The 57,821-nt window shown below is 36.8% G+C and overlaps 1 protein-coding gene across 2 annotated transcripts; it reads right to left on the bottom strand.

Annotated features, from left to right (window-relative positions):
• Positions 1-261: 261 nt before the first annotated feature.
• SGTA (small glutamine rich tetratricopeptide repeat co-chaperone alpha) lies at positions 262-41,096 on the bottom strand. 2 transcript variants are annotated; one of them, XM_051972216.1, is made up of 12 exons: positions 40,757-40,865; positions 25,773-25,912; positions 19,232-19,335; positions 18,938-19,025; positions 16,227-16,326; positions 13,326-13,430; positions 10,802-10,940; positions 9,822-9,887; positions 9,461-9,498; positions 9,035-9,127; positions 4,434-4,559; positions 262-1,762 (listed from the first exon to the last, which is right to left on the bottom strand). In XM_051972216.1, exons 2-11 carry the CDS (start codon positions 25,870-25,872, stop codon positions 4,445-4,447), a joined length of 948 nt encoding a protein of 315 aa, XP_051828176.1. In that variant the 5' UTR covers positions 25,873-25,912; positions 40,757-40,865; the 3' UTR covers positions 262-1,762; positions 4,434-4,444. The 2 variants fall into 2 exon arrangements, with proteins under 2 accessions (XP_051828176.1, XP_051828177.1); XM_051972217.1 differs by lacking the exon at positions 9,035-9,127 and having other exon boundaries at positions 40,757-41,096.
• Between the last annotated feature and the right edge of the window lie 16,725 nt (positions 41,097-57,821).

The raw sequence follows: 57,821 nt of genomic DNA, 5'->3' as shown, positions 1-57,821 counted from the left end.
GTCTCTTTCTATGAGTGCTCGAGGACACCCCCAAGAACCCAGGATGTTCTCTGGACTTCTTTATTTGGCTGCTCTCCGTTTGGTATTGCTTTGATTCTACAGGGGGCCTGCCTTTCTCTGCCAGGCAATATTGGGTCACAGACACAAAGGTCGCCAGCTCTGCCCAGGGGAAACCAAACAAAATAGAAGCCCAGCCTTGCGGATTGACAAATCTCCTAAGGCGCTTTGGAGTGACGACAAAGGGACTAAAGGGAGGACAAATAAAAAGGTCACAACGTATATTTATTCCCCACACGTTACATTCTTCAACACAGTTAAAACTGAAGAGTTAAAAACATTGTGGGTGATGATGGATTACAGGTGATCATTTTGTTTCCTGCTAGTCATCTAGAACATTCAAAGCTCATCTATCTCCCCAAGAGGCTCCCTGAAAGTAACAGGGGGATAAGGTGCCCTTTCTAACTATGGAGCCTTCCATTCAATTATCTGTTACAAGACTGAGACACTGTCACCTTGCCTGGATCATAAGCTCTCTTCTTCCTTGTCTTCTCTTTTCCCTTCTCACACCTTTGCCAAACTCTATCTGTTCACGATGAGTAGAGGCCTCCAGGATTTAATGAGGTATCCAAACTACTGTTGAGCATGGATGCTAATTCCACTGCTACGTGGGCAACTACAGCCTCATCTCCCTGCAAGCTCCTATAAAATGCTACTGTTTGCCACCTTCATGAGACCAGCAGCTGACCATGCAGGTTGCTGGCTCTGTTGTCCCTTATCAGTCCCAGTCTACTTCCACAGTAAGAGAGAAATCATGCAGATATTCCTCTCCAGTAGAAACCCAAGTGTCCGCTATCATCTGTGTGTAAAGGGACAGTGAGATAGGCAATGAATGGGTGATAAGACTGATGGGTGAAGCTCAAGTCTCTCCACCTGGTGAATGAGAAACAAGTGGGCACCAGGTACAAATCATGATTGTGACTAGATGTTTGAGATCACTGGCAAAAAGGATCTGAGGAAAAAAAAAATTCCTATCAAAATGCTCAATTTGAAGAAAGTCACAGAAACTGGTCTTACGCACCCCAATAAGACTGCCCCCTCCCCCTACAAGGTTCAGGTTAACAAAAGCTTCTATACACATCCATAATGAAACTTTTTCCATGCATACAGATAATCCAAACTACACTGACGACATCTTTACGCCCCAGATTGTAAATGGCAGTGAGCATTATTAGAGCAGGACACTCAGCTGGAGGAGCACTGGGGAATACCCGGCAACCTGAGAGCATGTTTGTGTTTAGAAACTGATTTCTAATCATGAAAGAAAATACTTTTTTCCTCTTTAAAAAAATAAAGAGGAGATGAACACAACCCTCAAAAGCCCCAGGTAGCCAGTGTGTGTGGCCCATAAACACAAGATGGTGAAGGCTTCTTACAGAAAACTTGAAACATCTCGTAGATGAGGCTGAGAACCACCCACAGGCCCCACTGTAGAAAATACTTCGGTAACTGACTTTCTGAGAGCTAGAAAGAGGGTGGATGCTGGTTTGTGTTTACAGCTTGCTGGCTCTTTTTCGGGAAAAAAAAATATAGTCTGGGGGACAGAGGGAAGGAGAGGGAAAGAAAAGGAAAATAAGAATCCGTCTTAACATGCAGGTCCAATAATTTTTTTTCTTTTTTCTCTCTTGGATATTCCAACTGGAGAAATGGCAGAACACATGGCTTCCAGTCTGTACATCGAAGGACTCAATTCTCAATGGTGCTGCTGTTAAAAGAACATAAATCCAATGAAAACCATAACAATCTAACCACCTCCAACAAGTTATCATTAAGAGCCTACTATGTACAAAGCACTGGGATGGGTCTAGGAAGGAGAAATACCATCTGACTCTCAAAGTAAAAGCATATTCTAAATCACAGAACTTCAGAGTAGAAAGGAACCCCAGGGATCACCTAATAGAAGCCTTACTTGAAGAGGAACCCACTTTCCACTCTAATAGCTAATATATAGCACTTTAAGGTTGACAAATCAATTTTAGATCCATTACATCAATTGAATCTAACAACAATCTTGTAAGGTAGATATGAACACTCCAGTTTTGCAAAGCATATTCTGAGGCTGAGAAATCACTTGTCCAAGAAACACAATTTTAGAGATAAAGCCATAACTAATCCAGGTTTCCTCAATCAAGTTCAATTTTATTCTACCACATCATATTGTCTCTTGGGTATCATTATCTCCATTTTACAAATAAGGAAACCTGGGGCTTGAAAAGTAAAGTGGGTCACCTTGCCTTTCATAACCATCCCCAAAAATACAAGGCTCATTACCTCCAAAGTCCATTTCACAACTTGATAACATATGATTTTATTTAAAAATTCTTTATATTGATATGGAATCTGTCTTCCTATAGCTTTTACCATTTGTCCTAGTCCTTTCTAGAGTCAATCAAACAAGTCTAATTCACTTTCCTTGTGACAGTCTTCCTCTTTGGAAGCCTTCCTTTTAAATTCTTAATTTCTTCAAGCCACTATTATCATGTCAAGACTCTAGATAAGGTAAAAGCTTAGAGGGGCTATCATATTTCCCTTGTTTCAAAGACAAGCTTTGAACTAATTCAGTTTGCATTTAAGCTAACTTTTTTCAGCTGCCAAGTATTGAATCATATTAGATCTTACAGTTTGCTCAAGAATAACCTTAGGTCTAACTCCGAAATCCTTTACTTGTATAGATTTTTTTTTTCCTTCTTTAATTTAAGGATAGGTAACAAGGAGAAGGATTTGGTATTATCCTATAGTGTTGAAATGTCCATTACAAACAATATCAATAAAATTTACTACATATCTTTTAAGAAATGATGCAACTACATTAGGAAGAATCACCAGCAAATCTAAGCAAGCACTAATTTGAATCCACATAGCAATATCTTGCTTATATATGTGGTTCCTTAATTAAAAAAAAAAAAAACTTGGTCATGTATATTATATTACTCTTCTTGGGAGTCCCTTTATCAAGACCCTTCTCTAAAGTCTCTCTGATATAGACCTGAGTCTAGGTTCTTGAAAGCTCTGCCATTAGAGGTTGACAAGCTCTATTTCTATTGTTGAGGATAACAATAGCTATTCAGAGAGCTTCTTCACCAGAGAGTGAGCCTACAAGGAACAAGAAAAATAACTCGTGGAGTGGTTGCATACTGGTTGGATGGAATATTCATGTCTGTGAGATAGGTGGCTCTGTGGGTATATTGCCTGTCTCACATATGAAAAAACTTGAGGACAAAAAATTAAGTAACCATGGCAGAGAAACAACAGGAAAAGGAGACAACAGAAAATGAAAAGAGTGGCACAACAGAAAGAGAGCTGATAAGGACACCTAGTTCTAAATCCAGACTAGAACTAAATCCCACTAGTTATAGGACAAGAGGCAAGTGGCTTACCTTCTCAGAACCTCAGTTTTCCCATGAAGATAATAACACTTGTACTAATTTTCTCATTTAGAAATTGTGAGGAACGTACTTTGCAACTATCAGAGACATATAAATGATGATCACATGCTATAAAGGAAAGAATCCTAGACATGGACTATAAAGGCTAGAATCTGTGTCCTCTTTTGCCACTTAAGAGGGCAAGATGGTACAGTACCACCAGAGCACCAGACTTGGTATTTGAAATCTTGAGTTCTAATCCCATATCTATGTGACTAGAACAAAGTCACTCATAATATTCACTAGCAAGGTCTTTACTATGTTGTCATTTGATTTAAACCTGTAGACAATCTTGGGAGAAGAATGCTATAATGATCTCGAATTTATAGATAAGGAAACTGAGACTCATCCACAGAGCCACCTAAACTGCCTCATAATTTTGTTTCTTTATCAGAAAAATGTGGATCAAAATATTTATATTATATAGTTCACAGGTTTGTTATGAAGACTTAATAAGAATCCATGAGAAGTCAACCTTAAGAGTATTTATAAATCTTAAAGCTTGTTAAGTTTGCTAATACTATTAATTAGGGGAGTGTGGACCTAACCTTTCCTCCTCGATAAAAAGGGGATAACATTTATAATGTACCCCCACAACTACTGGGAGAACAGCCCATTTTAAAAATCACTAATGATTAGTAAACGTGAAGTATCTCCATTATAAAGAAGAGCAATTAAGAGTTATTCAAAAATGTTATTGGCTGCCTCATAATCAGGAAGAGGATGGAAATTATTTGTCACAGATTTAAAAATGAAGGGTTTCCTCTGTTGGATGGAAGACTGAATTAAACAACCAGCTCATAGATTCCCTTTCCAAACTCTGAGATTCCATGAATTGCTAATGATGCTCATTTAGGACCCAAATGGGGACTCAAATACAATTATTCTGATTCAGGTAAGAGTTCTCTCTCCACCACTATGTTATGTCACCTCAGCAGGCCCCAAACTTACACCTTCACTGTTCATTCCTGCTGGTCATCATTGCTGGCACTAGGGGTCCGACTTCTAATCTGGCTTCTGAGCTGTTCTATCAACTCTGGATTTTGTTGCTGCATCTGCTGAGCAAACTGTTGGCCTCTGAAAAACAAAACCAGAAACATGCAATCAGAATAAAAAACAATTGAACCAAAAAAGAAGATGAAAATATAAGAAAGTTCACGGTCCAAAAGGCAAAAAGAGTAGGAGGCTAGATTTCTAAGCTGTGAGACTCAAACTAGGGGTCTGATCATCACTCTGCTGTTTCTGACACTAGCAAGATCATCGCAGTCAGCCATGTGCAAAATCCTAGAGCTCACTCTGGGTGCCTTCTTTACTTTCCAAATGCGATATAAAATCACAGAATTACAGAGTTGGCAGGGAACTCACTGACCACCTAATCAAAGGTCTGCAATGTCTCTGCCATATGGCCATCAAGAGTCTGCTTGAAGAACTCAGCTGCAGGGAAGAAACCAAGTCCTCTCACTGTTCATAGAATGCCTCAAATTCTTAGAAATCTTTTCTAATAGTAAGCTTAAATTCACCTCTATAACTTCTATGCAGCTCACAGTTCTGCCTTCTGAGGCCAATCCCTCTTGTAGAACCAACATTCAAATATTTGTAAATAGCTCCCATGTTCAGCATATTATCTTCTCTCACCTACTCCAGGCAGAATCAGCTGAGGTTCTTCAATGGAACCTCCAAGGACCTGAACACAAGGCCCTTTATTGTCTGCTGGCTTCATTTGGACAGGTTCAGTTTACCAACATCCTCCCTAAAATAAAGGGCCCATAACTGAATGCAATACTCCAGAAATGGGTGGACCAGAGCAGAGAACAGGACTCTCACTTCCTTCTTCCTTCCCAGCTATTATGCCTCTTTTTCATGCAGCTTAAGATGACGTTAGTTTTCTTGGCACCATCAGCACACTAATTACTCATGTTAAGCTTGCATTATACTAAACCCCCCAGATTTTTTGTATGCTAATCATGATCCATCTTGTACTTCTGAATTTGATATTTTAAACCAAAAAGAATAACTACATTTATCCCTATTAAAGTTCATCTTATTCAATTTGCTCTAGGCTGTCAAGATCTTTCTGAATTTCTAGTCATTCAAAGTGTTAGTTCTCCCTTCAGACTAAAAATCTGAGGATTATATGCTATCGATGCTTTATACCTAAATCACTAATAAAAGTGGTAAATAGTGCCAGTCCCAGGGAAACTCCCTTGAAGACCTCCATTTAAGGTGACATTCAGCCATTACTGGGTCTCATTGGATCTGATCATTCAAGTTTTGAATTCATCTTGCATACTATTGTCAAGCACATATCTCTCCATATTTTCCAGAAGCACAAAAGAGATAATTTCAAATGTTTTGCTAAAATCTAGATAAACTATTTACATTTCCCTTTCTACTGAAGTCAAGATGAATCTGACCATTTCCTTCTCTAGGTATTCATTACCCAAGTCTTTACTAAGGTATTTGCTAGGAAGCAAAGTAAATTCATCGGCCTGCAATTTTCAGGTGCCATTCTTTTCCTCTTTTTGAAAATTATGACAGTATTTATCCAATCCTGTAGTGTCTTTTTCAAAGGTCATGGACAGTAGGTTGGCAATCACCAGCTTTTTTAATTCTTCAGAATGAACTCAATTTGGACCACGTGACTTGAATTCATCACTTATGAAGGGCAGCTAGATACTTTTATGTTTGGGTGTCAACTCCCCGTTATCCATATTTGTTCTATTCCTTTCCATGCAAAGATCAATCTCTTATCAGAAAAAACAGAAGCAAAAATAAGGAGTTGAGTAGCCCTGTCTTCTTTCCATTATCAGTCACTACCATCTATCTCATCTCCTGAGTGCCAAACAGTTCTTTCCCTCCTTTGAGCCCAAAAAGAAATCACCCTTGATGTCCCCCAGTGTTCCTCATGAGCTCTAGCTTGCTCAGAGCATTAGCATTACAAACACCAAATATGAGTACCACGCTGCATTTGGGTGCTCATGGGTGCTGATCCTCTTTGCACGAGGTCTCTATATATGGCTTTTAAAAACCTATGTTGGTTGGTGAGTTCCCTGTGCATCCAGTGTTCTCTAGACAGTTTCCCCCTTTTTCTCTTCATTGAAATGGTTTCTCTTTGTTTCTTCAGATTTGCATGGTTGATCTCTTCCCATCCCTTCTGGGCTGATTTTTCCTGTAGCATTTTAGTCCATGGGACCTCCATCTACTCTTTTTCTGGTTCTTTTGAAATCTACCTTCCCACAATCTAAGAAGTATATCACAGTATTCTGCTTTTGCTCTATCTACAATTCTGAAATACAGTTCCCAAGTAACCACTGGGTCCCAACATTTTCAAATGAAAGCTCTGAGTTGCTGAATCCCTTCTATTCCCTCAAAAACTATATTAGCATGCCTAGAATATTGAATTCCAAACTACAATAACTTCTTTTCTGCATATTACCCCCGATTCCAATTTAAGTACTGGTATTCAAAACCCTCCACACACACCAATCTCTTTAGATTTGTCCTATTCTACCCCCAAAATCATGTATTCTAACTTCTAGCTAAATGGACTCTTCACCACCTTCTATCTGTCCCATATTTATGTCTTTTTTCACACCATCTCCATTAAAATCCTAACTAGAACTCAAGCTCAGCTGTCACCTTTCCCAATTGCTCCATCATAACTTTCCTTTCTTAGACATCATACAGCATTGTATGCCTTTAATGCTCTGATAAAGATGGTAGCAATACTATGTGTCACATGTGCTAGACTTATAATGATGAACATGCTAGTTACTTGAAAACAAGTTACCTAATACTAAAAAGGCTTTCTTATTTCCTGAGCATGAGACTGAGATGACAACCAGACAAACTTTGCTTAAAGTACCTGACCAAGCCAATTCCAAACTGGCAGGAGCCCCTGGGGCTGCCATTTATGATGGAATGGGAATAATAATACTGTCAAGGGCATAAGAGAAAACTAGGATAAGTCGGGGGCGTGGGAGATGAAAAGAATTAGCTAATCAGAATAATTTTAGGAAGTTTGAGAGTTATGCAATCCATTTGACAGATAATGCTTTAAATTTCTTTAATAAGCTTAATGCAACTCTGGTCATTTCTTTCTTTCTTATGAATGCTTTCTCTTATGAATTTTTATTTCCCTGGAGAAGATACACTTGGAATATAAAGGAAGTGGAACAAAGTAGGGAAAAGAAGGTAGGTATCAGAGCCAGGACATTTATATATGATAGTAGTATATACTTTGTTGGAGTTTAAGACAATCACAGTATGGCAGAATGCCAAATTTCACTGATCCAGAGATACAGGTAGAGAGAGGCAGATGCAGAGAGAGACAATAGCAAAGACAGATAGACAAAGAGAAAGACAGAGAGAGATAGAGAGAAAACACTATCCTTGTAGAGTATGTTAAAGAGGGTCCTTAAAGTCAAGGGCAAAAATTTTTACAAGTCAACTCAAGGGAAAATCTTTTACATCTTCTAATTTGTATTATAAATATTTTAATATATTTCCCTATCCCTAAAATTCATTTAAGAAATTTTATTGCTATTTTGGAATTTAGGATGTTTTGTCACAGATAAAGAAACAAATTAACACATAGATGCATGGAAGAGGTAACAGCATCAATCTATATAAGATCCCAGGGTAAAAGATTATCACTAATGTGGGGAGAGAGGGAGAGAAAGAACAATCATGGAGACTTCCTATAGGTGGCATCTGAGGTGTGCTTCAAAGGACATGTAGGGATCCAAGGGGCAGAAGCAAGAGTGCATTTTTGGTATAGCTAAGTGTGAGCAACTGAAATGAAAAATGCACAAGCCTGTACAGAAGATGGAGCAGTCAGATTTGGCTATAGTTGGTAGCATGTAAAAAGAAGGGTGCATTGTGAGAGAACCTTGAACATCAGATTAAATAAAAAATCTAAACTTTGCAAAAAATCTGCAAAAAGAAACGACTAAAGGATTCTGAGATGAGATCTCATCAGAGCTCAAAGAGTGGTTGGTAGCATGTTACCAGGAAGGTGGGAAGAATTTTCAGGGAATCTCCTATAAAAGCTCAGATGGACAGTAATAGGACTTTAGAAGGCAACTAACTGCAAGCATAATGTCTCTCATACAACAAGTGCTCAGGAAAACTGTCACGCAATGTTCCCTCATATTCACTCTCTATACCAGCTACCCAACATGTTCAGGAGAAATAAGAATGGTATTCTGATGCTTGTTCATGATCATTTGAGTGTCAAAAATCAAACCCCTTTCTTTACAACATACACCACTTAGAATTGTTTAGGAAAAGAATTGTCTTCCACCAAATGGTAAGGAGTAATAGAGCTACCACAGCCCCCTTCTCAGAACAGGCCCCACGGTTGTCATGATTAAGTGGCTTCCATGAATCTGGGAGGCCACAGCTGAAGTCCAAGGCTGACTACTGGTGGGGGAGTTTGCTTTTCCTTCTGCTTCTCCTGCTCTACAGATGGACTTGATCCAGGATGACTTTTTTCCATTTTTAAGAGATCTGCTTCATCCTCCTCCCCTAACAAAGGCAAATCAACTTACGCCTGGATGAGGCTGGTGAGGTCATTTGGAGAAGAAGGGTTGGCTCCAGCAGCTCCCAAAGGATTGTGGCCACCTGATATCATCCCAGACATGCTGCAAGGAGAGGATTTATTACTCACAAATGAGCCAACTCTGGTCCTTCTGATTCCAGGTCCTTGGCAGGACAGACTGTTACAAGAGACTTGGTAAAGAATTAAGATTAATCCCTTTTGGATCCTTTGCTTTCCCTAGTTCAAGCAGCTCCCTGCTGGAGTTTGACAGGCTCCCTGTAGATTCAGCAAGTTTTTCAATATGCCCATTTCTCCCACCTTCTCCTATAATAAGACTGCTTGTGAACTGTCACATTTCCCAAGATTACAGCCAGCTTTAAGATTTTAAACAATTATCAAAGACTCAAAAGAAAAGACAAGGGAGAGTATTACTTACAGTTGCTGTACTTGAGGATTATTCATGAGATTTGATGCCTATTAAAGAAAATAGTTTGATGATTAGAAAATTCTCTAACCATCTTGAGCATTCATTATAAATCTCTAGATTAAACAATGGCATTTTACATTTTAATAAATAATGAGAAAAGTTCAAAACACACCACACCCTCCAAGGTAGAACAAGACGTGCCTGTCACAAGTTAAATCAACTACAATTATATCAATAAGGAGTTTTTATGATTACAACATATAAAGTACTGAAATGTGCAAACTCTAACCACTGCCCCCCCCCCCAATTTATGGGTTAGATAAACATATTTTGAAGGAAGGAGCAAGCAGGAAGAGGAATGGATCATTACCATACTCATGAAGCCTGGATTATTCAGCAAGCCAGCTAGTTGGTCAAAGCCTCCAGTGCCTCCTGTCTATAAAGATCAGAAACAGATTTTATTAGTTGGCATTTGGCAAAAGGTAAATAGTACACAAATATCGCTGAACTTCCCCACCACCACTAATCACAAAAAGGTTGGTAGCTTTTATTAATGGCTTTATAGTCTACAAACAGCCTGACAGAGCTCACTGTAATCTGATATTAGACTAATTATTCAAAGTTATGAATGAGGGAGGTCATTATCCCACTTAAAAGAGAAACCATCTTATGTATTTCACTCCAGTCTAGATACCACATTTTAAGAGGGACCCTAGAGCATCATCGGGGAGAGTAACAAGAGAACCTAAAATATTGTTATATAGGGAGCTGCTGAGAAACTAAGGCTATTTAGCCTGGAGTAGATAATATCAGATGGGAAGAGGGAAGGGAGAGATACTTTCCATTGTCAAATATTATAAGGACTGAGGAATCAGACTTGTTCTGCTTAACACTAAAGTGCAATGAATGGAATCAATTCAAAATAAATTTTAATAATTTTAATTCTCAAAATGGAATGTAATACCCTGACAACTAATGTGCACTCTCTCTATCACTGAGAGTATACAAAACAAGGTCTTTTCTTAGGTATGGTACTAATTTGCTTTAGGCAAAGTTAGGCCTTTTTCTTCCATCTTAGGAGATTTTATGATTCTGTGAAAAGCTCAAGGAATAGTCAGGACAAAACAGAGCAACAAATTGCCTCTAAAGGCTACCAGATAAAGTTACAGGTCACATCTGGAAAATGTTGTTGTTACTTATATTTTCAAATTAGCAAAACCCTGTGAGATGTGAGTTGCATTCACTAAATCACCAGTACTTTCAGTCCAGATAGTCTTCTTTTCCTATACTAAAGTACACCCCATTAGACTCCACATTACACAGAAACAGACAATAACTTCAGCAACTTACAGGGCTGGGTGTTTCTTTCATTTTCTGTTCAGCTATCTTGAGGTTTGATTTGTATGTGTCATTTTCTGGGTCCAATTCCAGGGCCTTCTTATAGTAGACTACAGCCTCTGTGTGCTTGTTTAAACTTGAAAGTGCTAAGCTGGACAGAGGGAAGGAAGTAAATAGCTTTAATAAGAGGATCCATATGCTCCTCCCCTTTCCCTACATCCAGCAAAATTCTCAAGGAGGTTAGTTTTCAGCTTCTCACAATTCATCTATTATCCTTTTTTTGTTTTTTTTTTTCACCCAATTTCACATAAAAATAATTTTAACATTCTCTTTTTAAATTTTGAGTTCCAAATTCTTCTCCTCTCTCTCATCCTACTCTTTAAGACAATTTCATATAGGTTATACATATAAAGTCGTGTAAAATATTTTTATATTACCCATTTTGTAAAAGACAAAAAAAAGTTTAAAAAAATATATGCTTCTATTTGACCTCAGACTTCATCAGTTCTTCCTCTGAATGTAGATAGCATTTTTCATCATGACTCCTTTGGAATCAACTTGGATCTTTGTATTGTGGAGAATAGCGACTAAGTCCTTCACAATCATCATATAATGTTGCTGTTTTCTGGGTACCCTGGTTCTGCTCACCTTCACTCTGTATCAATTTATGTAAGTCTTCCAGGTTTTTCTGAAATCATGCTATTTAGCATTTCTTATAGAACAATATTATTCCATCACAATTATGTACTACAATTTGGTCAGTCATTCCCTCATTGAGGAGAGCCCCCTCAATTTCAAATTCTTTGTTACCACAAAAAGAGCTGATATCACTATTTTTGTATAAATAAGTCCTTTTTCTTCTTTTCTGGATCTCTTTGGGATACAGTATTGTTGGATCAACAGGTATATATTTTTAATAGTCCTTTGAACGTATTTCCAAATTATTCTCCAGAATGATTTCCTCTGTCCATACCTCTGCCAACAGTGCATGTCCCAATTTTCCTACATCCCCTCCAAAATGTCATTTTCTTTTGATCAGAGATGAAGAGAGCCCATGTAATAGAGATGCTTTTTGTCTCACTAAGAGTTACAATTCTACCTGTCAGTATCCACATATACAGAGATTTGGATACCCTTTTCAAAGATGATGTTTTACAAGATAACTTGATTGGTGAGACAACCTCCCTACAGGAACCCACCTACCCTAACCCAGTCAGATGCCACTTTTCAGGAAATGCATTAGTTAGAAAAGAGTAGTGATAAAAATGGAGGGAATGTACATCAACTGAAGCATGGCTAAACAAATTGTGGCATATGATTGTGATGGAATACTATTATGCAATAAGAAATGATGAGCAGGACAGTTTTTAAAAACTTATGCAAAACTGGGAGAATATTGTACACAGTAACAGCAATACTTAATGATGACCAACTGTGAAAGACATAGAGAGAACTGATGAACTCTGAATATAAAGTATAATTTTTTTACTTTGTTCTTTCAACATGACTAATATGGTACTATGTTTTATGTGATTTCACATGCATAACTGATATACCTGCTTGCCTTCTCAATGGTTATAGGAAGAAGAGAATTTGGAACTCTAAATTTAAAAGACAAAACTAAACTAAAAATATGGATGTTAAAAAGGATAGAAAAGGGTTTTGACAAAACCTAAATTGTATACTTTGTTTTTGTTGGTCATTTAGTTTCATTTTGTTCCACTGCTAGAGAATCCCAAACCTTAGTCATTCACATGAGTAACATTAATTACAAGGGAACCTAGCCATGTAATTGAGTTACTTGAGTGCAAATTCAGCACTCACTATCACTGAAGATTTGTGTCCTACTAATGACAAATTCTGACATCTTGCTGTGTAAAGAACAGTACATTATTTTTATAATGCTTTTATCTTTGACCAAACCAAATTATTATTCCGTAATATGGGATTAGGGAGCGTGGAAGTAGGGGACAATCTATGAATATGCATCAATATTTAGTGACACAAAGGGAGATTACTATCACCATACTCCAATTTCTGCTGGCAAGGTTAAGCAGATAATGTGATCATTTCCTTCCAATCCCTAATATATATATAACAGAAAATTGGAAATCATCATTGCCATGTTTTAAGCCCTGAAAAGCAATTCTGACACAACACTTTTCAAAAGATGTAGATTTTCATCCTATAATCAAGTTAGTTACTTGGGAAGTAGTACAATTAACTAACCAGGAGTCCTGGGTCAGACTTGGCTCTGTCACTATATGATCTTGAGTCATTAGACCTCAATGGGTTTCAGTTTTTCTGCCTGTAGAATGAGCGGCTCACATTTATGATCTCAGGAGTCCTTTCCAATTGGGAATAGTTTGCTATATTTGCATATAGCAAATTTGTATATTTGTATAGCTATGTAGAGAGCTGAGTAGTACAACAATGAATGGAAGAGTCACATGGAGTGGTAAGCTATTTATAACTATAATACAATCAGGGAAAAAACAGACTTTCCCTCTGACAGAAGAATGTTTGTAATACTTACCCCATTCTGCCATAGGCTTTGCTGTAGTAGGGGTCTATGCCAATGGCTCTTTCACAGTCTCTCACGGCACCCGCATAATTTCCAAGTTTGCTGTAGGCAGCAGCTCTGAGAAAGACACAAGGGAGAAAATTCACACTCTAGACAAAGTAGATTGACAGCCAAGGGTAGGGGAGGGGGAATCTCTGTCACCTATGAAACCAACCCATATATATCCACTCACTTCTGCAAATGACCAGGGTTCCAGGACTTTATAATCAAAGCTAGACTGGGTCACTTAACATAATTGGTTACATAAGCCACTTTATCTTTTTGAGACTCTTCATCAAATAAATTTAATTCGACAAGCATTTATATAAAGCACCTAGTATCAGTCAGACATTGTGCTAGATGCTAGGGCAATAAAGGTAAAAATAGAAACAGTTTCTATCCTCAAGATGCTTACATTTTGCAAGGATACTTTGAAAAATAGGGAGAATACCACCTGTAATACCCACCTCTCTCATAAGATCTCACAAGGCTCATGGGATATGATGTATACAAAGTGTTTTATAAAACTTAAAGTCCTTTATCAAATTCAGTTATTGTGACTACTATTATTTCCATAACTTAGGGCGCCAATCTCAATATTTCTGAATCATTAGTACTTCTCTAGCCACATTAAAAAAAAAAAATCCATTTAACTAAGTACTCATACCTGGCAATGAACAGATCCATTTAAAAAGAGATGATCCTTGCTCTCAAAAAGCTTATACTTTAGAAAAGCACTGGGTATAGTGGAAAGATCAGAGGACATAGAAGACTAGAGTGGAGACCCATCTGACACTGGCCAATGAAGTAACTACTCTGAGGCTATTTTGCCAGCTGTGAAATGGGGATAACCTTGAAACTATCATCACTGGCTTGCTGTGAGGACTAAGCTTTGCAAAACTGTAAAGAGCAATTGTAAATTTGAATAATTAGTTATTAAGGCTATAACCCCAAAGAGAAACATGAGACAAGAAGAATTAGAGATATCCCAAACAGCAAGGAGCAGGAGGACAGACCAGTACCAAGTCAAGTATAAGAAAACATTTACTAAAGAGTAACAGGCTGCCCTGGATGAAGAGCGTTCCCCACTGCTCCCCACACCTCCCTCAAGATGCCTTGCTCAGGTTACAGTCAATGCTCTTTAAGGCAATTTCCACTTCTGAAATTCTGTGATACACAAAGGTAGAGTTTCTCTTTGTGCTTCTCAGTCAGGTACAAAGCTTGGCTCTCACTACAAGGGCAAGCCCAACCTTCTCCACCAGTAACAGCTGGTACCTGTGCAGTGCTTCAGTTTGATTGCATTTTACCTCATGTTATTTTCACAATCGCCAGTGAGATAGATACTATTATTATCATCATTTTAAAGATGAAGGAATGGAAGCTGAGAGAGGGTAAAGGCTTCACCCATAGCTTCTAAGTATCAGGGAGAAGACCCTGTGTTCAGAGCTCTAGCCTCCATGCCACACAGCAGTCTATGGCACCCAACTTCTAGACTTGGGGCTATTAATAGTTCTGGGCCTCTAGCCATATTCTGAATCTTGGGCTCGGCTTCCTGAACATGTTGAATAAACCATCAGCATGGGTGCCCTAGCTCCCAGTTAAACTCCTGGCCCCTTCTTGTCCTTGTATCCTTAGTGGGCATGAAGAGTTAGTCCCTGCCTGGATCTCTAGAACCTCTATTAGCTGACCTTGTGGGGACATGAGCACTGAATGACAGGAACTGCCACATCTGCTCTGAAGCTTGTCCCACTGGTCATTGCTATCTGCATTTGGTAACAGCACTAATTACCAAACTGCTGCTACTACGCTATGCTCTATCCTCTGGAATAGAATCCTCTTACCTTAAGGGTCCATGAACTTGGTTTTATATTATTTACTTATTTTTATACTTTATATAACTGTATTTTCCAAAGAATTGATTTCTTTTGTAATTCTATGTATTTTATCTTATTCATTTAAAAACATGATTCTGAGAAGGGGCCCACAAGAATCACCAGGCAGTTGCCTTTTATTGCAAGCCAGAACATACACAAACACTCCAAAACACTAAAAACTAAGAATTTGATTATTACTAGACCCCTATAATTAACTATGACACAATTATTATCATCTTCCTTAAAACACTCAGTTAAGCCGATACTATTATGTTATTCTAAATCAACCAACCACACAATTATGGGACTAGTTCCATATACTCGGCATAATATATCACAGTGATGTGATACAAAGAAGACATAGATTATGGGTCAAAAGTGCCATTAAAATTCTTTATCTAGGATAGCATAAATATATTTTCCTGAGATTTTGCAATTGTCTTATGTCTATTTCCCAATCCTGAATAACCTAAGTTATATATAAACCTAAATAGCTTTATGTTTAAATGGTTTTAAGATAGCAGTAAGTGCCGAAAGTTACTGTCTGATGTAACTTTCTTGGGGATCCTGGCCCAAGCATTTTTACTGTTCCTGGCCCTTGGGGTTCTTCATCAGTAAACTGATGGGGGTAGACCAAAATCTAAGGTCACCTCTAAGGTTTTTCTCATCTCTAATGTTATGATCTAAGTTCAAATCCTAGTCCTGAAACTAATTAGTTGGGAGATCTTTAGTAAATTACTTAATTCCACTTGCAAAGCTCTGTGTTATGTGATGGAGATAGGAAGGCAAAACACTATCCTCCAGAAGAGTTTTCATTTTCTTTACCTGTCTTACATGACCTTCACATGACTTACCTCATCACTGAGATATGAGATTCAAATGAGATGAGTGAAAATATTTTTTAATTTAGAGTGTTATAATTACTTCTGGTCTTTCAAGATCATTGTTTTAACCACAATGCAAAACACATGCTTCTTTCTGACTCAATTCTAGTCAGTACCTGTTGCAAAAATACACAGCATTGGCTGGATTTAATTCAATTGCTTTTCCATAAAAAGAGACTGCTGCTTCAAAATTTTCTATTTTCATTTGTTCATTTCCTAAAAGCAAAAAAAAAAATATATACACATTATATATAGAATACAATGAACTGAATGTTTTGGATGTTATCTTTATTCTTAATTTTAATTAGATTCATTATTTTAAGATGACATTTTTATTCTTCATTAGTTGAATTATATTTTAGTGAAAAGTTTTCAAATGCTACTCTGCATCTCTAAATTAAATTCACTTATTCAACCCTTATGGCACACAGAGACCTGGAGAAGAGGAAGAGTTAGAAAAGACACATCCCAATTCACGTGAAGCTGACATTCTAACAGGGGATCAGACCCCAAACACACAAAAAAAGGATATGGTTACATAAAATATTTCATAAAATCAAAAAAAAAAGTCACATCAGTTTAAAGTCATCTGTGATAATTTTGTTAATATGAAAATCTTGCTTTTCTTAGAGTTGTCTCTAGTAAAGTGCCATTTTCCACTAGAATCTTTACTATCTCTTCAACTAGATTTATGGGAACATATCATTACATTATAAACAAGGAAACTTCTCTACAAGCTTTCTGAGAGAACTTTTCAACCCCTTCTTTTAATTCAATTCAAATACCTTCATTGAGCTGCTATATTCAGGCACTTATTAATAAAACATGGTATACTTTATGTTATATTTCTTTTCATGGTGCTTATATTGTGAAGGTCAAGGGGATAGAGACCATATCTACAAATGATTACAGTACAAGAGATTCATTTCCCAACTGATGAAAGGTCAAAGGATATGACCAGACAGTTTTTAGACAAAAAAAAAAAAAAAAAACAAAGCTAACTATAATAACATGAAATAATAAGTGCTCTAAATCACTATTAATTTAGAGAAATGCAAATTAAAACAACTCTACTGAGTGTATTACCTCATACCCATCAGAATGACTAATCAGAGAAAGGAAATAATAAATGTTAGAGATGTGGGAAAATCAGCTGGAGAAGGAAATGGCAAATCACTGAATGCATATTTGCGACAAGGGTTTTAGCTTTTTTTATTTTTATTTTTTTCTGTTGTTCAACTGGGGGAAGAGAGAGTAGGAGAGAGTAGAAGAGAAAGAAAATAAATGTTTGTTAATTAGGAAAAAACAATTGAACTTTTTTTAAAACTCATGAGCCAAGCCAAGTACTACAAAAGATTTGAGTAAGAGAGTGTTAGTTAGATGATTCTTCAGAGAAGAAGTGGAATCTGAGTTAAATCTTAAATGCTAGATATTTTAAATAGGCAAAGATGGGAGGGGATAAGTCATATTCCACAAAAAGAAGAAAGATCAGGAAGTGCAAGAAGAACAGTTAATCCCGTTTGGCTGAAGTGAAATTACAAGGAAAGGTGATAAGTCTGTAAAGACAAGGAAGTACCATACTGAGGTGGGCCTTGTGGTCCAAGGATTCTTTTTTTATTTTTCTGGACAATCAAAAGGGAACCACTAAATGGTTTTCAGTAGAAATAGGACATGATCTCTTAATGTGGGTGTGTCCCAAGGATATGTCTTCATTTTTCTTTTCTGTGGCAATTTCCATACAGAAGACTCCTTAACACATACCAAGTCCTAACTTCTCTGCAAAACTTAAGACTCAAAACTTGCACCATGTATGGAAGTCATCTATTTCCATGTTTTACCAGCATCTCAAACTGAACTGTCCAAAACCAAATTTCTTTTCCTTTATCCAAAACTTAATTCTGATTTTGTTGTTTCCATCCGTAACATATACCATCATTCAGTTTCCCATATTTGATTTTTTCTTCTCTCATCTCAAAAATCAGTCAGTTCCATGATCTCTACATCTCAAAACCTATCCTCTTCCTCCTTCATATTTCCTGTCACAACCATTCAGCAACTCCTTTTATCAAATCTCTGTCTTAGCAGTTTTGCCAACTCTAATCTATCCTTCATTCTCTTTTGGCAGAATAATGTTCATAAATATGACATCATGTTGCTCCTATTAGTTTTTTTTAATAACAATAAAACTTAAAATTTTTTTAATAACACTAGAACTAGCTCTCCCTGGTACACGTGTGCGCTCTCTTTTACACACACAGTTTCACACCATATGGACTGCTCTCTACTCGAACACCATGCTTTCCAATTTCTAGGCCTTCCTTTTCTTGTTCTTTGCCCCAGAATACCATCTCTCCAAATCTTCATTACATAAATTCTAACCTATCCTTTAAAGCTCAATTCAAAAACTTTCCATGACTTCATTATTCCATATAGCAAGACACTTTGTATTGCAGTTAAACTGCAGGATACTATAACACATATCTGTTTATTTCTTATCTCCCTCTTTCTCCCAAAACAGATTATAATCTCAGTGAAAATAATGACACAGACCTAAACTTTTTATCTTCCCTAGTTATACCAACACACTATTCTCTACATAAAAAATTACAGGTCAAATGAATGCTCAAATCTCTGCATAAATAAGAATAATCTGGCATAGGGATGAAGAACACTTTCTGCTTTCTTGTGCCTACTACACAGTTTTATGTTTTTTGCCATCACAGGTAAACCACCTGTCAACTCCTTGGAGTCCCTCTATTTCCTGGAGAATACAGAATACATGGCTAAAATGGGAACTACTAAAGTAGTTGCAGTCTATTTTCTTTACCTTCAGTCTTCAGTCTCTCAGCTTCAGCTGTATCTTCATCAGAGAGGGTGATGGGTTGAGAATTCCTACGGATGTAGGACATATCTTTCTATATTACAAGAAGAAAAAACAAATCATTTTAGGGAGGGATATTAACATAAAAAAAATTTTTGTTTTCCCCCACTCAATTTATTTTTCCCTATTAAATCCAGCCAAATTTTTTACCCCCAAATGGATCTAAGAAAGAAACAAATCTCAAATCGAAAATATCATGAAATGATGAAACTGGATTTTCATTTCAAAAAGTATGCTTACTTTTCCTGTAGCAGCTTCAAATATTTCTGGCAGAGTTTTTGATACAGCTAGATCTCGGTCATCAACAGTCACCCCAAAAGCTGTCTCCAGGCACTGGATCGCAACTGGAAGAAATAAGGTTACTTCTTTTTAAGCCTCAAAATATATATTAAGAGTCATTTTGAAGTTTTTATTTTCCAGAGGGAAAAAAGGTTAAGAATAAGGATTAATCCTATTTTTAACATGTATGTACATACTCTTAAAACACTGCTATATTCTGCTTATTAAAAATATTTCTTCCCTTGATCTTAATTTATTTCAGAAGCTCACTTCCACCAAAACCCATAATAGTAGAAGACACTAAGTCTGCTGAATCACAAATTCTCCTAAATGTAGTAAGTAGCAAAGAATGGATTTTGTTGACATCATCAGAGTCATAATACATTCAGAAGTATATTATGATAAAATTACTTTGGCCTAGGCAACTTATGATCTGACATAAGAAAATGTATCTTTCTACTTTGTCTAGTTCCAAAATAAATGTTGATGTAATACATTTAACAAGTCAATTACAAAGTCAGATTTCACCTCAAAGTCAAGGCTGTGACTTTTATTTAGGAACATATAAAGCTGAAGGGACTTTAAACATCACCTATTTTATCACTTACTTTAAAGGAGAAAAATACATTATTTTTTCCCTATTAAATCCAGCCAGATCTTTTACCCTCAAATGGATCTAACAAGGAAACAACAACAAAGGAAGGAAAGTAGCACAGCCATTAAGTGAGGCTTTGAATCAAGATTATCTGATAAACCCAGGATTCTTCCCATTAAGTCAGTTTCTTTAGAACCAATTTTCTACATAATATAAAATTAACATTATTATACAGCACCAGAAAAGTTGAGATTTAAAACTATCCTTTATGCTGAAAGGATATCAGAGGATCTATGCATAGCTAGAACAATTTAATATGTTTGAGAGATTTTCTAACATTAACAAAATATTTCTGAATCAGCACTAACACCCAATATCCCTGACAGTCTGAGAAGTTCAATGATTCCAGAGGACTTTAAAAAGACTGACAATTTCCTTCATGACTATGCTCCTTTAACCTGTAGGTTTTGGCTATACTGATGTTAATATGGCTCTGAATTTAAGGAGATGACTCAGTGAATGATTAAAACACAAATGGTGAGGATAAGGGCCCAAGTACAACTTCCTGTGCAACAGGTGACACTAAACAATATCATTAAAGATCAATAAAGACCAGTAACTCATATAATACTAGTAGTAAGGAGTAAAATTCATCTGGAAGAGCAAAAAAGACATGCAATCTTAAAGAAAATATAAATGAAGGAGGCAGATATCCTATTACTAGTCCTCAGATTATTATAAAGCAGTAATCACCAAATCACTTGCTGCTAGTTCAGAAAAAAATAGTCTGAATCAGGCTAGATAAGCAAGAAACACACACAATCAAAAACAATTAAATGTTTGATAAACCTAAGAACATAACAATACTAGAAAGATGATTCCCTTTCTATGAAACTGCTGGAAAAACTCAAAAGAATTTGGGGTAAATTAACTTTGGACCAATATTATGTTCTATAATCGCAATAAGCTAAAAAGTGTGTGTGTGTGTATGTATACACTGAAGGAAGGAGCACGCGTAGGCACACACAAACACACAGCTTAAAGAGAACAAAACCAGGTTTTCCCCTACCCCCAGAACTTTTTCACAATTTTTCACAACTACAGCTGGGGAAGAATACTTTTTAATAAACAAGAGGAATCATAAAGATAAAATTTACACTTTTGACCACAGAAAAATTTAAATCTTTTACATGAATAAAATGAATTAAAATATAAATATTATATAGGTATATGTATATATAAATACACATATATACATATATTCATGCTTAATTATAGTTTGTTTGGGAGAAGTGGTGGGGGAAAGGGAGAGAGAAAAAATAGCAAAAGGTACATAGCAAAAAAAAAAAAAAAAAAACCATAAAACAACAAGGATGGACAGTTCTGAATATATCCTATTATTATATATGCTTTCTTGAAATGGAAATTTATTGTTACATATTTTGAATCCTTTCTTATGTTCTGCTGTGCACATGACTATATTTTCTTTTTCTTTTCTATTTTTTTATTTGTTTTAAAATAATTAAAAATAAAATATGTAGGTTTTTTTTTTTTTTTAAAGATATACATGCTAAAAGGACAAAATGGGAAAAATATTCACATCATGTATCACGGACAAAATTCCAGTATCAAACCATATAAGAGACCAAAACAATAATTAACATGAAGAACTGTACCCTTATACATAGTGATCCAATTATATGAACAGTTTTCAAAAAGAGAAAAAGAATTTTAAATAATTCTGAAGCTTTACCACACTCCATGTAAGCTGGCAAAAAAAAGATGGAAACACTGTGGAAGAAGTTATAGGAAAGATAAGTACACTGATACACAACAGCTAAGAAACTGTCTAACTATTCTGGTTATCAATTTGGAATTACAAAGAAAAAATGTCTAAACTAACTTTCCTTATTCTAAACTCCCACTATTGAGATGATGATTGATCATTATGATGATGAAGGAGGAGGAGGATTGGGGAATGGCTGAATAAGTTATGGTATATGAAAGTAATAGAATATTATTGTTCTATAAAAAATGATGAACAAGCGGATTTTAGAAAGTCAGAAAAATTTACGCTAATTGATACTGGGCGAAAACAAGTAGAACCAGGAATACATTGTTCACAATGATAGCAACAATGTGTGATAAGCAACTATAAAAGACTTGGTTCTTTCTTTTCAGCATTTCAGTGATCCAAGGCAATCCCAATAAATTCTGGATAAAAAATACCATTTGCATCTAGAGAATTATGGAGACTGAATGTAAATCAATAAAAAGTATGTTTACTTTTTTCCCCTTTTTCTTGTTTTTTTTTTTTTTTTGAGATTTTCCCCTTTTGTTCTGATTTTTTTCTCCTAACATTATTCATAAAAGAAATGTGTATTTTTTTAAAAATTAATGTACATATATAACCAGAAAAAAAAGCATACCAAAAAATAAAGAGAAGACAAAGACAATAGTACTTATATAATGTTTAAAGGTTTATGAAGAGCTTTTAGTACCATTACATTTGGTTCTCACAGCCTAGTGAGGTGGATATATTATTATCCTCATTTTATATTGTTCAAGGAAGACCCCAGGCCTCCCCTATAAAGGGACCCTAATGAAACAGAGTCCAATTACAGATTACAAAGTGCTTATTGTCTAAGAAAAAAATTAGCAAGAGAAAGAAGATCTTGCAAGAGAGCCGAGAGGGGTTGTCTGTAGATATAATAATCTAAGATCTTTCAGAAAGTCTTGAGTAAGATCTTAAATTTGAAGCTGCTGCTCAGGGCTCCCCCCTTGAGCTGGTCTGTGGTTTCTGGTAGCTTCAAGCATTTCCAAATTCAGTTAAGAGTTCATTTGCAAAGAATCAATGTTATGTCAAGCAGCTCTGAGCCTCACTTCAAATGGGCTGGTTCCCAAAACTTCCTTGTCCTACTCCCCTGTGAAGAGAGGTTCTAAGATATACAATAGGTATTACATGAGTTCATGTTCACAAAATAGACATTGAGGCTGAGAAAAATAAATATTATTTGAGAGCTAAATGGATGAGGCAGGATTTGAACTCCATCCTGATTCCAAGACCAACAATCAATCATAAATATTTATTAAGCATATGCCGGGCATTGTGCTAAATGCAAGGAATGCAAAAAGGGAGAAAAAAATTGCTACCCTAAACAACTTTACAATTTAGGAGATAAAACAAGCAAACAAACATAACAAAATAATTAACACAAGGATTAATTAAAAATAATTAAGACAGAATTAAGAGGGATTAGGGTATCAGAGAGGTTAATATTAGGAGCAGAGAGGTTAATTTTAGGACAGTGGTCCAGGCAGTAAGAGACAGCCAGAGTGAATGCCCAGAGTTGAGAGGAGAATCTTATTCATAGAATAGCTGAGAGGACATTATCATTGGATCAAAAAATATAGTTTGGGGCATAAAGTATGAGATTGAAAAGATAGATGGGATTAGGTTATAAAGGCTTTGAATGCCAAATACAGCGTTCTGTATTAAATTCTTCAGGCTACAGGCTATCCTGAAGTTTCTTGAGTAGAAAGGTGACATTTTAGTGATTTTAGTAGCTGAACAGAGGATGGATTGGAATAGGGAAACACAAGGGTAGCATATTTGAGAGATGTTACAAAATTTAAAACAGTCCTTGGATTAGATATAAGGGGTGAAAGAATAAAAAATTCAATATAACTCCTAGGTTGCAAGCCCAAGGGACTGGAAGTGATGGGGTACAGCTTCTAGGAGAAACATAGTAGGGATGAGGTCCCCAGACCTCAATGATTCTAAAGTCTTCTAGCCTTAAGATAGTCCTATACAAACATTGCTGACAATCAGATAGATAATATGCTGATCATTGACAACCAAATTCCTGGGACAATAGTGAATAGACCACTACTCTCAGTTCTACCTCTACATCATAAAATTAGTATATCAATAACAAGAACAGTATAAATTTGTCTTCTAGCTCCTGGTTCTTTGTTAAATCCTTTTGAAACTTAGAAGGCTTCAATTGGAGTTACAATTAAAATAAATTTTGCCCCTGGACTTGGAGATGCCTGCAAATTCTTTTGACATACCTCACCACATCAGTCTGTACAACTCCCCCCTTTTTTTATGTTTTTGGGACACCACTCTCCTGGTTCTCTTTCTACAACTTCTTTGACCTCTTCTCGGTCTTCTTTGATGGATTCACTTCTGGATCAAATCTTCTAACTGCAGGTGTCATTTGGGGTTCTGGCTAGATTCTCTTCTCCTTTATTACCACTTCAGTTGATGATCTTATCAGCTCCCATGGATTTAATTAACAACCATCTCTATGCTGATGATTTTCAATTCTACTTTTCCTGTCTGTGCCTCCGCTGATCACCAATCTTGAATATCTAGCTGGCTTTTGGACATCTCAAACTGAGATAGTCAAATTAATTAGAACTTATTATCTTTCTTCCTAAAATCCACCCTTTTCCAAATCTCAAAGATTCAGAGGGACTTGAGCCTAAAAGGTGAAGATAAATGCAGGAACCCAGATGACTCAAGTCAAGACCAATAGGTCTGGTCACTCACTCAAAGGTACAGCATGAGACAAAGCCAATAATTAAAGCTGGAGAGATGAGTAAAATCAAAGAGAATATCAACTAGTATAAAAAGTTGTTGAAAATCTGGAGCTCCTGTACTTAGAAGAAATTAAGCAAGATATAAAATAATGCAACAAAAGCTTTAAAGGAAAAAATAGATAAATATCAGAATAAAAAGTGCTAAATCTTATCTAATATCAGATGCCTTATAAACCATAAGAGACCAATCAGAAATCAAGAACTCTATGAGAAATGCTAGAATAGTTTTGAAACTAAATTATTTTGTAAGGTTCTAGAAACAAAAATGACCTACAGTTGATAGTCAATCCTTAAAAAAGCTTTATCCTCTTAACTCTTCCCTGCCCATTTAAATAGCTTTTTATTTTACCAAATACATGCAAAGCTAGTTTTCAACATTCACCTTTGTAAAATCTCCCCCCTCCCCAAGACAACAAACAATCCAATTTAGGTTAAACATGTGTACTTCTAAACATATTTCCATATTCATCATGCTGGGCAAGAAAAATCAGATCAAAAGGTGAAAAAAAGGGCAGCTAAGTGATGCAGTAGATAGAGCACCAGGCCTGAAGTCAGGACGACTTGAGTTCAAATCTGGCCTCAGATACTTAATACTTTCTAGCTGTGTGACCCTGGGCAAGTCACTTAATCCCAATTGCCTCAGCAAAAAAACAAAAAGTGGGGAGGGAGAAACACCAAGCAAACAAGCAATAACAAAAAAATGAAAATACTATTCTTTGATCCATATTCAGTCTTTACAGTTCTCTCTGGATAGGAATGGCTCACTCCCTCACAAGTATATTAGAATTACCTTGAATCACCTCATTTTTGACAAGAACCAAGTCCATCATAGTTGATCATCACATTAATATTGTTGTTGCTGTGTATAAAGTTTTCTTGGTTCTATTCACTTCACCTAGAATCAGTTCATCTAAGTCAATCCAGACTTTTCTGAAATCAACCTGCTCATCATTTCTTTTATAGAACAATAACATTCCATTAATACGCCATAACTTATTCAGTCATTCCCCAACTGATGGGCACCCATTCAATTTTCAGTTTCTGCCAGTATAAAAAGGACTGCTACAAACATTTTTGCATATGTAGGTCCTTTTCCCTTTTTAAAGATCTCTTTGGGACACAAGTCTGATAGAAGATAGCCCTTTGGGCATAGTTTCCAATTGCTCTCCAGAATGGTCAGATCAATTCACAACTCTACCAACAATGCATTAGTGTTCCACCTTAACTTTTTTTTTTTTAAGCACTTCTGAAACCACAAGACCAAAAAAAAAAAAAAAAAAAATCGGCACTAACACTCACCTTCCAAACTCTCCTGGGCATCAGGAGAAAGGCCTCCATGATGCAGCTGGTCATGCAGAAACTGAATGATGGAATAAGCAAGGCGCTTCTTGTCCTCCATCTTTATGGCTCTGAAGAGGGATCTTGTGATTTTTCAAGATCTGTGAATTAGATCAAATCATAAAACCAGTGATGAAAAGAAATGATGTGATTACCATTCTATACACTTTAAGGAAAGGAAAGGGGGAGCCACACATTTTAATTTAAACTAAGACTTTTGAAAAAATTTGAGATGTAGCTTCAAGATTAAAAATTCCCGAATACCTTTCCTCAAAGTGTCAAAGAAAACCTCAGTCATTGATCAATCACTCACACTGCTCACTATCATCCAACTTTTCTAGTGAAGGCTGCTGATGAGGAAATAGATGCATCCCTGCCAAAGAGGTCTACTACAAGCCCTACATTCTGAGTGGAAACAAAGGGTACATAAATGGGTACACACATAAAACACACAGAAAAAATGAGATGAAAGGTAACTGGAAGGATAGGGACTATGCCCAGCAAACAGTAGGCACTTTAAAAATACTTGTCAATATTTAACTTGTATAGGACTGCTTGCCATCTTGGGGAGCGGATGAAGGGAGGGAGGGGAAAAGTCGGAACAGAAGTGAGTGCAAGAGATAATGTAAAAAAATTACCTAGGCATGGGCTCTGTCAATAAAAAAGTTATAATAAAAAAAATGCTTGTCAATTATTGTTCTCTGATGCTCATTTCCTCCCTTCAATGAGGTACAAGACAGCTAGGAGTTATAGTAGATACAGCAGTGGAGAAGATTTGGAATCAGAAAGAGCAGAATTCAAATCCAACCCTAGACACACTAGTTATAGGATATTGGGCAAGTCACTTAATATCTGTTTTGGCTTCTTTAACTACCAAAAAAAGCACCTACATCCCAGGGTTGTTGTGAAGATTAAATGAGAAAAACATTTGCAAAAGTACTTTGCATGGTATCTGGCACACAGCAGACACATGATAATTGCTTGCTCTTTTCCTTTTACTCTAAGTCACTGCTTCCTCTCAGCTCCTCTGAGAAGCATCATCCCTCTCTTATCTACTAAGTATAGGGAGTCTGGACTTTCTTCTACAACATGATTTCATTCGCTCTCATAGGTTCAAATAATATTTCTATGTAGATGATTCCCAAATATATATACCTAACAATCCTATATCTGACTCTAAGCTTACACTGCCAACTTCCTATCTAGATATTTTGACAGTATCCCAAATTTTATCATATTCAAAATATAATAAACTTTCTCTCTTATTCAAACCCAATTTCTGTTCTAATAGATGTTGAACTGGGCATCACCACGATGTCCATGATTCAAATTCTTAATTTAAAGCAATCAAGTAGCAATTGTTTGTTTGTTTGTTTTTTTTTTTTGGCTGAGGCAAATTGGGGTTAAGTGACTTAGCCAGGGTCACACAGCTTGGAAGTGTTAAGTGTCTGAGGCCAGACTTGAACTCAAGTTCTCCTGACTTCAGGGCTGATGCTTTATCCACTGCCCCACTTAGCTGCCCCAAGTACCAAGTCTTGTGTGGCTTCTACCTCTACTGTCCAACACTGCTGGTTTTTTTTTATCTTTCCAGCCAGATGAAAATCCTCATCACTTCCAGCCTGGGCTATTGTTATCAGCCTCCTTACTACTCCTTACTCCATGCTTCTAGCTCATCTCTCTCTTCTCCAATATATATATATCCTCCAGGGAACTATCCCAGTAAGATGAAGTTACAGACCTGACCATATCACCATCTTGGCTCAATAACCTTCAGCAGTTCTGTACTGCATTTAGGAAAAAAAATTAACTTCTCACTCTGGTATTTAAGATCCTCTAAAGTCTGAACTCAAACTACTTTACTTGATTTATTTCATGTTACTGTCCTTGATGAATATACTCCAATTCAGCAACTGTTTTAGGAAATAAACATACTATCTTCTTGCCTGTGTGCTAAAGAAGCCACCCCTGAAGACTAAAAAGTAATATTTCCTCATGCCTATACATCCTGAAATCTTTATTCTCTTAATTTTGACTTAGATACAATTTCTTTCACGATGTCTTCCCTAATTCTCCCAATTAGTCTCCTCTCCACAAATTATCTTGTATTTAATCCTCAATTTGTACACTGTTTTCCCCAAAATATAAATTCCTTAAAGGCAAGCACTATCTTGTTTTCTTATCTTTGTATCTGAAAGGTATAACAAAGTGACTTGTATATATTGGAACTCAACAGATATTTATCAAACTGAATAACTGCTTACATTTGTACAGTGTTTTGAGATGGAAAAAATTCTTTGTTATGCATTCAATCACATTCAATATGCAAAATAATGCTTTGTAGATGTTAGGAAAGGTAGGAATTGTTCACAACCACCATTATAGATAGGAAAATGGAGGACCCAACAGGTTATGAAACTTCCAGAAGCCAAAGAGCTGGGACAAGTCCCTAGCTTCCTGATATAATGAAGAAATCATCCTGGACTGAGCAGTCAAGAAATGTTTTAGTCATGCTTTGTCATTATCAATATAATCACCAGTATAACCTGGAGTAAGTCATTTTACCTCACTTTCTTCAAATGAGGAAATGAGGGGGGAAAGAGGAATATTATAGTAGAACTAGATGATCTAAACTCCCTTCCAGCTCTGAAACTCTCTAAACCCAGTACTTTCTATGTTATTAGGCTGCTTCACAGCATTTCTTCTTTTTCAAATGTCATAGTTGCCAATGAGAAACACACACACACACACACACACACACACACACACACGCACTTTAAAGTCAAAAGATTCGGGGGGGCTGCTAGGTGGCACAGATAGAGCACCAGCCCTGAAGTCAGGAGGACTTGAGTTCAAATTTGACCTCAGACACTCAACACTTCCTAGCTGTGTGATCCTGGGCAAGTCACTTAATCCCAAATACCTCAGTAAAAAGCAAAAAAAAAAAAAAAAAAAAAAAGATTTTGAGGTAAATCCAACTCTTACATTACCAGGTGTGGGACCTTGGACAAGTTCTGTAATTCCCCCAAATTGAGGAAAGGAGGGAGGAACTTTTAACAAATAATATTTCATTTGATCCTCAAAAACAACACTGGGAGGTGGGTGCTATTATTTTCTCCCTTTTACAGTTGAGAACAATGAGGCAGACACATGCCCAGTGTCAAAGTGCCTAAGGCCCAATTTGAACTCAAATCTTCCTGATTCCAGGCCAAAGACCCTCTTCATTAGTAGTATGTGCCACCACACTAGCTATATATTAGAATTGCTGCTATACTTTATGCCTCTAGATAGAAATACGCTTTTTGAAGGACAATTTATTGTAGAATCTACTCTGTTCAACAAAGCACAATTCCTGAGGAAGTCTAAAAATTGCTGATACTATAAGGATAAAGTTTTGTAATAATCTGAGACTGGGATTAGGGAATGGCTAAACAATTTGTGGTAATGTAAGAATGTGATGGAATATTACTGTTCTGTAAGAAATGTCAAATATAATGAACACAAATACAAAAACATTTATGTGAACAGATTAAGAATGAAATAAGCAGAGACAAGAAAACAATACACAATGGCTGATTCAATAATGCAAACAGAAAGACCACAATAAAAAATTTAAATACAAATGTTGTAAAATTACAAACAAGGATGACTTGAAAGAAGAGATAAGGGAAAAAATTACCCCTCCCCCCATTCTATGTAAAGGTAGCATGTCCCTAAATGTGAGACATAGCAATATTTTTAGCCTTTTTCAATGTCTTGGTCAATTTTGTTGACTTTTTCTTTTTTAATTGTTATATAGGAGAGAAAGGGAGAACCATTTAAGAAAATGCTAGGGATATGTAAAAGAATTCAATAAAAACTTTTTTAAAAAAAGTTAGGGACTCAATTTTCATAATTAAGACATACCACAGAGATAGTGGAAAGCATAGAACTTGCGATTCATAAGGAATGAAATCTTATTTCTCATATGAATAATCATGGGCAAGTTACTTAACCTTGATGAAGCTCAGTTTATCTGGAAAATAGGAATAATAATAGCTATAGGACCTATCTCACAGGGTCTCTAGAGGGTATGGAAAATACTTTTCAACCTCAGCAGCACTATTTAAATCCTAGCTATTATTTTATAAAAACCTGTCTATACTAAATAGAAGGAATTTTGTACCGAGAAAAGACCTTACTCAGATAGTCATTTAAAAATCAGCCAAAATTGCCTTTCAGTACACTCCTCAAGAGGCTTATATTACTATGAACTTTCCAAGGTGATAAGAATCCCAGCTATACAGTATCAATACTTCACATCAGCCAAACTGCCAAAGCAGCACCAAGCCACTTGGCACTTTAAACAGGGGAAGCTGAATGTAAGAGGACTTTTATCTTCTCCAAGACTATCCCTACAGCCAAGAACACCCATAGTATTAAATGTATTGTGAGCAATGGTACCTGGGAAAAGTTTAATTTAATTCAATTTGTAAATGTGTTAAAAGCTTGCTAGATACAAGGTACTGTGCTAGGTATGGGGCAAGGATATTGCCACAGAAGTAAAAAAGTTAGGTAGTGAAAGAGACAAAGATGTTACAGAAATATCTGAGGGAGAGAGCAAAAAAGAAAATGCAGTAAAGTAATACTTGAATGAAAGAGAGACCCTTTTGGCAGTCATCTAAGGTCCTTTCCATAAAATAGTGATAAGCATCTTTTCCAGCCTTTTATTTCAGTGGGTCCAAACTGGAGCAAAAGATCCTTTGGTGTTTAGTCATTCATTAGTGTCTCTCCGTGACCCCCAAGGACGCCAAGACCTTGTATCTTCCACCATCTCCCAAAGTCTGTCCAAGCTCATGTTCATTGTTTCTATGAGACTACCCATCTCACCTTCTGCCATCTGCTTTTCTTTTTGCTTTCAACCTTTCCTGTTAAGGACCATGCCTGGGTGAAGGGGCAAGTCAACTCTCCGAGAGCCTCCACAGTTGTGAATCATAACATCTGAGGGAGTTGCAAAGCAGCCTTTACTGACACAGGTGTTGCTTGTGGACTAGGAATGAAATAAATTGGAGGCAAGAGGGAAGAGGAGAGAGGTCAGACAAAGCAACTGCCTCTCAGTGGAAAGGTCAGAGAACAGCAATTGCCTCAGTCTCCTTGTATCATCATCATCCTCTCACTTGAAGAGATCCATTCTACAGGTCTGAATTACACCTCCAGCAGCCACTGGTAGGTGGCTCCCATAACACAATACTTTCCCAACATGAGTCTTTTCAAATGAATTCTCTCTTCTTATTATGTGGACAAAGTAATTAAGCTTAAACTTCAGTATCTGTCCTTCTAATGAGTAGTCTGAATTAATTTCTTTTAAGTACTGACTTTCCTTGCTGTCCAAGATAGTCTCAAAAGTCTTTTTTCAGCACCCAATTTTCTCCAGCAACCCAATCTGAAAACATCAGTGTTGCAGTGTTCAGCTTTCCTTACAATTCAATCCTCATAGCCAACCATACATTGCTATTAGAAAAACCACAGCTTTCACTATGGACCATTCTTGGCAAGGTGACATCTCTGCTTTTTAGAATGCTGTCGAGATTTGCCATAACTTTCTTTCCAAGGAAAAAATATTACTTAATTTTGTAGATGCAGTCGTCTTCTGCAATGATAGCTGAGTCCAAGAATAAAAAATCTAATACTGTTTCTATTTCTTCTCCTTCTGATAGGAAGGGATGGAATTTGTTGCCATGATCTCAGATTTTTTTTTTTTTTTTGCTTCAAGCCAGTTTTTACACTCCTCTTTCACCTTCATGAAAAGGCTGCTTATTTTTTTCACTTTCTACCATCAGCGTGATATCATCTACATAACTGAGATTATTGACATTTCTCCCAACTTTAATTACAGCTATTGAGTCATCCAGTCTCATATTTCATGATATACTCTGCATATAAGGTTAAATAAATAAAGTGAGAATATACAGTTTTGTCATACTCCTTTTCCAATCTTAAATCAATCAATTGTTCCATATTTGCCTCTAAATATTGCTTCTTGAGCTGCATACAGGTTTCTCAAGAGACAAATAAGATGATCTGCAAGTCCCATCTTTTTGAGGACTTGCCATATTTTGTTATAATCCATACAGTCAAAGACTTCAATGACTAAGTAGATATTTTTCTGGAACTCCCTTGCTTTCTACATAATCGTGCAAATATTCGCAATTTGGTTACTGGTTCCTCTGCTTATTTGAAAGACCAGTCTGCACTTCTGGTAACTGTTGGTTCGAATATTGCTGAAGCCAAGGTTGCAGAATCTTAAGCATAACCTTTCTAGCACAGCTAATTTGAACATTCTTTGGAACGGTCCTTCTTTAGAATTGGGACACCAATTGATCTTTTGCAATCCTATGAGAAATATTAAGTTTTCCAAATTTGCTAATATACTGAGTACAGCATTTTAAAAGTATCATCTTTTAAGACTTAGCTCAGCTAGAATTCTGTCACCTCATTAGCCTTACTGTTATCAATGCTTCCCAAGGTCCACTTAGCATCATTATTCCAGACAATGAGCTAAAAATTCTCTTACAGCTTTAAATAAATCAGTAACCCATCATCACCATGTTAAGTTCTTTCTTGCACAGTTCTTTTGTATATTCTTGCAAGCTCTTCTTAATTTCTTCTGTTAAGGAATCATTCTAGGCCTCACTAATCAATTCACTCTCCTCTTCTCCCCAAAGCTCATCTCTCCTCAAGCTTCCCACAGCACTCCCTTCCTCCACCCTCTCTGCTGATTATCTCAACTCAAATTTCACCAAAAAAATTGAAACCACTCATGAGAGCTCAATCTTCTCCTTCCTCATCTCAAATTACTCAGAAATCTTTCATTCTTAAATTTTACAAAGGTCTAAGAGAAAGAGATGACTCTATTCCTGGCCATTATGGAGACTTTTATATGTACATTTGATTCTATTTTCCACAGACTGCCTCTACCTTACTCTCACATCTTCAAAAAATTCCCAAATAGATGGGACTTCCAGATCATCTTGTCTCCTGAGAAACCTGTATGCAGATCAAGAAGCAATAGTTAGAATCAAACATGAAACAATTGATTGGTTTAATCATCTCTACTCATCCTTACTTTCTCATCTTCAACTTCTCCATATGACTTCTTTCCAGCTACTTATCAACAAACCTCATGCTTGAAAAGCCATCACCTGTCCCTTGAATCAAATCTCTCAGATAAAGATCAGATACCCAACACATAAAAAATACAAATATATGAGAATAAAATCATTACCCAAAGGATAAGAGGGCAATGTGTATGTTAACAAATGGTTTTTCAGTACTTAGCAAGTATTTGGCATATAATAGGTTTTTAAATAGATGTTTACTGCCTGATTCAAAAGATTAATTCCAAGTTATTAGTAAACAAATGAAAGACTGCACTAAACCCCTAATGACAACTCATGTTCAACAAACTGGGCAAAAAAAAAAAAAAAAACTGAAAAAGGACTGGAATAGAAAATATTGGAGAGGTTGAAGAAAGAAAGACACTGTTTATGGAACTGTGAATTAATTCAACCAAATTACTCCTCTATAAAAAAGAAGACAACTTCTCTTCTTAAAGCTAAAAGTGTTATTTTTTTCTTAAGACTGAACTATCCTATCTAGCATTTCTACAATTTTAGATCAAGTTCTGAAAAAAAATTTTGGAATTATGCTAAGAAATGCCTAAAATGTCCATACTTTATTTGTCCTAGCAATTACCAAAGTAGATAAAGATAAGAAGGGTTTAAGAGTTACTAAAATGCTTAGAATAACCCTTTTTCATGGTAGTAAAGAACTGAACATAAGCCCATCAATTGGGCAACATTTAAATTGTAATACATGAATATGAATATATGTGGTTGGAAAAAAGCCAAATATAATGAATCTGATAGAGAAGTCTAGGAAGACTTACATGGACTGAATGAAGCAAAGTAAAGTAAGTAGAACCAATAAAAGTTATATAAACAAGACAGACACAATATATAAACAAGACAAACAAAACAGAAACTGATTATGTAAAATTACAGCAACTAAACTTGGCCTCAAAGAACAGATATAAGAAGACACCACCCATCCTTTTTCTTATAGGTAAAGGACTACAGGTATAGAACACAGTTGTCAGACTCAGCTGATGTACTGATTAGCTTTACTCAATGTTTTCTTTTTTTTAAGTCTTTCTTGTAAGGCATGTCGTCTGGAAGGGGAATGATATATATTGGAAAATGTAAGGAGAAATAAGAAAGAGCAAAAAAAAAAATTTAAAGGCAAGAAACTGCACAATAAATATTTTGACCCAAAATGATGAAAATAAGACATTTTAGCACTTTAAAATGATGGATTGCATGCTGTCTTGAGGAAGGGGAAGAGAGGGAGAGAGAAAAAAAATCTCAAACCCAAAATATTATAAAAATGAATATTGAAAACTATGTAATGGGAAAAATAAAATACTATGGAATGAAAAAAAAGAGGGAGAGGGGTTCTAGTGAAAACTTATTGTAGCATTTAACACTAAATTTTTGTAGAGCATGGAAATGGAGGAATATAAATTGAAAATATTTCCAATCTAACCAGTGGCTGACTACATCTGTCATCCAATATAAGATTAACTAAACCCCTAGAGGGGCTCAATACTAGAATGGATTATTTTTTTAGTCAATGAAAAAGATGAAATCATCTAATCTAATTTGCCCTGTATGTTCAGCATGTTTGTTTGAATATTGTCTCCACCTTTAGAATGTGAATTACTTGAGGGCAAGCTGTTTTTGTTTTTTGGTTTTTTTGTATCTACAATACACATTACAATACACAGTGCCCAGCACATAGTAAATATTCACTGAATGTTTGTGGACTTAAAAATGAGTGAAATGGGTACAATTTATGTTGGAAAAGGGAAAACTCACGTCAAGTAAATTATAATCTTTGAAGTAAATAAAATTTAAAGGAGGAAATTTTGGTTATCTAGAAACTTCAATTATTAGGTAGTTTTAAAGTATCTTATTCTTTGTTTATGATGGATAAATGATATATCTACATAAAAATTCATGCATAACTTACAATATAAATTTGTAAAGTATCTAGGAATTAAATTTGAACCCTGGCTCTATTTACTACCTGTTTAACTTTAGGCATGTCACTCAACTTCTCTGGTCTGTTTTTTCACTTCACCTCAGTAAAATGAGGGGGCTAGATTACCTCTGAGGCTTCTTCCAGCTTTAAATTCTGTGATCTTCAGGTGCAGGATTCTACAGAAATGTAAGAAGATACTGTTCTAACTTGAATAAACTGCTATTGGGTACAGAAGGCTAGTGATATGATACAATAGCACTGCTGATTCAAGTGTATACTATGGAAAGGGAAGTCAAGACCCATTTACAACTTTTTAGATTTTGCTTTACTCAAGAACAAGCTAAAAAGTAGGAAAAATGATTGTTGCCAATAGCAGAGGAAGAGGAAAAGTCTTCTGACAGGTCTAGAGTGAAAATGACCCTCCAACTTTTGTCAAGGAAAGAGAAACCTAAAGATCCCTAGAAGTTTTTCTCCAGAAAAACAAGGGAATGTTAAATAGCTTGAATTAAGATGGCCAACACCTAAAGTTTCAGCTCATTCAGACTCAAAATCCTGTAATCTACGCTTCCTTACCCCCACTATTCCATTAGTTGTCATATCCTATCAGTGGCTATACTCTCTACTACTCACCATCTCCTTCAAGCCCTGTTCTCTTCTCCCCTGAATGAGCTGAAATTAGAAATATTACTTTGGCAGCTGTATGGAATGAGAGAGGAGAGACTGGGAAAGGGAAATGGCAGGAGAATATAAATCTGGAATCGCATCAGTCCTCTGATCAAAAACTTGCAATGATTCCTACAGTCTTTATGATAATCAAGGATCTGCAGTCTACATTCTGTTTTTCCAACTCTATTTCAATAGCCAAATTAAACTAAAAGCCAAGCTCTTTTCATCATATCATCTCTAGTCATTATGCATTTGTGCTCATGGCATCCCCTGTGTCTGAAATGGGCTCCCTTAATATCCTTCCCTTCAAGTCACAACTGAAGAGATCCGCTCCTAGGGGAAACCTTCCCTGGGAACTCCGGGAGAGTTTTTTTCCTCCCTCAAATTCCTTAAGTTTCTCTATCCCCTAGCACACAGAAAGTGTTACATAAATGTTTGTTGATTTAAAAATAAATGGAAAGGTTAAAAACTATACTGAAAAGGGGGGAATCCACATCATTGAAATCAGTTTCAATTCTCTGGAAACTTCAATTATTAGGTACTTTTAAAATACCTTTCTCTGATAATGATGGATAAAAGACATTTACATTCTCCTCCAGATTCATGCATTAACCTAATATGAATATATAAAATATCACAGAATTAAATCTGTACCCCGGTTCTATATAACCTTAGGCCATGTCATTCAATTTCTCTGGATCTCTAAAATGAGGGGGCTATAATCTCCTATGTACTTTGCTTTAATTGTTTTCATCTTCTAACTTGTGCCAAAATTTATTTAATTATAAAATTTACAAGTTCCTTGAGAACAGAAGCTATATTATATGATAAATATCATTAGTGCTTAATAAATACACTTTGAATAAAAAAATGTGCTTTGGCAAAAATAGATTCTGTTTATAAACACAGCTAAGGTAGCTGTAAATAGCACAAACCCTAGTGTGTAGCACTGTGGTAAGAATATTGAACTTAAAAATTGGATGTCCATGGTTCCTTTCTTAAGCCTATCTTGTGTAGGTTAGAGGCAGAGCTAAGCCCTAATTTCCTCCGTGGCGAAATGATAACTTTGCTGAGCTACTAAGGTAGATTGTAAGGCATGTGTATATGTAAAAGGCTACATTGAAACTCTAATGATGAATGTTTGGAAACATTAGAAAAAAGTAACTTATAAAAGTGCATAAATATATGATATATATTTTATACATAATGTATGATATATGATATAATATGCATATAAATATATAATACATAAAAACTTTCAATGTGTTTATTTAGTGAGATGTTCCCCAATGTTAAATACCAGTTTACTGAACAAATTCATCTCCTCTGGAAATGCAAGGTGAAGATATTCATGGGTAAGGAAATAAACCCCAAGACTATGTAATTTCATCTGCTATTCATCACAAGATCTCCTGAGTACTACATGCTCCTAACAGATTACATCTATCATTCCAGTTAAATATTTTACAAAATTACAAACTTTCAAAGCTAGTGGAAAGATACCAAGGACAGGTATGGCTAGGAAATGGAACCAGTCAAGAGAGCTAGAGCAAAGTTTTATATTGAAAGGGAAGAAGTGACAAGGAGAGAGAAAAGTTATGTGAATATTTTTTAAAAATATTTTGATGACAATATTTCAACATAAAAGGTGGTTCTTTTGTAAAATGTCACTTTTTTTTTTTTGATGAGGCAATTGAGATTAAGTGATTTGTCCAAGGTCACATAGCCAGTTAAATTTTAAGTGTCTCAGGCTAAATTTGACTCCTCCTGACTCCACAGCACATGTTCTATCCACTACACCATCTAGTTGCCAGTAAAATGTTATTCTGAAAAGGGTCCATGATTTCAACAGACTGCCAAAACAGGCCATGACACAAAAATAAGTAAGACTGCCTAAGTGAATGAAAGAAATAGGAGATAAATATAAATAGTTCAACTGTTAGAATGGTACCCATGAAGGACTCTTAATTTACTGGTGGATCTTTTATGAAAAGACAAAGACATAAATCATCATATGGAACAAAAAAGCATGAATGATTTACAAACTGCAAAGAGATACGAGTGCCTACATTGCTTACATCACAAATCCATAAATATCATTTATAAACAGGAACAAGAGATTACAAAGGAGCTATATAAAATTAGTCTTCCTAAAAAGAAAACTTTAGCACTGTAAGCATCCAAGGTATCAGTGACATGACAACAGACCCCCAGGTGCTTCCCTAGACCACTAAGCATACATCTCCTAATCTCAATAAAACGTTCATTCCAGAAGTTGTTTTTTTTTGTTGTTGTTGCTTTTTAAGAATTAATGTTAGTTCCTAGAAAGGCAGTTTATAGAGCTGAAAAGGACCTTAGGTCATCCAATCCAACTTCCTTTATTTTACAGATATGAAAACTTGAGACCCAAAGATGGAATTGATGTCTAAGGATATATAAATTAGTGACAGAGGTGGCATCTGAGCCACATTATGTAGAGTGCAAGGCTCTTTCCCATTCCTCTAGGCTTGCCTCTTCAATGTGATCTCTAAAATGCAACTTTTCTCAGAGTCTAAGTGGAGGGGAGGGGGAAGGAGAAGGCTTGTCCTCAAGATACATATTATTTTTATGTTACATGCCCACTGCGTATTTGTATATATGCTATTTTTCAGAAATAAGTCAATACTCTGCAACATAGCTTTTAAAAATATCTGCCGCCATGTTTAAATGGCTTTATTGGTTCCCATGTAGCACTTAAAAGATGCAATTAATCATACAGCATAGTATAGACAATTCTAACAAACATGCACTAAAAGCCATAAAGTTCTTTAGAGACTGGGAATCATTTTGTTTCTCTTAATATTTGAAAGCCTTCAATCCAAGAACATGAAATTAAAGTTAAGGTGATATTTATCAGATAAATGGTTGTTTTTGGAATCCTAGAGAAGGAAGAACTTTTTAGAAATTTTCTCAATATAATCATCTTAACTTACAAATGAAGAAATGGAAGGCTTGCTCTAAGTCACACAACTAGCACAGAGAAAAGGCATTCCAACTTTGAGGAGAAATAGTTCAAGGATTATTAACCTCCATTTTCTGGGTGAGCAAACTCAAGCTTACTTGCCCACATTTGGATACCTCAAAGAGGCCAAGTCACCTCTTGTGTTCTAGGACCTACTTTTAAGCTCTATGCATTACACAATGCTATTACACAGACTTCTAAGAGGCAGGAGGCAACAAAGTCGTCTAGAGAACTAATATTATCAACTGATTTCGGGATAGGACCAAGAGCTTCATTTGGTGTCAGAAAATCTGAATTCAAATCCTGATGATTCAGGAGTGTACTGCCTGAATGGCCTCAATTTCATCATTTGAAAATGAGAGTTGGACGAGATCCCTAAAGTTTCTAAATCTATGAAATCTCTACAACCTCTAAGAGCTTCTGCAACTTTAAATTTCTATTTTAATTAAATGAGAACATAACTTTATTCATTATTTTAGTTTTTTCCTTTTAAATTAATACAATTCTTTAATCCACATATTCATCACTTTAAAAATCATCACAGGTATAAATGGCATCTGAGGTTCAACTGATGATTGGGAAAAGCATGGTCAGCACTGACATTGAAATTCAGGCCCTTTTCCTTTCAATTAATTTCTGTTCAGGACACTGAGCATGAACATATTACCCAGGCATGTCTTGGTGGTCCTCATTGTTGCACATACCTTTAAATAGATCAGAGGGGAAGGTACTCCTTTAAATTATTCATTGTTATAGTTACAATTTATCTTTGGTCCTTCCTAAAATTGTCAGCACTTTGAGAAAGGGAATCTTATTTTGTTTCCACAACACAAAATAAGAAAGGGTAGTGGATTTATAATCACAGGACTTGTATTATTCTGATTATGAAACTTATCACCTTTCTCAGGGTGCCCAATACCCTCAGGGTGCATTGTAAAATGAAAGATACAATTTTGATCTCTATGGTTCCTTTGGGGTCTAAAGTCTATGATACCATGATCTGAGCATATGAAGGCTTGTTAAATTGAAGGACTAAGTGTTCTTGGGTACCTAGAGTAGGATCTGAGTTCAACTCAAATAGAAGTGTGACCCTGGACAAAGTCACTTAATCTTGACTGCCTTTAAAGGGAAAAAAAAAAGGGAATAGATATTCCTTTGTTTCTTGCGAAAATCAACCAGTATCTCTTCTCTGCCTTCTATGCCTTTAGCCAGTCAAAAAGCGCAAAGCCCAGCCAAGGAGGGTGACTCACAACACTTCCATCCCACTTTGCAGATTACGGCCACCTCATCCAGACTCCGGAGTGGCCCTCCCGCGGCATGGGGTTAGGACAGCGCTGGCCGTGGGGCGGGAATGGCTGGCCTGCATTCACCAGCTAAGGGACCCTGGGAATGTACTTCATGTTAGGGGGTGGGGGCAGGATCCTCGTGTGTGCCAATGGGGCCATAGCCCTCCTACCTCACAGGGCTGCCGTGAGCACCCGATGAGACAACACACGAGCTGAGCACAGGTGTGAGAAGCACCCACTCTCGGGCGGGATTGTGTCGTTTTTTTAAGTGAATTAGAGCCTAAAATGGGAAAAGTCAGCTCAGATTCCGGTTCAAGTGCTAGAGGTCTAACTCGTAGGAGCCGCATGACCTTGGCCAAGTCCCTTCTCCCCTTACGCCTCAGTTTCCTCAACTAAAACTAGGAAGGTTGCTTCCTAGGAGAAGGGTGAGTGCGATGGCATGAGGCCCCGGATTCCAACGCGGGTTTGGCGGCTTCCTCCTCCCGGGGGAACCCCGAACAAGTCCCCCAGCCTCTCCGGGCCTCAGTCTCCTCCGCTGTAAAAGGGAGCTGACTCGAGGGTCCCGAAAGTCCCTTCCTCTGTCTAGCAAGGAGCTTAAAGGTCTTTGGGAAAAGGGAAGAAAGAGCCCTGCCCCGACCCCGCGGGCCCGGGAGCGCGGACCCTTGTCCTGCTGCACAAGCTGCGGCTTCTCTACCTGCCTCCGAGGAGCCGGACCCTGGGCCGGGCCCACCCTCCCGCCGACCACCGGCCGGTCGGCCGCCCGCCCGCTCGCTTCAGTAGACAGCCGGAGCGAACGCGCGGGGAGCGCGGGCAGAAGCGCCGAGCTCCGGGATTCACGGCCGAGGAGGAAGGGCGTCGGGGCCTCCCTCTCTCCCTCCCTCCCGCCCGCCGCCGGCGCCGAAGCCGCCACTCACCTTAACAAGCTGCCGAGCCCCGGCTCCGCTCCGCCGCCCGCTGCGCCTGCGCTGACGCCTGCGCACGTCGCCGACCGTCCCGCCTCTTTTCCTCTGCCATGGCGATGGCGCGGAGTCAGGGCCTGGCTCCGCCCCCTCGCTGTTCTCGCGGGCCTTTGCCGAGTTGACCTCGGGCGCAAGCGCGGATGACAACGGGCCCCAGATTAGGCTGCGAGAAGGCCGGACCCGTAGTAGTTTAGTTAGAGCTACCCTTCACCACCCGGAAGTAGTCAGCACGCCATTAGCTTGGCGATGTTATGCTTATCAGCCATAGAGAGGAGGGGCAGATGTTGCATTGTGGGACGCAGGGGGACTCCATCCTCTTCAACTCCGGCCCGGACCCTTTTCCCCCCAAAGAATGATCTCATTCTCTATTATTCTATGACGATGGCGGTCACGTGCATCTGCTCCTTTGGGCCCTGGACTGGGGGCGTTCGATGCCTGCCGCTTTCCTTAACCGTAACTTTGGACAACTTCCAATCTAAATTCATTTATTTTCAAAGAGCATTTTATTAAGCGTCTTCTATGTGGGAAGCGCTCAGCGCTGAGAATACAAAGATGCACACATGTGACCAACCTCCCCAGCCCCCAAGTTCTTGGAGTCTTCAGGCTCTGAGCCTTTTTCCCCATTTGCAAATTGTATACCCCTAAAAATAACTGGGAAAAAAGCCACTGATATTTAAATAATTTATAACTATATGATATATAATTTATGTTCATGTATAATTTCTATATGTATATATTTTATAATTTATATAACATTTATGCAATATATATTCTTAGATATTTACATATTTTATAATGCTATGTATTTATATTTCATGTGCTATCTTAACATACTAATGTGGAATAAATATTTGTATAATAAAGCTTTGAAATTTGCAAAGCACATTACATGCAGTTATCCTGTTTGTGCCTCACAACAACTGGTGTGCAATTGGGTAATATATTATTTCCATTTTATTGATGAGAAAACTGAGAATTGGAAAAGCCAACTGATTTGCTCAGACAAGATAGAGTCTTTAAGCTCTAATCATGTGTACCAAGCTCTGTGCTAAGTGTTGGGCACAAATAAAATCGAATAAGAGGAATCATATCTTAAAGAGTTTACATTCTAATGGCGAAAGATAGCATATAGAGGCAGCCACTGGGTGGTTGTGAGGAATATCATAGAATCTTGAGCTGACAAACAACACCACAGAGGCTATATCTGGGCCAATCCAATCTTCTTAAAAATAATTTCAACAAAGTGGTTGTGCACCTTTAAATCTTTAATATATATTTTATTTTTCCCAATTATACTTAAAAACAATTTTGGCATTATTTTTTGAAATTTTAAGTTCCAAATCCTCTCCTTTTCTTTTCTCCCTCCTCATTGAGAAAGCAAGCAATTTGACATACATTATATACATGTATTTAGTCATGCAAAACACATTTACACATAAATCATGCTGCAAAAGAAAACACGAAGACAAGGAAAATAAATAATATCTTTGATCACCATTCAGAAACCACTAGTTTTTAAAAACTTTTTGGTAATACTAACCTACCAGCTACTGCCTAGATTGAGTGACCTCTTTAGTTTTAGTCGATGATTAGGAAGTTTCCCTTATTTGGAGCCTGAATCTGCATAAGGTATGACTTTTTCAGACCCTTCACAATCCTTGTGTTCTTCCTCTGGAGCCTTTCTAGTTTATGAAATCTTCTGTCCAAATCCATGATTTCACAAAGCACCTAGTAAGGAAATTCCCTGCCCAGGTAGAGATCCTCTGCAATTTGTGTTGAGTCTGGGGGCACTAAGAAGTTGTAACTTGCTTAATGAAGATGATAGTATGTTGTCATATGCAGGACTTAATCCCAGGCTTATTAATATCTTTCTTTAAATGTATTTTTTCTTTGTCAAATTCCTTGAAGGCAGGAACTGTGTCATTTTTTCATCTTTGATAACCCTAGTACTGGAGATCCAGAGCTACTAGGCATCTAATAATGTTTGTTGAATTGTGGGTTAGTAGAAAGATTTTAGAAAAGGACATGGATTTGAATCAGGACAATAGAACCTCTTTGGGTCTTAGTTTGCCCAACTATGAAGACTTTGGACTAGATGCTATCTAAGGTTCTGTCCTGCTTTATGAAGATTTGAAAAGTATCCAATGTTTTCCGATAGTATTTAAGTGCAGTGGTATCCAGAAAAATCAATTTGTAGCACAGTCAATGCAAACTATGAAACAATGATAATACCTCACATTTGTATGATGCTTTGTGATTTACAAAATGCTTTCTTCATAATGGTCTTGTGAGGTCGATAGTAGATAGTAGGACCTGACCAAACTCACAGGGTTACTAGTGATATGGTATAGCTTCTAGAGAAATATAGCAGTGGTTTTGGGAGGGTCTTCTGTTCTAACTTATTGTTTTAACAATAAATCAAAAGTCCTAAATCTTCTAGCTTTGGAATCTGCCTCAGGAAACTCCCAAACCCAATCTATCTGATTCTGACCACTCCTTAGATAATTTCTGGGCTCAGGAAACTCTCACAGATCAAACTCCTGAGACAATAGTGAATAAGACCACTCCTCAATTCATTGCTGACTGGTAATCTTTTCAGTAATATAGTCATCAGGAGAACCATTCCTTCCAGAGACCATTTGTTACCTATGAGCCATAGAATTAGCATATTTATGATTGGAAACTATATCTCCTTGCTTCTGTTTATCTGCAAAATTCACTTAGAATTCCAGCCTGCTTTTGTAATGAAATTACTCACAACAAAGATTTGCCCCTTGACTAAGAAACGGGTTCAAACCTGGAATTCTTTTGAGACACTGCATGACACCGGTCTAGGACCTCAAGCTTTGGAATCCCCCCTTTCCAACCTCAACGCTAGGATCTCTAAAGATAGGTCTCTTCAAAGCTTTTTTCCTACATCAAAAAGAAATACAAGGGGAAAAAAAAGTGGACTTAACAAAAATTTCCCATTTCCTGAAGAAGAAATGAAAATGAAAACCAACCCAAGATTACCAGGGAGTAGGCTGACTGATTTCATCTGTAGAGGGGGAAAAATGACAGACATTTTATAAAGCCAAATTAAAGAAAGTCAGCAGATAGTAAGCAGTATAATTGAATAACTAAAGTCCAGAATCATCTGTCTCCTCACTTGTTAGCTATGAATGACCATGTGGGGTTATATATATTTAGGGTCATAAAACCTTTTGTCAATTTCCTCAGTTGTAATATGGAAATAATATTTTGCTCTCAGGGTTTGCAGTAAGGCTAAAATCAAATGGTGCAAACAAATAACCATTTTGCAAGCCTCAAGACACTTTGTAAATGTCAGTTATTGTCATTAGTAAATCATTTTACCTATTTCTAGGACTCTCCCGATGAATTCATTTCTGCAACTGGGCTGAGTTAACTGGATTGATAAATAAGTAAATTCAAACTCAACCTAGCCCACTCTCCAGCAGATCACCAAACTAGACAAGACTGTGCTTCACATCTCATCCAACAGCCACTTTGTCATCTGTCATACCACTTAGCTTTGCATCATCCTTCAGAGCTTGACACACTTTCGATCTCTAGACAAATAATCAAATCAATACTATCATTCTACCAGGGCACTTCCCTTTGAATCTCTCAGTGCCTTATGGATCAACTCACCTTCCCTGTTAACCCCAACCCTCACAGATACTACTTTAGCTCGTCATTATTCCATAAAGATGTTATCTCATACTATTGAAGTATATAAGCTCTTTGAGGAAAGGAAATGTCTTGCCTTTGTATGTGTATCTTAGATACAATACAACCACACAGCAAGCTCTGAATAAGTTGGGTTCTTTTTTGTTTTGTTTTAATGACATGTTTTGCTTTTAGATTCCAAACATTACCAGATTATCCATTGTTCCAGGAGAACATCTAGGTGAGGGGATGGAAGAAGGCAGGGAAAACATTAGAACACAAGGTTTTGTAAGGGTGAATGTTGTATAATGCCGGAGAAACTGAGGCAAGATAGAGATTAGAGAATTATAATATTTTATTTATTGGAGAGCTTAATTAATTGACTGGATCAGACTCTTGTCTCCAAGTATCCAGTATCAAATGTGGGATTCCAGAGATTCTTTATTATATTAGTGATTAACAAGAACAAAGACAGAAGGGGGGGAGGCAGAGTGAGCATTGGTCATTCTGATAAGCTGGGAAGTTCTGGAGTCATGATGTCTAAGATAGAAGGTCTTTCTCCTTATCTGGACTAAACATTTACAGTTTATAACCTTAGAGTAGCCTGCTTTAAGTTATAATGGTCAAGAGGGTGTGGAGGGAGTGTTGCAATTAGGGGGACTGAGGCAGAACAATTAAAGGAAATTGAAGTAGAACAATTAGGGCAACTGAGGTAGATCAATAAAAGGAAACTGTGGCATAACAGTTGAAAATTATCTATGTATATACTTTGAAAATAAAAAGCTTTAATTTAAAAAAATTCAACATAGCCTCTCCAAACTCTATTTTGTAAAGTTTTTATTTAATTAATGAAAAATCTATTTTCTTTCTCTTCATTCACTATTCCATTTCTACTCTCTCCAGGGAGAGAGAGAGAGAGAAAGAAAGAGAGAGCAAGAGGTGATAGCAAAATAGCACAGTAGATCGAATATAGAGTTTTCTTCACCCAAAATTTCTCCAAACACATCTAGAAAAAACATGAGAATAATCATAATGGGGAAATACAAGAAAAATTTAATAATTTTCCCTGCCCAGGATGGCCTAGGGAGAAAGACTGAGGTGTTTTTGGACACTGAAGATTGGATCTGGCCAGAATCACATCAGCATATCTACCCAAAGAAAGGCTGTGTATCATGAAAAAGAAAATTCCAAGCTACTGCAGGAATGCCACAATCAAAACAGATACTCTTTGGTGGCTTTGTCACAGTATTCAATTCCAGTTCATAGGTCTAGGATGAACTGAGGAGGGGGATCAACTCGCAAGAATTACTTTCTGGAAGAATGAGCTGTCCTGTGTCCCAGAATGTATACTGACTGAGAAGCATGCAGCATGAGAAGCAGAACAGGATGTCATTTTCTCAAGCCTCAAGTCTCAGTCTCAAGTTTGAAGAGGAATTACCAGTGCAAAAGTCCCAGATCAAAGGAGAGTCAGTATTGCTATCAATCACTCTGAGGCAGCAGAAGTTCCCAAATAAATGAGTGTCTGAGTCCAGCAGTATTCTTCTATTGGTCACATACAAACCTATGTCAATAACTTGAAAAACTCCTAACAGGGGACAATGAGTTAACTTTACCCTGGAACAAACCAAAACCAAGCATTGAAAGCTTGCAGGACCCCATCAGGAGTTGTCTTTGAGATCCTAGAATAATGCAACACTCAATATGCCAAGAAAGTTGTAGCAAGTCATTGCCTGCAGAAGAGCATGGAGTCCATCTCTAAAGTCCGAAGTCAGGAAATAGGCTAGACAAATTGATGAGGTTCGGCGCAGGACAGAGAGTTTTGAGAACCCCTTCTGGAAAGTGCAGGTCCTTCGTAAATGAATTTATGAACCCAAAAAGTTAGACTGGCAAAAGAAGTTTATTGTTGGAACTGAGAAGCCAGCCTTTGCTAGGAAGACTGACTTTCTTAGTGGCAAGGTCCTAACAGAGAAGTAAAGTAGAGGAATCCTGGCAGAGAGGTAAAGAGGGATGTTAGGGAAGTAGGTAAGAGAGATAAAGAGGAATTAATACTGAAAAGAAAATGCCTTCTCAGCGGGCAGAGGGTCCTAGCAGCTGAGCAAGCTACTTTAGGCCTTCTGCAAGAAATGAGCCCTAAGTTACCCCTTTTTATAATTTGAAACTTTAGCTAGGGATTGGGTACAATTTGAGTTGAAATCAGACTGAAATCTTCTAATTGAATAAAAATTTTCCATTTGAATGAGTATCCCTGAAATAATCTCCAACTCAATAAAGATTGATAGAAATCTAGATCTCCAGCTTGGGCTAAGTAGGAGTGGTCCTGGACTCAACTAGTCCCACCAAGATAAACAATGAAACTACTTTATCTTGCTTCCCTAGGACAGTCTCTCAGGGGAAAGCTTCTCAGAAGGTTCAAGGAGTTTCTCAAGTGTTCCCCACAAAGTCAGAAAGAGACAGTTTCAGTGTTCCCCACATCAAAATGAGCAAACAAACAAACAAAAAGAATCTTACTATTATGGTGCCTGGGATACTCAGTACACAAACCTAGAAGAAAATGACTCCAAAATATCTATAAGCAAAAAAGACATGACTTGGGCAGAAATTCAACTATAATTCTTGGAAGAAGTGAGGCAAAAGCTTTTTAAGGGATTTAAAATTTTTTAAATGAAATGAAAGTGCTGAAGGATAGAATTGGAAAAGAAATGAGACCTATACACAAAATCATTGGAAAGAGAATAAAAATTTTGGCACAAGAGGTAAAGTGAATGCCATAATTCAAAAAAGGAGCTTAGACATCCTATTTAAAGAAAACTTAAAAAAAAAAAAAAACGCTCAAATTTCTTAAAAGCAAAGGGCAAAATGAAAACAGAAAGAATCTTCCCACTATCTTTTGGAAAAAATAAAACCTCCAATGAAAATCTGTGATGAACCTATTAGCATCCTGGATGCCTTAGAATCAGCTGGAGTCAGGATAAGCAAAAGTCCTTGGTCTTTATTCTTGGTCTTTAAAGGTAGAAGTGAATTGGATGGACACAGAATTTGCACGACCTCCTTCTTCCTCATCTACCACCAAAGTGACCCTGACTAGTCTTACTCCCACCCTAGTCCTTCCTACAATTCTCTGTATACAACAATTATTGAGCCAGCCCAGGATAGTGGGAAGGGCCATTTCCCAAGGATATGCTTATAGAATATTGTCCAATTAGTAATTAGCCTTAAGTGCTCGGTTGTCCAATTTCAGTGTATAGACTCAAGAGTTTCAACCCTTTACATCTCCTGCTTTCTTTTGTTTTAGAACACAGATGATCATGCCATTCCTGACTTCTCAGGAAGGGAGATGAAAAGCATCAAAGGGAAATGGGGATTGCTAGCAGATTTCTGGGCTGAAGGGTCTTATTAGAAACAGGTATGCACAAACCATTTGCATGGTAGGTATTGCACAAGCATAGAGCAATAATGCACAGGCTATTAGTAGTGACTCTCCCCACAGACAGTGAAGGCTCAATGTGGTGTAACAAACATGAATTGTACATGCAAGTAGTGATATAGCAAACAATATAAATCAACATGGTATTGTAAAAGATTTCCAGAAGTCCTAGAAAGAGGGTATATAAACAACAGTCACACATACGCCTTCTTCAGCAGCCAATATATTGTCCATTGCTTCATGTATCAGGAAATCCAATGATCCACGCAAGTTTTTGAAGTCCTGTAAAAGTCTTTTTATGTTAGGGAATCCAATGATTCCAGCAGACTTTGAAGTCCTATAACAGTTTTATCATGTCTCAGAAAATCCAATGATTCCTGAGGGTTTTCAAGTCCTACCACAATCTTATCATGTCTCAAAAAATCCAATGATTCCTGAGGGTTGTGAAGTCCTACAACATAGCTCCAGAAAAAATTCAAAGACATGCTCTTTTTCAATATTTAGGATATGAAGTATATCCTAAGGTGCTTACAGTACAAAAACTTTCCTTAAGAACAGAGAAGCTAAACATCTTAAATGACTTTCAGAAGTTGATAGGAGATATCCAATGGATGCATTCAATGTTAGGCTTGACTACCTATCAATTACAACCATTATATGAGATTTTAAGGGAAGACAGTGCTTTAAATTCACCACTCCAGCTTACAAAAGAAGCTCAAGAGACTTGAGAGAAGTTGAACTGGCTTTATCCAACATGGTTGAAAGAGTCACTCAAAAACCCTTGGAAATATACAGTCATGGCTACCACCAGATTGCTTATTAGGAGTCTGTATCAATAAACCTGATGCTACTACTTCTCCTGGTTGATGTCAAACATTGTCTACCTGTATTAGTGATTGGGATATTATCTATTCCCCAGTTTCCCACATCAGTATATAGATGGACACTATTTTGTAAGTACACTTAGGAGGTGAAATGGTCAAGCCTACTGTGCCTGAAGGCAAGGGATCCATAGTCTGGAGAGGAACAGATTTCACTTCTTTAGTGGGTATCTCAGTTGTCCCAGCTGCATACAACTCTATTCTCCCCAATTGTAATCCCTTTCTCCCATCAGGTTGCTTCCTGGATGGTTGATTGTGTAATCCCTTTCTCCCATTAAATTGCTTCCTGGCTGATTGGTCATGTCTGGGTACTGAACTTCTAGGCACTCTGGGTGTAGCATTGGCTGCCATTACGCTCCAAGTATTTTTTGTCTTGGACCCTGGGGTTAGGCCTCTCATCCCATTTCCCTGAATCAGTCTACATTCTGAGGCCCAATGGAGGCCTTTGTTGCATTTTGGACATGGGATATTGGGTCTTGTTCTCCCACCCTGTTTTCTCACTCTGTCTCTATGCCAACATTGAGCTTTCAGATGCCCTATTTTACCACATTGAAAGCATTGACGAGTCTCTCTGGAAGTCCCTTGACAAAAGGGACCCTGTCTTCCTATGTTCGGATCTTGGAAAGTCTGCATCATAGCCTGGGTATAAAAGGACTTCACAACCCTCAGGAATCATTGGATTTTCTGAGATATGATAAGATTGTTGTAGGACTTCAAAATCTGCTGGAATCATTGGATTCCCTAAATTGCCCACTGTGGCACAGTATCTTATGATCTCCTCTAAAGGAGCATCCTTGTGTAATCCTAGAATAATTCTTCTACAAACCTCATTAACATTTTCTTTAGCAGGTTGCCTTATCATAATGTCTATTACTGCATTTTCACCATTAGTTTGTATGACAGCTGTCTGCAAACATCCCACAAAATCAGCAAAGCTCAAAGGATATGGACAATTCTCAGATGAAGAAATTGAAACTATTTCTAGCAATAGGAAAAGATGCTCCAAGTCATTATTAATCAGAGAAATGCAAATTAAGACAACTCTGAGATACTACTACACACCTGTCAGACTGGCTAGAATGACAGGGAAAGATAATGCAGAATATTGGAGGGGATGTGGGAAAACAGGGACATCGATGCATTGTTGGTGGAATTGTGAACACATCCAGCCATTCTGGAGAGCAATTTGGAACTATGCTCAAAAAGTTATCAAACTGTGCATACCTTTTGATCCAGCAGTGCTACTACTGGGCTTGTATCCCAAAGAGACACTAAAGAAGGGAAAGGGACCTGTATGTGCCAAAATGTTTGTGGCAGCCCTGTTTGTAGTGGCTAGAAACTGGAAAATGAATGGATGCCCATCAATTGGAGAATGGTTGGGTAAATTGTGGTATATGAATGTTATGAAATATTATTGTTCTGTAAGAAATGACCAGCAGGATGAATACAGAGAGGCTTGGAGAGACTTACATGAACTGATGCTGAGTGAAATTGAAATGAGCAGAACCAAGAGATCATTATATACTTCAACAATACTGTATGAGGATGTATTCTGAAGGAAGTGGATTTCTCCAACTCATCCACTCAGTTTCCAGTTCCTTTCCACTACAAAAAGGGCTGCCACAAATGTTTTTGCACATGTGGATCCCTTTCTCTCCTTTAAGATCTTTTTGGGGTATAGGCCCAGTCAAAATACTGTTGGATCAAAGAGTATGCAGTATGATAACTCTTTGGGTATAGTTCCAAATTGTTCTCCAGAATAGTTGGATCCATTCATAATTCTACCAACAATGTATTAGTGTCCCAATTTTCCCATATTCCCTCCAACATTCATTATTATCTTTTCCTGTTATCTTAGCCAATCTGAGAGGTATGTAGTAGTATCTCAGAGTTGTCTTAATTTGCATTATAGGGTACAAGCTCCAAGTCTAGACTGTATCAAGGAATTTCAGGAAAAGATTGAGTGAATACTATATTTTGTCTATTGTAATATTCTTCTCTAAATTATAATGTTCTCTGGGAGCAGATTTCTTGGGGGTTTCTGGGAACAGCTTTAGTTTCAGTTCAAAGTAATAATCACCTCAAATGCAGCCAGGGTGTCTAAGTCTTGTCCTTCCTTGAGCCCAGTTAGCTTTCTTAGAGGTCCTATATCTCTACCTTCTCCACAAGAATAATATGAGATACTTCCAAAAAGTTTATTATTACCAATGTAATAATAATGTAATATCATTTTGATTATTACCAATGTAATACCATTTTAACTACTTGAAAAGAAATGAGTTGGAGAAAGGCTGAATAAGTTATGATATATGAATGTTGTGGAATATTATTGTTCTATAAGAAACAATCAGTGGGATGATTACACAGAGGCCTGGAGAGACTTACATGAACTGATGTTGAGTGAAATGAGCAGAACCAGGAAATCAACAAGATTATACAATGATCAAATCTGATGAACTTAGTTCTTTTCAACAATGAGATGATTCAGACTAGTTCTAATGGTCTTGTGATGAAGAGAGCTATATATACCTAGAGAGAAGACTGTGGGAATTGAGATCACAATATAGCATTTTTACTCTTTTTGTTGTTATTTGCTTGCATTTTATTTTCTCTCTTTTTTTTGTTTGATTTGATTTTTCTTGTGCAGCAAGACAATTGTATAAATATCGATGCATATGTTGAATTTAAAATATATTTCTACCATGTTTAACATATATTGGATTGCTTGCCATCTAGGGAAGAGGGTGAAGGAAGGAGGGGCGGAAGGATTGGAATACAATGTTTTGCAAGAGTTAATATTGAAGAATTATCCATAAAAAGTTTTAATTAAAAAATTTTAAAAATCTATTTCATATTTCTGGTGTCATTTATTTCTGGTGTTATTTCCTGGTGTCAATTATATCTCTTCATTTTGTCTGTAACTACTTCTTCTAAATAAACTTACCTTTTGCCAAAGACAATGCTCATTGTGAATTCTTCACATGACCAAACTCCAACATTTGGGGCCTTCATCAATTTCATCATTTGGTGCTAAAACCCAAACATATCATTTGCCTAGAAATTGCTCCCCTAAATCATATCAACTGTTATAATTATGTATAGTCAAGCAAAACAAATGCCAGCATTAGATATATTTTTTAAAAAATGAATGTCTACACAGAATATTTATCAACCTCTTTATTAGCATGTTTCATAGTAGTTGGTTATTGAATTAATCAGAGCTCCTAAGTTTTTTAAAGTTGTTATCTTTAAAATATTGTTATAGAACTGGTTTTCTTGGTTCTATTCTTTTCATCAGATTTCTCTGAAACCATCTACTTCCATCATTTAACAGCAACATAGTATTCTATCAACTTCTATAACTTGTTCAGTTTACAATTCTTTGCTATTACAAATAATTGCCATAAATATTTTTAGATATGTGAATCCTTTTATTCTTTAAAAAAAATTTGGGGGGGTATAGAGCTATCACTAAGTCAAATGTTATGCACAGTTTAATAACTTTGGAGACATAATTCAAAATTGCTTTCTAATGTGATTTGATCAATTCATAGCATCATCAAAAAGTACATTTACACATCTGTTTTAACACAACCCCTACAACATTTGTCATTTTCATTTTTTTTTGCCAACTTTGCCAAAATAAGAGGTGTGAAGTGGAATTGTTTTGGTTTAGGACCAAATGATGAGATTGATGTAAGCCCTAAATGATGGAGTTTGGGCACATGGCCCAATGGCCATTCTCTTTGGCAAAAAGTAAGAATGCCAAATTTTATTTTAATTTCTCTTAATTTTCAATTTTCTATATTACTAAGCATAATTTAGATTGCTTCTTCTTTTTTTTTTTTAATTTTTTTTTAATAATTACTTTATATTGACAGAATCCATGCCAGGGTAATTTTTTTACAACATTATCCCTTGCACTCATTTCTGTTCCAATTTTTCCCCTCCCTCCCTCCACCCCCTCCCCTAGATGGCAAGCAGTCCTATATATGTTGGATATGTTGTAGTATATCCTAGATACAATATATGTTTGCAGAACCAAACAGTTCTCTTGTTGTACAGGGAGAATTGGATTCAGAAGGTATAAATAACCCGGGAAGAAAAACAAAAAATGCAGATAGTTCACATTCGTTTCCCAGTGTTCTTTCTTTGGGTGTAGCTGCTTCTGTCCGTCATTTATCAATTGAAACTCAGTTAGGTCTCTTTGTCAAAGAAATCCACTTCCATCAAAATATGTCCTCATACAATATCGTTGTCGAAGTGTATAATGATCTTCTGGTTCTGCTCATTTCACTTAGCATCAGTTCATGTAAGTCTCTCCAGTCCTCTCTGTATTCATCCTGCTGGTCATTTCTTACAGAGCAATAATATTCCATAACATTCATATACCACAATTTACCCAGCCATTCTCCAATTGATGGGCATCCATTCATTTTCCAGTTTCTAGCCACTACAAACAGGGCTGCCACAAACATTTTGGCACATACAGGTCCCTTTCCCTTCTTTAATATCTCTTTGGGGTATAAGCCCAGGAGAAACACTGCTGGATCAAAGAGTATGCACAGTTTTATAACTTTTTGGGCATAATTCCAGATTGCTCTCCAGAATGGTTGGATTCGTTCACAACTCCACCAACAATGCATTAGTGTCCCAGTTTTCCTGCATCCCCTCCAACATTCATCATTATTTTTTCCTGTCATCTTAGCCAATCTGACAGGTATGTAGTTGTCTTAATTTGCATTTCTCTGATCAATAATGATTTGGAACACTCTTTCATATGAGTGGTAATAGTTTCAATTTCATCCTCTGAAAATTGTCTGTTCATATCCTTTGATAGATTGCTTCTTCTTAAAACTTTTTCATGTCTTCTGACCATTTATCAATTGAAAAATGGCTTTTATTCTTATAAATTTGAATCAGTTTCTTATATATCTTATAAAAAAGACCTTTATTAGAGAAACTTAATTCAAAGATCTTTTTTTTTTTACCTGTTTCTCTTCTAATTTTAGCTGCATTTGGTTTTGTTTGTTCATTCAATTATGATCAAGAATTTATATGTTTTCCTCTTCTTTTTAGGCTCCACATCACTTAGAGTTGTTTGTTTTTTGTTTGTTTTTGCTTAGAATTAATCCATTCTTTTAATAGATTTGTGATGAAGAGCCATCTGCATCCAGAAAGAGGACTATGGGGACTTGAATGAGAATCACAATATATTTTCACCTTTTTTTGTTGTTGTTTGCTTGCTTTTTTCCTCTCATTTTTTTTTTTCATTTTTTGGTCTTATTTCTCTTGTGCAGCATTATAAATGTGGAAATACGTATAAAAGAATTACACATGTTTAGCCTATATTGGATTACTTGATGCCTGGGGGAGGAGGGGAGGGAAGAGGGAGAAAAATTTGGAACACAAGGTTTTGCAAGAGTAAATGTTGAAAACGATTTTTGCATGTATTTTGAAAATTAAAAGTTCAAAAAAACTTTTTTGTTCAAAGTTCAAAAGTTCAAAAAAAAAAAAAAGAACTAATCTATCCACCCATTTCTTCCTTTTCTTCTGCTTATCAGTTGAGTCAAATATATTTCTCTACCCTATTGTACATAAGTATTCTTCCCACCTTTGACCAAAGTTCAGATGAAAGTGAAGTTCCTGTCTTGCACTTTCCCACACCCTTTCCTCTATCTGTGCACATTTAAATTAAGTGAGATAGATTTTCCCATCCTCTCCCTACTGCAGGAAATTCCAGTTCCTCTCCTTTTCCAATCTTCTTTTTAAGATCTTCAAAATGTAAAAACAAACAAACAAAACATTCCTATCCTTTTTTGCCTAATTAGATCTTTTATGAGCTCCAAGAGAACAGCTAGATGATTCAAAATTGGCCTCAAGATACTTACTAGCTATGTGACCCTGGACAAGAGATTTAACCCTTAACCTCAGTTCCTTATCCATGTCTAAATTGCCCTGCCTTACTAGAATATTATGTTATTCCAAGATCTTAGAGACTGAGAGAAATTATTATTAATATTCAATGAGGAGATCCAGAGTTCCGTCCCTTTTTCTAAAGTCCTTATTTCAAGGTTTAGCCAGACTGGACTAATGATAGCAGACAGTGATGTGATCTATGATGTGGGGTTTGGCACCAAATGATGGCAGGTACCAAAAATTGGGGTTCAGCAATGTGAAGAATTCACAATGGCCATTCTCTTTGGCAAAAGGTAGATTTATTTAGGAGAATAGGTTACAGACAAAATGAAGGGATACAATAAGACATATGGAATAGTAAATATGAAATAGAAAGGGAGAGCCTATTGTGTGGAATTAACTGAGTGAAGACACTTTCATGGACACTTTCTATATCTTAATTGTGACTTAAGACTTTATAATAATAGAACCATAGCTTAAAAAGTTGCAGGTGTTTGTCCCCTCCTGTTTCCTACCACCTCTTAATTAGTATTTAAGTACTTCTTTTAAAGGTGATGATGGCTTTGAATTCTCTTATTCCAGGATATCTGCCTGTATGACAGTTTTCTAGGGAAATTTAAATTATGAGTTCTCACTTTTGACTTACATTCTTTGTTTCTGGGATAGATTTCTAGGTTTAGAGTGTAAGCCTGGATTCCCCCAAATAATGGGAGAAAAGGTCAAGAGTGGGAGTGTCTGTTCTATTTAATCTGATGTTTTGCAATTTATGTTTTGCACTCCATTAACTGACAAACACCTTATCAAATGGGAGATGCTTTTTCTCACAGAGGTTGTAATAAATCCCTTTTTTGCTTTTTCTTACTCTGAGAGTCTCTAATTGTTTTTGTGATTGATACTGTCCCACATAATATGAAAGACACATTTCTCAGTGGAATTCACCATTAACAGTACAAAGGGATCTCCCCATAGGTTGGGGCATGCTCTTAGCTGGCAGGCTAAATCCCAAAAGGAAAAAATCATGGGAGAAAAAAAAAAGAAAAAAGAAGTGAATATAACATGTGTTGATTAACATTCAATCTCCAAATTCTCTTTCTGGATGCAGATGGTGTTTTCTATCCAAAGTTTTACACAGTTGATCATCACATATTCTTGCTGTTACTGTGTACAATGTATTCCTGGTTCTGCTTATTTCACTCAGCATCATCAGTTCATGTAAATCTTTCCAGTCCTTTCTAAAATCAACTTGTTCATCATTTTTTATAGAACAATAACATTCCATTACTTTCATGTATCACAGCTTATTCAGCCATTTCTCAATTAATAGACATCTACTCATTTTCCAATTCTTTGCTACCACAAAAAGAGTTGCTGCAAACATTTTTGCACATGGGATTCCCTTCCCTTCCTTTATGATTTTCTTGGGATACAGACCCAATAGTGGCACTAGTGGATCAAAGGGATGTGATATAGCAATCATTTGGTGGTCCCCTGATTTTAAGGGGGCTTCTGTTCTAACAATAAGTCAGTAAATCCTAAATCTTCTGGTTTTGGAGTCTGCCTCAGGAAACGCCCACACCCTGATTCTGAAGACTATCCCTGGGTTCATTGCTGACTGTCAGATAGATAATCTGTTGGTGAGTGATAACTAGATTCCAGAGAGTACTCCTCTGGGCCATAGAATTACACATCAATGATATAAAGCTGGATAAAGGGGTCTTCTCTCAGGACTTTGCTAATTTCTTTTGGAATTCAGTCCACTTGTAATAGTATTACAATTACAATTTGCCTTTTGGCTTGGAATGGGTTCAAGCCTGCCAATTCTTTTGAGACATGTCACCACACCTGCCTGTGATCCCAAACTTCTGGATCCTTTTGGATCAACAAAAAGGTACGCACAGTTTTATAACTCTTTGGTCAAAGTTTCCAAATTGCTAATTTATAGAAAGATGGGACCACTCTGGTGACTTGACCTGAAGCTTTGGGGCTGGGAGTCCCTGCTATGAGACTGGTTGCTACTGTTCTAGGACCAAGTTCCCCTCCTACCCCAGTGAGATAGAACTTTCCTTCTGAGCTAGTAAGCTGCTTACCCCAATCCTTCTAGATCAGTTCTGAGGCAGTTTTCAAGTTGTGTAGGGGAGAATTGGGGCATTCCTGCCTCATCTGCCATCTTGGCCCCAGAAGTCAATATACTACCTATGAACTAACTTGTTTGGTTTTCGTTTTTCAAAACAATTGAGGAAGTGACTTGCCCAGGATCATACAGCTAGTAAGTACTAACTGTCTGAGGCAGACATGTAGTCCTCTTGACTTCAGGTTTAGTGCTCATTCCCTACATTATTTTACTGCCCCATAGTATCTCTTTCATAAAATTATAATGAGGATCAAATGAAATAATATATATAAAGCTCTTTGGAAATCCTTAAAGAACAGTATGAGTGCTAATCATCATCATCATCAATTAATAATCTTGATGAAAGCACAAAGTTGGACTCTGGATAAGAATTCTTAGAGTTTATATGGCTACATATGTGTGACCTGGGCAAGTCACTTAACCCTACTTGCCTCAATTTCCTCATCTGTAAAGTAAGTTGGAGAAGGAAATAGCAAATCAGTATCTTTGCCAAGAAAATCCCAAATAGACTCACAAAGAACTGGACATGACTGAAGTGACTCAACAGCAACAATTATATCTACAATAAATCAAATAACTATGTTTGATGAATGTAGAGAAGTTACATAAAAACATTTACTATGTTCTGGGCACTGAGCTAAGAGCTTTCCAAATATTAACTGATCTGATCTTCACAAATCCACATGTGATGACAAAGTCATAGATTCTTCTTTTAAAAAATAATTCTGGGCAATATTTTCTTATCCTTTAGTTTAAATTTAGATCCTAATCAATGCTAATCTGTAGAAGATAAATGGATAGGCAGCACTGAGAGGTAGAGTAGTCTGTGCTTTTACAAAATTAGTGTCCTTCCATGGCCATTTGGGGTGCTGTAGCTTTTGCGGGGATGATTATTCCACACAAGCAGCTTTTTGAGAGCTACTTTGATGGGTACAGAAATTTAGCTGGTGGCCTGCTTATGCCGCCACCTGGTGGACCTTTCAGCTCTTGCAATCT

This window comes from Antechinus flavipes, chromosome 1 (assembly GCF_016432865.1).
Source record: "Antechinus flavipes isolate AdamAnt ecotype Samford, QLD, Australia chromosome 1, AdamAnt_v2, whole genome shotgun sequence".
In the NCBI taxonomy this organism is placed as follows: Eukaryota; Metazoa; Chordata; class Mammalia; order Dasyuromorphia; family Dasyuridae; genus Antechinus; species Antechinus flavipes.
The sequence above is the reverse complement of the archived record's forward strand: the minus strand, read 5'-3'. Positions and strand labels throughout refer to the sequence as shown.

Excerpts from the sequence above, each read along its gene's own strand:
- SGTA (XM_051972216.1), bottom strand. The coding sequence starts at position 25,872 with ATGGAGGACAAGAAGCGCCTTGCTTATTCCATCATTCAGTTTCTGCAT. Across the intron at positions 13,431-16,226 it reads GCTGTGTATTTTTGCAACAG|AGCTGCTGCCTACAGCAAAC; the intron begins GTACTGACTAGA and ends TGTCTTTCTCAG. Across the intron at positions 10,941-13,325 it reads AAAGCCTATGGCAGAATGGG|CTTAGCACTTTCAAGTTTAA; the intron begins GTAAGTATTACA and ends CCCTCTGTCCAG.